Raw genomic sequence first — 72089 nt, forward strand, 5'->3', positions numbered from 1 at the left:
CTGCAATTTCAAGACGGAGATATGTTTTTCAAATATAACTAGGAATAACTGTGTCGTGTATATCCATTGGAAATGTGAGACAAAGACGCAAGAACACATTTGAAATAGAAGTTTGTCTAATTTAAGATAACTTACAAGATATTTGACTAAATTAATAATCGTGCAATTAATATGAGATCAGTCAATACAAAACAAAGATCTTACAAATATTTTTTATAGGAGGTTGGTTCGATTTTCTTAGCCTTAAATGTAGAAAATAGCATAAATTATTTGTTAAACCAAAATAATCGTTTTTCTTTATCATTTAAAAATACAATATATATTACACAATATACTAATGAAAAGTAGATTTTGTATCACCCACTGAAGTGGCGATGAAAGTTGTGAGTTATACTCAAAGGGTTAAAAATACCGATGCAATGCTATATTTTTTACTGTTCATCAGGCATCAATTACTAAATTAGTACATGATCTGTCTGATGTTCGGATGCAAATCATTTATGCTTGTCATTTAATTCTAAATGCAAAACTTTGAAAATAAGATGAAATTTAAATAGCAAAAATAGGAATAACCAACAAGAAAGTGAATTAACTCAGAAATAAACAACGTCACATTAGCAATCACTACAAATGAATATTTTTTAATACAAAATGAATGTCTATTAATGGAACTCAGCAATATATCAATGCCTTCTACATAAATATACATGACAATCTTATTTGTTTACTTCAGTGAATTTTTATAACTTGTTACTTTGGTTTGAATTTCACCACTGACCCATTTAAGTAGGATTGAGCAATGCCATACGTACTTGGCCCATCTTACTGAATGCACATGTCTCAGGCCAAATGCCAGTAGAACAGTGGTTGTCGTGGTACGTTTTATGTTACTGACCTTGTTAAGACCGATGCTTGAATCTTTTGCATTTTTCACAATTGGTATCATTATTAGCTCACTGTCAAAAAGGGTACACTTTGACCTGTTTGTCTTCAACTCACAATTGTCTAATTATCAATTACATTGAATTTCATCCTTTTGATAATCAACCGAGACAGCCTCGTTCACTATCTTATGTTTAACTATGGATCTATAACAGCGCTGAATATTTATCAGTATCATACATTCATTTTTCAAATCGTCATAGTCATATCATGAGATGCAATACTTTGTTTATATTTCAAGTAGGTATTGAAAAGATTTACAAATTCAAAGAAATTAAGGCTATAGATGCATTTTGAATTTGTTCCTTGTTACAGAAAATAAATAGGTTTTCCTATTTGACGACGTATATTATGAGTAATAGTTATACTCACGGCATAAGGCGAGTCGGCGCAAAATTAAGGCCACTCAGAGAATTTCAGTATGTGAAACTAGTGACAATCATGATATATATATATATATATATATATATATATATATATATATATATATATAAAGAAAAGAACAAAATGCTTCGCTAAATCTATGAAAAATAATGCATACAATCTACTGCTATTTAGAAAAAGCCTTTGCTATATTGTAAACACTAATAGCATATCACATATTATTTACCAATTAAGCATAAAGCCATGATCCTTTAAAGATTGTGTTCTTTGCAGCAAGAGAGTTGTAGAAGCCAAGATATTTATTACATTTTAAATACATTAAGCGATTGCTTCAATGAATAGTCACAGTAATATAACTTTTTTAAAATGTACATGTATTAAAAACAACATCTACATACAACGTAAGGAAATGGTATATATACACAGTGTAATTCATAATCATGTTTAAACCGTGAGTCAAAACAAAATGTACAAGCGATGGAAGATCCAACATAAGGTTGGTCCCCGTTAAACCCTTTCAAAAAACTTTATTCCAAGTAAAAAAAGTGTTGCAATAAGTCCTAAAGTAATGTATTGTTATCTGTACTAAGAGGAATATAGCCTTATTTTCCATACATATTCAATAACTCCTTTATTCCAAGTAGATTAATCTATATTTCAACAATTCAAAATGTAAAATATTAAGAAAGCTTATACATTGTTTTTTTCAGGAACGTTCTTGTTCAAAACAAAGTAAAGTAAAAACGTAACGAGTAAATAATATATTTTGACCGTGAATGATGAACCGAAAACCGACTAGGGTCTTATATATATTTTACTCGTTTTGTTTAGATATAGAGAAGCGTAAACATTGAAATGTGTTAAGACTTGAATATATCATTTGCACATGAAGCAATTCACATTTTATTAGAATATGACTACCAAATTTACCATATATATATATTGATAACCCATGCAAAAAATCTATGTTATATATAGAAAAGGTTATGGTATGAAAAAGAAAACTAAAATAATTATACATAAATGATCTTACTCATTGTGAGGCATTTCTCCTGCCCCAGCGTCAACTCCCTCAGGTCCCATACTTTTCATGTACACATGATGTAGACATCGCAAGAATGGTTTCTTGTATGTGTTATCTATCACTGAATTATTCAACACCCATAATAAATCATCCATCGGCAGAATTGTTTGGCATAGAGATTCTATGAACATATTTTCACCCTAAATATATACAATTGATGTATAACAGGTTTGTAATCTTTAATATTACCTTCAAGCGGAAGAAAGTGTACTTTTAAAAGTCTTAGTAATATTAGGCACTTAACATACTGATTGTAAATTTTGCTTCAAACTATTAAAAATAAAGTTGAAGATAAATATACAATTAATGGTAAAATGGAGCAATTATCTCAGTAAAAAAATCAAAAGGGTAATTTCAACACAGATCTTAATTATGGCATAATATTTCATTGTAATAAACTCTTTTTCTTTGATATTGGTCAAACTCATTCAAATGTTTAAATTCATGTTCATGTCTGAGGTAACATCTTTCTAGTAATTTGAAAAACGGTTTTTTTTAGAGAAACAAATGTGGTGGCCGAAGCCTTATACTTAATTTCTATATTTAAGGCATATACAAATAAGCTGGTCCTAATCACACCTTTTCTTGAATTAATGTAATTAATGAAAGACACAGACATATAATTGTTGTTTGCCTGCAACTGTTATCATAATATGAACTTTTGTAACAATTAAGGTTCACAATTGAAGAATTTTTAATGACTTCCAAGATTAAAATATTAAAAAAACACAGTAAAAGAGCTGAACTCTTGTTATATTGATTTTGTCTTTGCATTTCGTAAGACTATTGTCTCATATGCACCAACCACTTTGCTTTGTTTAATAGTTTTGTTGTTTTTGTTGTAGGACAATATTTAATCTTGTATCGGTATCGATATATTTTTAACGTAGATGGATGTTTTTATGTTTAAAAGAGTTAACAACGCAATAGTCGGTCAAATTTACTGAATTGAATATAAAAGTTTTTCTTTCATATAATCTATTGTAGACATTTCCATCATCTCTTATAAGGTTTACTTATAAGACTACTTGTCTTCACCCAGTTTCAGTAAGATTTTTTATATACGAGTGACCATGACCATTATAGTAATCATATTACGACCTTCATTCCTATTATTATTATTATTTATGTTAATTAAATTATCGGTGATTCACCATTAAAATCTCCAAATAAGGATTCTGGAAATTCCAGTATTACTCGAGACTATCATATCGATATTAAACAATTGACGAGGAACAAAATATTAATAAAAGTGACTAACCTCTGCACACAGTGCAAGCAAATCTAGAACACTCAAATAATATCTCATAGTGGTCATTTTAGATGGATCTGTCAGTATATTTTCCCTAATTGAATAAAATGTATATCATATCATGAGGCAAACACTTACTTACTCGGAAACTATTTTCCAAACTACAAGACGACATGTTTATAGATTACTTTTATTTATATTACCAAGTTGTAACTCAATTCAGGTTTTTTTTTATCGCTACCCCAATGAGCTTTACAAATTTCTTAAGATAGACGATTCTGCTAAATTGATCAATTTACTTTGCATTTTTGTCTAGATTTGTTCTTGGCTCGATTTGACCAGGTTATGTTGGTTTTTTTCGGCAAAAATTTGTTCAGTTCAAAATAAGATTATTAAACCGGACATTATTGAAAATCAACCTATGTTTTCCATTATTTCTTAAACACGAGGAACAAATAAAGAAAAACAAAACACAAATGAGAACGGATTCCCCATTTTTTTCCAATTAAGTGAAAATGCAAAAATCTTTCAATCAGGTATTATGTTATTCACTGATACATTTTTCGATATTAAATATACGAAGAATAATATATTTTTACCTATTCATTTTCATATGAAGCATGATCTGTAATTCTCAAACAAAATTCTAAGTGTATAAATATTTAATTCTTTTTCAGGAGAGCTTGAAAAAATATCATACATAAATTCAAGCCATATCTACTTAATCAGTTAAAAAGATTGAAAAACTTGAAATTGTTTTATATTGGACACTTTCATCAAAAGTGAAATGTCTAATAATTGTATCAGTCTGTATCATCTTTATGTTGTACTCTTACCTGTCTTCACGTGACATATCAAGGACATACGCCAACTTCTTGTAATTTTGCATTATGTACTTCATAACAAAAGCTTGGTTTCGTTTTAACGTGAGATCTGATCCAACAACTTTTACAATCATGCCCAAGAGGTCAAGAAATTCTGGAGCGCGTTCCTGCATTTCAGCTGCACGTGATACAATTTTCTGGATTTGTCTCGGGCTTATTTTCAAACATGTATTTTGATTTCCAATGAACACCTGTAAAAAGTACCTTTTACATATTTTAAGTGTTATATCAGATAAATCATCAATATATTTAATATATTTTTGTGTAATTTGCTTCTCGTTGATTAAAACATGTCTTTTCAATATATCATTTTGAAAGTTGAAAATTATTCAATATTATTGAGTGGGTACAGAGTCAACAAACCAGATTTTATTCTCTTGTCAAGACATTTATTGTTTCATTAGACCAAACAAGCAAAATCTACATTCACAGCTTGGCAAACAAATGTTCGAATATACATGGACATGATTTATGAAAGCTATATTACATTGCTCTTGTGATATTTATACATAGTTCAATTACTATAATGCGAAAAAGGGATCCTGATATTGAAATTTCCATGCAAATGATTGATTACCATACATAGCACAACAACAATATACTTAACCAATAGGCAAAAAACACAAAGAATAGATCTAAAGTTTTCGCAGTTACTGGAAGCTAGTCCAAAGCCAATTTCAACGTTTAAATAAACCATGTTTTCCAAGATTAAAATACCAATCAGAACACATTCAATGTGTTCAGTGGAAAGACGTCATAATCATTCCGAGAAAAACATGGCCTTGTGCAAAGCCAACAAATAAATATCGACAGAATGTAGGACCATAAGTTCTCTCTGTATGACAATACATATTTAATTATGTTAGTTCATTGAAAACAAATCAATGTAAGTTCCAATAAAGTGTTAAATTTCTAACCTTTTAGAATAAGTTTATTCAAGGGATCATGCTATTTCACAAAAAAAAACTTAGAACGTGATAGCTAGTTTAAATAAGGTTTATACAAGATATGATTTGGATCTATTGCTGATCAGGAAGCGTCAATCTTCAAAACAATATCGCTATTGCTTTTAAAATCTAAGTAAAGGTCTTGGGTAATATGGTAATCTATAAATGTTTAGATAGTCCCAATATAAAACAGACACTACCTCCTTCAAGGCTAAAGCAAGGTCTGACTCGACAACTCTCACGTCCAATAAAACATCTATTCTCTCAAACAAATGATGTTGTACATGTGCATTTTCACGAGCCAGCAATTTTACTAACTGGAACGTCTTCTGGAAAACATCTCTCATTCCTCTGTATAGCTCCTAGAAAAAATAAAAAGGTGTACATATATATATATTCTGGGGACCAAGTAAAACAATTAAAGTTCTTCAAGAGAGAAAACAAACTTTATAAATGGGGAATTTTTAACTTGTAACTTAATGATACAGATTTTAGTGCGCACACTTGATTGACAAAATTGTTCACAAGGAATGCTTTAATCAAAATGTTTCTACGCTTACTAGCATTTTTCAAGCAACAGTATTGACCCAGGCTGACAAATATTAAAGTTTTCAATTCTGACAGCTTATTTCTTGTGTAACCTTTATCTGATAAATGAAAAGAACAGAACGTTTGAAAAGCAAATTCTTGAGAATATTTTTTGAAAGAACAGTCCAAAATGTATAAAGTCGATGTTAAATATATTGGTATTACAGAACACATAAGACACAGTTGCAATTAGAACAGTACCATATCGTACAAATAATGCCTTTGTACAGAAAATGAAGGTTTGACATTTTGATTCTGGTTTTGAAACACTTGCAGCGGTAATTTCTTATTCTCCATTAAAGTAACTATGACTATATATGACGTTTCCATGATAATTGCATGTACACATGTATTATAAAGGTTTACTTACTAAAAGTTTTGTATCGATGTCTTGGGTGAGAACATCAAATAAGATCGTCAGAATTCCTGTAAAAAATGTAATTAACAATTTATTGAAAAATGTTCTTCATGAATAACATATGGTTTTCGCTTTTAAACATTTAAGGTTTCCTTTCCAAATATATAAAACTGTTAGATTTCAAAGCACAAAACACTTATTTGCTATTTAAATGTATACTAGCGAACACACTACTTTATCACCATATATGAATATAAATACAACCATTTGTGATGATAATATAAACATTTAGCGACAACTATTAGTGTTCAAATAATTTATATGTCAAGATATCGCTTCAAAGAAGAATCAGATTCCATATCATAAAGACGTTTATCTAATTATTAAAACCTAACAGATACTATTGAAAATTATATTTTAAATAGTTTGACAACAAAGGATGATTGTTTTTATTACTATAAGAACCGATTTATCTATAGTACCTATATGCTAATTTTGTAATAAATATGCCTAAATCAGTATCATTTCCAAATAGTCAACAAATTTCTTTTGTTAAGATTCACAAAATTACTTACAGATGAAAGACATGCACACTGTACGGTTGCACACCGTACGGTTGCCTATTATTGCTTACATCCACTTTATTTGAACTTTGGTGGATAGATGTCTATTGTCAATCATATCTCATCTCCTTATTTTTATAATGTTCATAATAAACTTACCATTACTTATCATGATATTCTGATTCATTGGATGTGGTTCATCAGGAGTCATTGGAAGGTGACAAAATCTAATAATGACAAAATGTGAGGTTGATAAATCCCTTTTCTCTTTTTTTTCATTATTAAAGAATTTTTTCTACCAATCTGTATAAATAAAAGATCATGTGAAGCGTGGACACAGGACTTGTATTTTAGTCAGATTATTTTCTCTAAACGATTGATTTTGTTTAATAAATCAGTTTTCTGATTAAATGTAATAGCATACACCTGTCAATCATGTAATAATTATATAATTCAAGTTTCTTCGTCCTTATTTCAGACTTTCAGACTTTTAAACGACCATTATCCTATTTAAAATCCTTACAAATTAGAACACATTTCATGCTGTGCAGTTTTTGGTTCTGAGTATAGCAGACTTTTTTATTTGTGTGTCTGATATTTCTTCTACCTTGGACCTTTTTTGGTATCTTCCACATGGTATAGACCTTTATATCTTTTGAACAATTATATTTTTCATATGGAGATATAAATATTTGTAGGTAATGTCATAAGAAATATCTTACTCGGCTAAATCGTCCAGAATAGAACACATCAATTTCACTTGTTGATCGTCTAGTTTTGTTCTGGCTAATCGTCTCAAGATGGGCATGTTTTTCAATACCTCTCTGTGCACTCTCGACGAATCTTGCGTTAGTAAAATCTATAAAGTGTTCAGTAATTTAAATAACTATATCGGAATGAAAAACAGTGGGAACATAGCGATCCAAATGGCCGATTATAGAAATCCAACGCACATACAATATCAGAAACCTTAAATTGGTCTGATGTTAGGCAAATATATAAATTCAACATTTATTAGGTTTATATAGCCAAACAAGATAAATCAATATCATATATTTTAAACTTGCGTGATTAGCTTTTCATACAAAGTGTAATACTTTTGTCTGAAGAAAAAAAAAAGAAATAAAACCGAATGTTTTAGTAGCCATATTTATTTTAAATGAAAATATGATTATTCATATTTTTCTGGTTAACTGGACAAGATACTAGCTAGCTATTCTAAGGAAGCAAAGTTCACCATAGCGCCTTCAACGATGGACTAGCGTCCACAACGTATGAGGTGTAAATCATCCAGACGACCTGTAAATAAGTTCAACAGTAACGTTTTTAGTCCTGAAATAATGTTCGTACGACATTTTGGCCAGAGTAATCAGTTTCCTTGGTTTTTTATTTAAGAATACAGTAACGGTTGCTTACAGCTTTAATGTTCATTGTTATGATGTCTTGTTTCTAATTAATGTACTTGCAGAGGTGAAAAACCTTATATAAAAAGTTATCAAACATTTAAAATAATCTTATACAACTAATTGATAAGATCAGCCCTTCTATATTTTCATTTAATAAGTAAACACTCCAATTAAATATATAATTTTGTTAGGTCAAAGCAAGAAATGACGTAAGAATTTATTGCGACATTATCCGAATTACTTTATTACAAAGTCAATAAAATAAGAAATTACTAACATCTATTCGTCGAATAGAAAAATCAGTGATACCCATTTGTTTTTCATAATTCAAAGCTTTTCCTACTGCTCAGTTCTTCATAAAAAGTAAAATAACAAAAATACCGAACTCCAAGGAAAATTCAAAACGGAAAGTCCTTTATTAAATGGCAAAATCAAAAGCTCAAACACATCAAACGAATTAAAACCTGTCACCGGTATGACAATCGAACAGAATTCCATTATATTGACAACAATGTGTAAAGTTACATATCACGGTTTTGTGACATCAGATATGTTAACCAGGCCGTAATAACTATCACCCGGACTTATCACCGACGTCATATTATTCGAACCAATATGATAAATAAACTCATCATAGATACAAAGATTGACATTTTGTACGCCAGACGTGTGTTTCTTTTTCAAAAGACTCATCTGTGACGCTCGAATCAAAAAAGTTTAAAAGCCAAATAAAGTACGAAGTTGAAGAGCATTGAGGACCCATAATTCCGAAAATTTTGTCAGATATGTTTGACCCGATCTTGTCAGATAAGTTTGACCCTATCTTGTCAATACTTTTCCGGTTTGCTGATGGAAAAAGAAAAAACTGCTTGTTTTATCATGAAAACCACACAAATACAAGCCAATAAATCGATTATCAGATAAATGGACTTATGAAATATCAGCTGTTCGACACAGTATGAATCCCTTTTTTTTAACTCTTTTTAAACATTTCCTTCAAATTTTGAATTAGCGTACTTTGTGTAAAGGGCTCAATGCCGTGTCTAGCTCACGATGTAACAATTTATAAAAAAAATAGGACATATAATTTTTAGTCTGGACCAACAAGTCTCTGCTATAAGAGGCAAACAACAATTCAAAAGTCTTTAGTTGACCCACAGCTGTGATAGATAAAGAAATGCAACAGTAGTATACCGCTGTTCAATAGTCATAAATCGATTTAACTGAAACAAATCCGGGCCACAAACCATAACCGAGGGAAACACATCAACTATAAGAGGAAAACAACGAAACAACATGAACACAGAACTGCTACAAAAACAAACGCCAACATTCATAGAAACGGACTAACGACCAACGACAAACTGTTTTCGAGGCACACACACTAGTGTGACAACAGAGGGAGTTACCAAATTAAGAAATAGTAGTGTTATTATTGTTCTACGAAATCAAATGTAATTAAAAAGATTGAATTGAAAGAAAAAAAAATTCAAGAGGATAAACCAAAATTATAATTTTTATAAACAGTCCGTACTATCTTTTAAAATCAAATACCTGAGCTTTTGTGGAAAGCTTGAACATGTTTGTCTTTGATGAATACAGCTTGTTTAAGATGTTTAATGATTTCGTTATCATTTTGTTGTACTTGTACATTGATAAATCCTGGAAAAAAAATTATGTCAATAACATCAAAACATTCACACACGCAGAAATAGTATCTGTATGTATCATGATATTGGAAAAAAATGTATGTTGATCTGTTTCTTTTTACAGAACCTAAAAACCTAAGAAATTTTCTTGCTTTTAATATGTAGTAGGTGTTCATAATGGCATCCACAATTTTAACAATTTCATATCATATATTGTAGGTTCATTTTTAATTTCTTCTAATTTGAATTTACAACTACCATAAAATGTAAAAACTTGTAACAGTAGTTTAATCTAGAAAAGTGCCAAGACGACTAAGATAATAGCAAAATTTGTTCAGAAATTTAACACACTGGGGACATTAAAACTCAAACACCAAAGCATACAAAAATATAGTAAAATTAGGGGAGGATTTGTAAACAAAAGCATGTAGTTATTATGGAAATCGATAATGATGTTTGTAAACTAAATGCTGAAGATAAGGAACTTACTCGAGAATTATATTAGATGCACTGAAAAATGAACCTTGCGCCTAAAAATCCTACAAGAGAAACTAAATGTCATCTTAGCGACTAACACAACTATTAAGACTTCATTTAGGAGAGAAGGTCAATCCGCATACACACCGTTTATCATGTAATCTCTTTCAATTACGTTTGTTTCGAATCATACAACAGGTCATAATGCCAACAACAAACTATATGTTATGTTATTGTGTGAGTAACTGTCTTATTGATGACTGCACAAACATATTGTTAATATAATATGTAAATTACCTACCACTAATACTTTGGTAAGAAAATCCATATCAAATAAGGCCGACTGGTTAAACATGTCTCTCAGTTCTTTGTTTATTTTTCTTTGCAAAGACAATGCCTTCCTGGAGAATTTAAGTGCATGTATAATCATATATTTTAATTCTATTTTCATACCAGTACCGAAGTAACAAAGTATATGAAAATAATGGAATTAGGAATTTTTTTTATTGGAGTGTCAAAATCGCCTTTGATGTTTTGGATAAGTTACGTGCTTTAATTGTCTGTTAACTTATATTTTGGCCATGCTTTTCGCAAACGGTTTATTACGTCTTTACAATAAATCCATGGGATGTTAACTGACTGATACTTTAGTCATGGAGAACACCATTTATTTATTAGTTTTAACTCGCCTTAAATTAGCTTTCAGTAACTGTGAGTACTTTAGATCGGTACTTTGTGTCTATTGTTTATATGTTAGTTCTTCTGCTTCGTACAAATCTGTTCAATCATTCCAACAGATTTTATAGAAAACAAAGTATTAACAAAATTAAATAGAAAACAAAAATACCAAACTCTGAGGTAAATTAAAAGGGGGAATTTTATAAAACCCGGCAATATCAAACGCTAGACTTTTTCTTATATTGTGCTGCTACACCACTGTCCAAAAAAATGTGCATCTCCGCCGCATAGTTTACGCGAAAAAGGTACCGGTTTTACTGTCCCAAGTTAAGAGCGAGTAATTCGGAAGGTGTCGGTTGTTCATATCTGTTATATTTGTTTTTCGTTAAAAGTCGTGTTATTAATCAGACCCTTAGTTTTCTCGATTTAATTTTTTTTACATTTTGTCATGACTAGGCCTTTTATAGCTGACTATACGGTATGTGTTTTGTACATTGTTGAAGGACGTTCGGTGACCTACAGTTCCTTAAATCCACTTCATTTGGACTTTGTAAGATGCTTGTCTCATTGGCAATCTTTCCTAATCTCCTTATTTATATATGAAAATGATAAGAATATGCACTCTGCTTTGTACTTGACCGACGCTCTAAGATGGATATTAAACGTGCTAGTTCACAAGGTAACAGTCCGCATGAAGTGTATCACACTTGGGCATATGATTTTTACTCCGAACATACCTGTTTTTGCTCTTAAATATCGAATGCCAAGCCGAGAAGCAAAAATTCCAATGAACATGTGTTCGGTTTGACCGGGTTGGGATCGAACCCACGACCACCCTCGTTGGAGACGAGCATGTTATAACATTTTATTTTCACATTAATAGCAACTGATGAATGAAAAATAGATTTTTCTATATTGCTTTTCACTTGGTCAACTTATTTATCTTGAACTTTTTAAAATCAGACCAAGTTCTTAAAATATATACTGCTTTTACAGTCAATATTTTAATCATATAAATATAAAATAATACATGCAATGTCTATTTGAAACATTTGATATATTTTGCTAAAAAAATATATATTGTCTTCTTATTCTATTCCTGGAATTTGGACAATGGTAAATTACTGTTGCCCTATATATATATATATATTAATATACTTTTTGTGCTTAACTTACTTCGACTGATCATGAGGGTTGAATGAATCTCGCAACATAGATTCTTGTACATTTCTTTGACCACCTGATTCTTCAGCTGCTTTGAACTTGGAGACAAAACTCTAAAATTATATACAATACGTCTTATTGTTTCGTGTTAAACAATGTAATATCGGTGCTTATTTTAAAACATCTTAGAATATGATGTCTTTCAAATGCATCTATCGTAAAGAACAAGTAAACTTTGAACGAAAGAACTTAGTATATGATCTTAATACTGTAGGCTTTTGTATTGCTATCCTACGCTGGAAATAAGGGGAGAAGATACCAAGTGGGCAATCAAAAATGATAAATCCAACAGCACAGCCAACTCACTAACTTTTGTGGTATAAACTCTCAGAAGATTGCAGGTAAGAGAAGGCAAATCAACTGTGTTCCACAGTTAATACAATACAATTTCGGAATACCGATTTTCATTTAACCGACTATTGACTCCGGAGTGTATAAGTTTTTTATATATTGAACAAAGAAATAACTGTGAATCTGCTCTGCTCTTATTTACTACTAAGGGGCTCATATATCTCGCCTTTGTGACATTTCGTCTCTAAGGGTAATAATATACGTCCAGTAATCACAGAGTTTGCTTCAGGATATATTTTTAAATAACAGTTGTTTTTATAAATTCTCGACTGAATTTTTCAAAAACCTACGCTGTTACTCACTCAGACACTGTTGACCTTGGATGATATTTGCTATTCTATTTCAATATATTTTGCTAATAAAGATTCCAATATATTGAAGCTAATTGTATTCTGGATTAAGATAAATCCTGGTATGCGTATCCAACAGTAAGTTTAACTTTGATTCACGTAAAACTAGTGCATAACCGATAGTTTAAAGATTCAAACTTCTTACCTGAAGTCTTGAGTTTCTTTGATAAGTCAGAAGGAGATCAAGTACTTCTAATACCCTTTTAAGAAAGGAAAGAAATGATATAAAATCAATTCGAGCTTTCATACGAACAAAATTTTAAAAGAGACATGTTATAATTATCATGCTCATACGCCTTTTTTCATTTTTTCATTTTTTTTTTATTAAAATCCAAATATATTGTTTGCAAATATTTAAGAGGAGAAGCAGATAAAGAACACAGATTTTTTTTAGAGTTACGGGCATTTCTTAATACCTATCCATATCTAAAAAAAGGTTTACAGTTTAATCTTATTTGAAATACGTACTGGTATTTGGCATTGACAATAGCTTCAGTCTCTGGAGATTTGTCCCAGCGTTCAGAAGTTTGATATTTTGTCACCAACTTTTTCTGTTCTTTTGTGTAATCTGTTAAGATCAACAAAGAAATAGTATCAATGGACAACGGGAGTTCAATTGAAGAATCTATTTAATTTACCAGGTGGTTTGTCATGTTTGTTATGGTTTTTGCTTCAAAATAGAAAAAAAATATATACTAGTAATTCGCACAAGTTTTAAATAAATATATATGAACACTAGGTACTGCAAAATATTTTTTTGTGATGGGGTGGTTGCTGATAATAAATGCGCGGATGTTAATACTGCTGTGGTTTATATTAACAATGATGCAACACTGAAGCTAAAATTAACTAGTTCCATATCTAAGTGGATCTAGGTTTTTCAAAAAGGAGAAAAGAGTAGAAAAAGGAGTGCTGTAATAATGTGATAGATGTAAAAATATTTGTCGACCCGTTCAGAAAGACATCCCTTTCATATCTCCCAAATCACCATAACGTATTAGATAATATCAGGAAACTTTATACTGTAATTGGCCTTAAGTTTATCTTTTAGGTTTTTTTTTGCATCAGAGTTATCTAAATCACAACACACACAACAAAGTAAAGCCTCGCATTTTTCTTGTGGCATTCATTAGAATCAGTCGGACGGGACATTGTACATTTGAAACTGTGTTTGTAACCTTGACCTTGAAGACAAGACATTTTAACCTCAATACTCTATAGTGATGAACAACAATAATCCTAAGAATTCAAGGCATTCAAACATTCTGAATTTAAGCAAGAGTAGTTCATCGATGTTAAATTTTCATAAGTCAATTGAGAAAATTTAAATCAAGTTAATAAACAAAAGCTTAAGGAATAGCATGAATGAGAATGAATCACAAAAAAAGCGAGACAGTGTGCGTCGACAAGGTTAGTATCTCCTGCTGTAAATGAATCATCCGCCATGTAAATCCAAACTCAGCCAGAATGTCGCAATAGGTAATAAGACATAATAGGTGAAAATACAGATTAGATGACTATCCTGGTATCAAGAGATCTAAAAACATCAAAAACAAGCGAGTTGAGACACAAACACATCGTTTCGGTCAATCAATTCGTGATGGTAACCGCAAAACTTCTGTAGTATTGAATTCAGTCATTCTTCCATTTTATCCTGTTTTCGTGTAAGAAGATGACGACCGTAAACTTTCGACAAGATGACTTCAACTTTAACAGTAAATGTATGTGCAAGCAACAAGCCTCCATCAAGGAAATAATGGTACATTATCGACTGAAAGATTTGTATTTCATATGATGATGCAGAATCGAGTCCCTTGTTTCTATAGTATAGATAGATATTGTTATGTTCCGTGAAATAACAGAGATATGAGGACTTAGTCTATATGCCGATGCATGTTTGTTGTATATTTAAATCAACATTAAACTCATAGAAAACATGAAAATATGAGTTAACATTAACATGAATTGTTTTCTTTTTTTAACTAAAAGCGATCTTCACTTATTTACGTTTCTCCTGTTTAAAGGTAAATTTACGAATTACCCCTTTTAGTCATTATATACGACAATGCAAACATTATGTTTGAAACCTTTGCGCATTGTTATTATTGATGCATATTTGTCAAAATGTAAATTATGCTAAAACTTTGGAACAACTTCGGGACAATTTAGTTGTGCGAAAATTATGTTTCAATTTCTTCAATTTATTTAAGCCCAATTTGAAGCAGATTTAATCATCTTTCAAGAATAGCTTTGTGCAAATTTTATTCATAATTAAAGAACCGGCATGCTTACTTTCCGGTAATAAAATATTTATAGAAGTTTATGACCATACCTTTTTCCTTTTTTTCTTTATCCTTTTCTCTCGGGTATGGAAAATCGTGTCTTCCATCCAACAGATTGAGTAATGGCGGCAAAAGGTTTTTAACATCTTCAGCGTCTAAATAGTATCCAAACTTTACCAAATGATATAGCAGACGCACAACCTACAACATCAATTTCTTTAAATTTAATTCTACAAAATCAGATAAAGTCATAAACTTTTAATTTACGACAAGTTCTCTGCAACAATTTTCTTGAAGGCTTATGAAAATTCTACTTCACGTAAAACTGCAGTGTGAAAACCAATAGGGACTTAAAAGTTAAGTTCAAATAAGCAATACAATAAAAAATGACAACCTCTTAGATTGAAAAATATATCATAAAACAAGCTTAATAAGATTTCGTTATATAAATGAATTAGGTACACTAAATGAAAATAACAATTTATAAAATTCGTGCGTCTGAGGGACATTTCTGGATTTAATTTCAATAAATACGCTCAAACCTAAACATTTAAAGTCAGGGATGCATATTTACGTAGAAATGACAAGTATTAAGTGATTTATTTTTTTCGATTTTTCATTCAAGTTTGTGTTTTACATGACTAAGTATGAGGAAGTTTGTTTTAGATCATTATGAATTATAGATTATAGATAGAGACTTATATTAATAAGACAAACTGGGATCCGAACCATTTCATAGAAAGAATATCATCTAGACGCCAACATTGTAACTAAATGATTTTTGTATTGTATTCGATTCATTCTTATTAGAGAATTAAGACAGAGATAAATTCATGTATTTAATTTTGATGTTATATTTGTTGTTCTCGTCGGATTTTGTCAAATGTCTTAACGTATTTTCTGTTATATTCGTGTGTTATGGTATAGATAATTAATCACCCCCTTCATTTATTAGATTTTAGTTTGGTTCAACAATATTTATACGATATATTTGGTTTACAGTTTGATTCAGAAGAAACACCGACATAGCTAGATAATACAATTAATTTTCTAATTACTACCACAATTTGATATTAATAAGTATTGTAATTTTCATTGTTATTAATAAATGTAATGGCAGTATTACAAATCTATCTTGAATCAATCCTAATCCTATCTTATTTTTGGGAAATATTTTTACAAATTCATATGTGACGTCACTTTGTGTGTTTTTTTAGAATTTCAAATATGACGTCACTTTGTGCGTTGAGGCTTTAGCTAACTCGGCTGTGTATTTTTATATGTTGGATTAAGTTGTTTTATGTAATGTATCCGTTTTTATTCTGTAGTTAGTCCCCACTTTGGTTTTATCATGTATATCTATTATATAGTCATTTTATAATATTTACTGTTTGCAAAATTATAAATTATTCTAAATAAAAAGGATATTCTTGTCCCATGCAGAAAATCCTGGCCGTGTTAGGCGCAACTTTTTGGAAGTTTTGGTCCTCAGTGCTCTTCAGCTTTGTACTTGTTTTGGCTTTCAAACTTTTTTTATCTGAGCGTCACTGGTTAGTCTTGTGTGGACGAGACGCACGTCTGGCGTATTGAATTTTAAGCCTAGTACCTTCTGCTAGCTATTATTCGTGTGTTTCTTTGTCCTATATGTTATCCCATTTATTTGTATTGTGGTCCTGTCATGTGATGTTGTCGTTTTGGTGTTGTGTTTGACGTTGCCATAAAAGCGGGAGGTTTGGCATGCCACAAAACCAGGTTCAACCCACCATTTTTTTCTTAAAATGTCCTGTACCAAGTCAGGAAAATGGCCATTGTTATATTATAGTTCGTTTCTGTGTGTGTTACATTTTAATGTTGTGTTTTTGTTGTGTCGTTGTTCTCCTCTTATATTTGATGCGTTTCCCTCAGATTTAGTTTGTAACCCGGATTTGTTTTTATCTCTATCGATTTATGAGTTTCGAACAGCGGTATACTACTGTTGCCTTTATATAAAAAATAAACATGTTGCTAAATTTTTATTTTTTATAGATATATCATTATATACACTATTATACCTGTTCAATAAGCATGTTATGGCCTATATCGCACGCAAACATGCATTTATTCTGATCAAGAAAATCAGCAATCCAATCTCTTAAAACGGGGAAAATGGCAACAAGCTCTTTGACAACCTACAAAAAATAAGATCAGAGTGAAAAAGTTCACACACAGCTTGTATAATACTTAGTTTTTTTTTACTATTTTTATTTATTAAAAAGTTAGAAGTAATTTGTTTAAATGTTAAAATGTTAAATTGAACATTAAGAAAATCTTTGAAACCTATGACAAAACTATACTTTTGTCCTTTTAAAAATGAATACTTGTATGAAACTTGGAACAAGTCAATATTTTTTTAACGTTGCTACTATGATTTGCGATGTCTACAAAAACAAGGTGGACAATATTTAATCTTTAAAATGAATATTTACAAAATCTCCTTGGCTTTTCTCTTCGTCTTTTGATCCAACATATTCGTATATGAAACATATGTTTGGATGGTCTAATACTGAATAGTTGTTACCCGTATCAACAAACATGCCTACAAAAATTGAAATACATAAGTGAATTTTAAATTCGAATAAAAAAATCAATAATCATTTTGTGACAAAAAATATCAATAAAACAATTACGAATGATAAGTTATACAGTTATGACTTTTGAAGAAAAATTAATAAAATTATCAATAGTAATTATAACTTATATTTCTTTTTTTAAATTTCAGACAGGTGGCTTTGTTTTGCTTACATGTTGTAAGATCACAATATTTTGCTCTAATAGCATCAGGTAAAATTGTTGATCTCAGTGACAGAAATGTTTCTTCCCATGTCAGGTACCTCAGTTCTTTGGTCAGCATATTAATTGTATAATCGTTTCTCCCCTAGAAATAATAATAAAAAAAAAGGAAATAATTGACGCAAACAGAAAAAAAATTGTTTCAAATATTGTGATCTTCGTTGTTTGCCTAAGGGCAACACCATGATTGTCACTAATTGAGCAGGAATTGAATCAAATCTGGATCCACTACCGGTTTTAGGTGGGTTCCTGTCGACAATATGTCCTATTTGAGCGTCTTCAGAATAATGTTCATGCTTAAATAACTTTATTTCGAATATAGCTGATACACAACATTAAGTTTAACTTGTATCGATTAATCAAACGTAAAATAGTTTTGTACGACAAATAGTGGCAAAATAAAATATTTAGATATATAAAGTACACCAAACATATAATACACATCCTAGTAATAGCTTGTCATGAGTCTCTTTTTTTCTTAAGTATTGTCAGTATTATGCTAACTTGCCAAGGAAATTATGGTGATGTTATTCCTTTATCAATCGGTCGTAGTAATGACCGACAGAATAAAATTGAGAATGGAAAGAAACATTTCAAACATAAAGTTGCACGCTATGTAAATCAACCCACAAACAAGAACTTACTGCATGATGGATTTGTGATTTGAATTAGCAGTACAATTCAACGAATGATAGAACTGATGGACGGAAATACAAAATACTGTACAATTCTACGAGCGGGAATATAGTATCACATAAGCATATGGATTATTAAAATGTAATTATTTTACTTACAAAACAGAGAGCTTTATAAAGGTCAAGCTGATGGATAAAGAAATCATGTTGATCTTTGTCATACTCCTCGTCAGAAGGCTGAAAGAGTAAATTTCACCATCGCTTATGAACAGCGGTATACTACTGTTGCCTTTATTTATGTTAACATTATCGACAGTTATTATTACTCATAACACTGTGGCTCGGAATACTAAATAATCAAATGTGGCCAGTATCATTTATTTTTTTCTTGGCTTTCTCGGCGTACAAGACTTATCTCCCGTTTTAGGCTTTAAGTGTTATTAATGAAAGTAAAAATAGATCTGCTTGTAAAAAATGAAAATAACACGTTATTGATTTAATGCGTCCGAAGCGCTTTTCTGGATTTACCTTCAAATAGCCTAATTCATCTAAGTTCAACTTTGCCTGAGGGAGTTGAAACCTTAGTTTCTTCATAATTTCAAAATGTATAAACGGACAGTGAGTAAATCTACCATTTGAAGGCAAATATGTAATTTATTGAGCAAATTTTTCCGAAAGGATATCAATGAAGACACGTTCAAAAACCAATGCATTGTGCTGCGTTATGAACGCATACTTTTAAATATCATTAAATCAATATGTTGTGCATACGTTAATAAGAAAGCAACCGAACGACAATGACATCTAGAGGGAAACATATTGTCTGCAGCAAAATACAGGTGTCTAAGATATATGATATGTCAAGCTCTCATTCGCCTCGAGTCTATAACACTCTTTTGAAGATTAGATATAAAGAAAAGTTCATTGATCGTATTGAATATTACAAACTTACATCGACAAACTGATGAAGTGCTCTCCACGTTGCTCCACTATCGGTCGTAATGTACAAAATGTTTGGCTGTCTGTTGATATCTTGGCCTCTTGCAGTTAGAAATATTCCTCTGCCCTAAACATAATATTCAACATTTTAAATGAAATACAGATGCTTCTTTTGTACAAAGGAATAAAAAGGTTTAAGTTGCTCCACATTTTCAAATAAAGACTTTTAACAAAGCATGTTAAATAATTGCTACTTGTAAGGTTAAAGGGCTGAAAATGTACGTAAATATTAATATGTGTATCAGAATATGTCTCATACGTTTCCAATTATCCAGGTATGGTATCTATATAACTGAATTATGTTTCTACTATCACAAGAATCCATACCTGTTCAGTTTGTAACCATTTCTTGACGATGTAAGACTGGTTATTAGGAATCGCAACGGAATCACAAACACACAGTACATGTAGTAAGTCTAGAAATCTGTAGTTCTAGAAATTAAATAAAGAACATGCTATAAAAATGTTTTTGTTGTTTTTGTTATGGATAAAAATCCAGAAAATGTATAATGAAGTAGTTTAAAAAACGTCTGTTGCAACTCAATGCGTAACAAAAACGTTATCTGTTATAAAATCACTTTTTATAATATATACAACATATCTTCGATGTTCTCTGTACTATCTGTATACGCTAGCTGTAATAAAAGCTATCAACAGCCAATCAATTAACCGTGCAAGACCCTCATGGGCAGTCAATGGCGTTTACCAACCCCCGTAGTAGTAATCAATCATGTAATAAAAACGCTAATAATTATTACAAATATCGTGCGCTATCTGAAATAATTACTTGACATAGCGTTGAGACCTAACATTTGCCATAACTGAAATTGCTTAATATTTCGTTTATGTATAACTAATTTTAAACCTTTTCTCCTTTTTTTACCTGACATGTGCCTATGTTAAACATATATTTTGTTTCACAGTATCTGGTTTGTCTTTTTCTTTTCGAAACAACACTAATGAATACGAAAGGGCAAGCAGGAAAAGTAAAAAAAAAAACAAAAATACCGAACTCCAAGGAATATTCAAATCGGAAAGTCCCTTATCAAATGGCAAAATCAAAAGCTCAAACACATCAAACGAATGGAAAACAACTGTCATATTCCTGACTTGGTACAGACATTTCTTTATGTAGAAACTGGTGAATTAAACCTGGTTTTATAGCTAGCTAAACCTCTCACCTGTATGACAGTCGCATAAAATTCCACTATATTGACAACAATGTGTGAAAATAACAAATAGTCATAATAGGTAAAAATGTCAAAAATAGGGGAATAGCAGTCAACATTCTGTTATAATCTTAATTACTATAAAAACAAACAAATATGTCAACAAAGAAAAACAAAATGGCATATAGACAAATAAAATTGAGAATGGAAATGGGGAATGTGTCAGAGAGACAACAACCCGACCAAAGAGCAGAAAACAGCCGAAGGCTACCAATGGGTCTTCAAGCACATAAGCAAAAATGAAAGACAAGAATACAAAATAAATGACCACAGCACAACAACACATTGGCGGGATTGGGCCTTGTTGACCGAGTGGTCTAAGAAGTCATACTACTGTATCACTAGCCTGTCAACACTGAGGTTGTGAGTGTTCGAATCCTGCAAGTGGCGCTCGACTCTAATCTTAATTGACTAGGATTGTTAGTTTTCCTACCGAAGGTAGGTGGTTATCTCTGGGTGCTCCAGCTTCCTCCACCAATAAAAACTGACCGTCATGAAATATCACAATAGTGTCAAAAGTGGCTTTAAACACCAGTTAATCAATCAATTAATCAATAAAACGAGATAATGCCTTGTAGTACCTTCGAAAAAAAGATTGACGAAAATGTCATACATGTTTTATAATTTAAAGATATCAATTTGGGGCAAAGAAGCATTTAAAAGCGTGTAACACAGTATGGCATAACCAGATGAAGCTTAGTATAACACATCAAAAAGCTATATGTATTATAGTTGCTGAAAAAAATAAGGATGTAGCATATCAACGCTTCGTGTAAAGTTCTTTTTTTAAATAGCGCTTAATTACACATATGGCTACTATAAACGTTACCCATATTTTTACACTAGGTTATAATAAAATAAACGGTACCAATTTTACATCACCAGATGCGTATTTCGAAAATGAATGTCTCTTCAGTGATTCTCGAGGCCGAAATATTTGAAATTCCAAAACCTGATACAAACATTAAAGAGCTGATCAACCAAAGGGTCCTAAAGTATAGCCCAAAACCAGACAAGGAATCAGAGCTTTGAACATTTGTAAAAGAAAGAGGATAACAAGCATATGATATTATACTTAGGTCAAAGAACTTCAAATAGCAACAAAACGAAAAGAGAGTAAGACAAAAAGATAGATAATATTCAATATAATTTTACAAAGAAAACTAAAGAGTGAGCAACATTAACCCCATTAAAATATATAGACAGTATCAAATAAGTAGTACCTGTGACTTTTGTAAAAGTCCAACAAATTCGTCAATCTGTTCTCTTGTTATTCTGTCTACAATTTTCCTTTTGTCTCTAATTAGTTCTACTATCATTTGTGCAACATTCAATCCGATTCCACCCTGAAATGCATAAACGATGCCTACTTTCTTTGATGTTGAAACATTGTTATCTCATTCTGTCGTCAAATATGATATTGGACATTTTATTAGTTGAAGGAAAAAAAATGAGAAAATAATTCATCCCTTGTAATAAACATTATTACAGAATGGTTTTGTTTACCGATATCACGTTCTTCACTTTTATCTGTGTCAATACTTAATTTTGGTTCTTTTTCTAACTTTTCAATCACTTTTAAATGGTTATCAATTTAATAACCAGACTAATATTGTTGTATTCTTATGTGTTCTTTAATATAGCTGTAATGATGTAGTAAGCAGATTACACCATTTTGGAAATTCATTATCGTAGGGGAAGGGCGGTATAGGAGAGACAATCTTAATAAAAACGTAATATTGCAATACCTTTTGCGTAAACTGCGTCTGGAAGAATTCTATATACTTTGCAAAATACAACGCATTCTTTCTGCTCTTTCCAATCATGTATGTATACAGTATTTCATATGCCTCTTTAAATACATGTATTAGATTTTGTTCGTCATGACTTCCATCTAATGGACATTGCAATATTTTCACCAACAAATCTATTATCTTGAAAGAAAAAAAAAAAAGAAAAAGTCAGAAATAGTTACATTAAAAAGGAATGCATTTTTAAATAACAAGTAGGGAAATAATTGGAGTTTCAAAAATAACGCGAATGGATGTACTTAAATATTTTATGATAGTATTCAATAAAATGTTATATAAGTGAGAGATAACGCAGAGACCAGTGTAAAATTGTAATTAAGACTCGAGACATAAAGACTGTTAACTTTAATTTAATCTCTTAATATTCATTTACTAATTTGTTTTCGATCGTTATGTTGTTTAATTTAAAACGTGTGGTATGCGTGTTTTTCATACATACTCTCAAGTTTCGCATTAGCTTCTGTCTGTTTTTACTTGGGAGGTCTTTTATCATCATAAATTTCCTTAGTTCTTCCATAGCAGTTAAAATGGTATGTGTCTTCTTAGCATTGAGGTAATGTCCTTCCTTTCTCTGTAAAAATATAAACAAAAAGTACGTTAAATGAAAAGCAAAATATTCCCTTAAACTAAACTGGATAAACTATACATGATTTGAAAGGGGGAAAAGAGCATACATGCTGATACTTACATCTTCAACAAGATTCAGTAGAAAAGGTACCATTCCTGATGCGAAGTTGAATTCTGTGATTTGGTATTGTTCTACATATTGTATTGTAAAAGCATCGTCATATTGACTTTCTCCACTTGCTGCTACCTGTAAAAAGGTTCTATTAATTACAATTCGATCTTAGAATCGATTTTTGTTTACTTATATTCTAGTTTACCCATGTCTTTACCTAAACTACATTTTGCAATCTTGTAAAAAGAGAGATAATTCTATCGCTTGCTTTAAAAAAATGATTCAAACGATATCTTTATCAATGCACAGCATGACATATTTTCAAAATGAAAATTTTCTTATATATAACAATTCATAGTTGACGATGAGATTGATATTGTTTGTTCCAGGTTTTTTTTTCAATGTTTATTCCTTTATTTAAGTGGACAGCTGACAGCTTTCGATTGTATCTTTTACTGAAGAATTCACGTATTTCTAGGATTTTAAGTTTAAGCAAAGAGAATAAAAACTAATTATGAATAAACTCATCATAGATACCGAATTTAAAATTTTGAACGCCAGATGCGCGTTTCGTCTACAAAAGACCCATCAGTGACCCTCGAATCAAAAGAGTTAAAAGGCAAATTAAAGAACGAAGTTGAAGAGCATCGAGGACCCAAAATTAAGAAAGGTTTTGCCAAATACAGCTAAGGTAATCTATTCCTGGATTAGAAATCCTAAGTATTTCAAAAAATACAAAGTTTTGTAAACAATTACTTTATAATTATGACCATATCAATGATAATTCATGTCATCATTTCTGACTACTGGGCTGGTGATACCCTCGGGGAGAAACCTCCACCAGCAGTGTCACGCACCAATGGTTGTAAATGATCTCATTATAGATCCCAGGATAAAATTGTGTACGCAAGACGCGCGTTTCGTTTACAAAAGACTCATCAGTGACGCTCGAATCAAAAAAGCTAAAATGCCAAAATAAAGAACAAAGTTGAAGGGTAGTCATAAAATGAATTATGGCTAATGAGCTTTTAAAAAAATATCAGTTTGGAAAAATAGTCCAATATAATTAATTTCTATACAACAACGAAAAATGAGGTATGCCAGTTTCTCTTATATTCATTTCATTCACAGGGTCAAGATTCGAAGTTGTTCAAACCTACTGGAATTTTACAGAGTCTAAATAATTCACATTTTAAGTTTTACAATATATAAAAATGTTATTTAGTTCTAAACATTGCTGTTGAATGCAGTTTTGATACAATAACGCAGATTTCACAGTTTTTTTGTATTTTGCGCTAAAGGTCATTATTAACCACCATGACCTAATATAAATTATATGTCTGAAATACTAAAATTAAGCTTTACTTTAAATTTGTGTTTTATTTAAGAATGTCCTTCATATTTATTTTTGTGATAAAATCTGAAAATTGCTAAAATCTACCTTAGAACAAGTACTTCAAGATATGGTTTCATTCAAACTTGTGGTTATAAATTTTGAAATAATTTTAATTCAAGGAACGTATCTTACTCAGACATAGCTCTGATTCCACGTCCGGGGTTGGCCTTTACTTTTGGTTCTTTTGGTTTTTCGAATATGTTGGCCCCGAGCATCACTGAAGTGACATTAATTGTCGAAATGCGCATCTGGTCCAGCAAAATTGGTACCGTAAACATTATTACTACTATTCTGCTGGTGCATTGGTTGGTAGTATCCGAGTGTATCAATAGCCAAGTAACCATTTCTTCGGTATTGGCATGCAAATACGTATGTTGTTAGGTTGAAATTTGCTGTTATTAATTTCGAAATCATTGAAGATAAAGGAATGTATCTCCCTCAGGCATTAGTCTGATTTTAATTAACACCGTTTAAAATTGCATCTACCTTTAGGTATTTAAAATTGTGTTTAATGTTAGGCAATACGCCGTAATTTTGTTAGAACCTCATAGTACACAATTGAAGCTGTAATACTGTGAGTATAGAAAATGATCCAATGTAAAATATGGTTCGGGAAATTGGTCTCACCTCTTTAGATTGTATTATGTTCTATGTACACTTGTGTTTTGAACTTCATTTTAAATGTGGAGTTCATAATTACAATTATTATGAACAATTTAGAAAGATAACCTTTTATATACCTGAAAAAAATCCACCATTTTCCATATTTACATTGTATACAAAGATGTTTTATATAAAAGATATTAACTTAATGTAGGATATATTATTTTTTTCACGATTTGTTTTGTGTAGTATTGTTTCAAACACATGTAACCAATATTTGTTATCTTTCATTTTTATACAATACCTGTTAAACATAGTCTGCAAAATGTGTCATCGTCGTGAGCCTATCTTAAAAAAACATATTTAAGAAAATTTTAACTGTTTTTGCATAACGGTAAAAACATCCACTTTGACTTAAATTTTTCAAATAATCATAAAAGATGGAATAATTTAATACAAAGTGAGTACGGTCTTTACCTGTCGAACTGGTGCAGAATCCCAGCGAAGTCCACGCAGACTTTGATCATTACTGTTCTCCATATCTCGAAATTTCTTTCGAATATAGTCTTCATCTTTATCATAGAAGAAAAAAGAAAACAAATTCAAAATAAATGAATGTCGATAACACTTTATTATGAACGAGCTGTATTAACGACACTATAAGTTTCGTGCATGAGACAAAATTAATTTCTGTAATAAACTGTTTCAGATACTTAAAAAACTATTTATATTTCATTAAAGCATTAAGAACCCATAAAAAATAACGATATTTTTAGATCTTTCCTTTTTAAGTTATCTTTTATCATTTAATTTGTTTTCCCTTCCGATTTCCATCAGAACACTCTCGGCAAGAATTGTTATTTTGTATTTAATTGATAAATTCATGGTAATTACTAGCTTCTTGTTTAACATTGAGATCAAATTTGATCTTTTAAAAGAAGCATTTTGTACTTGTACTTTCCGATTTATGATTAACTAAATTTTTACTGGAATTTACTAGTCTACAAAATTGTAATTAATTCTTATTACAAGTTTAGATGATGTTTTGATAGTTATCTTTAAAATAAGAAAGACACCATACCTTTTAGTGCATGCAACCAAAATCCAGTTAAAACATGCTCTATTCTACAATAGCTTTCATAGCGAATTTCATCTCTTTCCTATAGAAATAAAATGAGTTAAATTGGTTGTTATTTACATCGTAACAAAATTAAACGAATAAAGATAAATTTACCGATATTGTCCTTTCTCCAATCATGAAATATTTTACCGAGTCTGGGTGCACATGGCGGGTAATGTATGGGAAGCGGAGACGCTCTTCTGAGAGTTCATGCGATTTCCTTAGGGGTGTTTTTCTTCGCTAGTATATTTGAATGGATTTTCGAGTTTTGAAAATTGGTAAACTAATGTTGTCTCTTATTTGAGAAGGATCTTTCATAATGATTTTTTTAAGATAAAAATAAGTTTCAATAAGTTAACATTTTGTCATTTTTGTTCATACATTCACAAAAACATTATAAATCTTAAGCTGTGGGATATACTATTTTCTGTTTCAGCAAATATGTTTATTTGCAAATGTTGTGAAAAGTACTATTGATAAATATGGAATTGTCAATAGGGTAATCGATGACAAGGTTGACATTCCGAGGTTAGTTCTTTATGAGATAATCGGTATATTTGAACAAAATATTCATCATGTTTCAAAAATGAAAGCAGGACAAAGCTTTAACTTGAAGAAGATATGACACTTAACAATAGTTAACTAATTAAGATAATTAATATTTTTTTTATATGAAGACATTTTTGATTTTATTCAAGGCTAAATAAAGTATAAAACCACCAAAGAGTAGTAAAAGCCTCTGTAGCTTATTTATCTAAACAGTAGACTGATAGCTACAAATCATGACCGCTTCATTTCATTAACACTATGTTCAAAATTAACGAGCTACAAAATATCAAGATACATGCTAGATTTTGTAATGAATTACCCTTATGTTGATGGTTTCTTCAGGAGACTCCAGTTTCTTAATTGAATATAAAATTTACGATTCTATAAATTGTGCGTTATCTCGTGACAAACAAACATGGAAATAAAAGAAAAGCGTACACTAATAACAGAATAAAGTCTGAACACTGTTTTCGGATCCTCGTTGTCATCAGTCAATGAAATTTCTTTTGTGGCATCTATACACAGGTACTTTCGTGTTGTCATGTGACGAAGTCTTACTTGCTGTTCCCATCTCAATATATCACCTACAAATGCCATCGATTTTAAACTGATCTAAAGGTGACATATAGATCTGTGTGAAATTTTAAGTTTTCTTTAGGAATATCATTTTGCCCTGAAATACTTGAATACAGGCGATTAATAATTTTCAATTAATTGCTTTATGTAAAATCAAATAAATTTCAAAAATAAATGAAAAGGGGAAAAAAAGAGGCGAAAGATACCAAGGGACATTCAAAACTTATAAGTTCAATAGAGGACGACAACGCCAAGGCTTAAAAACGTAAAACGATATAAAAAAAAAAACGGAAAAGTCCACAAAGCATTACATAGAGAACTAAAGACTGAGAAACACGAACCCCGATCGAGCGATATTTTCACAGAAAAGCAAGTTTTGGATACTAAGAAACATTGACACTACAATATCCTTCATTAAACAATGAAATTTGCATTTGCTATTAACGATAAGGATTTACAACATAGGCTGACACGTTTTCGGGTAATATAAAGCGAAACAATACTTATACAATCTCATTATGTAACACGATCCTACGAGGAAAACAAACATGACATATTCCAATGGGAAATTAAAAAGGAATAAGTGTATCGAGTAACTATAAACTCATACAGTTATCCTTCAAATTAGATATTCAGTGTTACTATTTGATATAAATACTAAAACATACTGTATCTACTGATTATTCTGATTTGTCTATTTGTTGTTTTAACTATTTCGTTGTATAATATGTACTTTAAGCATTATGTTTCATTGTCTGAGAAATGGATTTGATTTTTTTAGAATTTTTAGATGGTACGGTGTATTCTTGTTTTGATTTTTTTAAACGCATAAAATATCATACCGTCCATGAAATAATATGTCGTATCTACTATGAATACTCACCATTTAATATTCCATTTTCAGCTTCAATTTGCCAAAACGTGTTTCCTGATGTCGGCGGAGATAATGTTCTTGGTTTATGCTGGTCCATAACACGTATCCTAAAATGAACTGACACAAAAAAGTTACATTATAATAGACAGTGGATGGGGTGAAGAATAAACAGTTTGAATATATAAAAAGAGATGTGGTATGATTGCTGATAAGACAATATCCATCAAAGTCTAAAGGACAAAGATGCAAACAAAACGTTATGGTATATTTCATCATCTCTTGTATAGCTGTTCATTTTGAGTTTGCAATTTTGACGTCGACGTTAAAGGTATACTTTAAAAAAAACAAAATACGAAGCAGCTTGAATAAGTTTTGACGAGAATAAAAGTATACCATCTTCTGTAACTTCTTCATCAAATAAGCCCTCTGCCACCAAGTAAGCCTCCAATTCCTTATGGAACAACCGTATACAACTCCCTCCCTGAAATGTAAACAGAAAAATCTATAACGGTTTTCTTTCTTTATTATCATTATTATTATGATTATTGTACCACTTCATATCGAAAACATTTCTTGTATTCTTTTAATGCTTATAACACAAAACATAAATGTAAATTTAAGATATGATGGTACAAAACTTTTGTATTAGCAGAAAAAAAATCAAGATAAAAATTATGAAAAATATATTGCCTAAAAAAGTTTACGATTGACGTTCAACAAAACTGTAAGTGTGACCATAGTGAATATCAGGTAAAAGAAAAAGCTGCGTTTCGGCAACATATATTTTTGTTAGCTTATCTATAAAATGAAGATTAATATAACAACACATAATTTTATGAACGATTAAGTTCTTCAGAATGTCAATAGTTTTATAAATTGTGGTCCTACAAAGAATTTATACAGAAAAAAAAATTTTACTTCTCAAAATTCTTTTCCCCTCTCCGTGTAGATTAGAAGACACTATCTAAAATATCTTATGATCGGAAGCGTTCGACCAATATTCCCTCGAACGTATATTTATTTTGGCACAAATCATATACCTTTTTTGCCTTAAATGGTCTCTCGTATTTGAAAGAAAACTAAAACTAAAAAATGTAAATAGCCTGTATCTTTCCCTGGAAGTTGTGTCTAATATCATTCATCGTCAACATTATATTAATAATACAAGTTTACAAAAAAAATCTTTTAAAAATATAGCCAGATTATATCATCCTATATGTTTCACAATGAAATTCACAACCCTTTTGATTAGATTGGAGAATTATTTTTATTTCTTAATGGAAGAGACCAGATAATGGCTGTTATATGAATCAAGAAATTAGGAAATTGAATATATAAAAATACTATTTTTAAAAGGGGTCAATATCCATGTATCCGGAATAATAATTCACTTTACTATCTTTCTACAGATATTTCTATAGCGAGTATAACATTGATGTTAATAGAAAAATGATTCGATAAAGTACATCTTACCCTGACATAAGGGTCATGCTCTGGTATTCCGGGATGGAATCTGATAAGGGAAAACCCCGATCTTTCTACACCAAGGTTGATTTCCGATCTACATAGATATATATGTGTCATTAAAACATGAACTTAGAAGAAACAGATAGTCAAAAATATTTTGTATTTACATTCCAATAATCACCGGTGATATATCAAAAACTATAGAAATCTATACAGTTTATCTTTTTGTTTGATTATTTTCTTTAAGTTAACCAATATGTTTATATTGATTTTATATAACGTATATTGATAGTTTAGTTTTTACTGATATTTCAATTTATCTACTGCCTTTGTAACAAACAATTGATAAATTTCATTCTTTTATTCATTCAACAAGTTAGAAAGAAGATGACAGAAGAACATGTATCATAAGTTATAAGGATCAACCAGATACCCAAACGACAATAAAAGACAGATATGATAGAAAATGAACAAACATTAAAACCGACAAGAGAACAATATCCAATAGTCAAGCTAGGAAAGTTACAAACGTTAAGGAGATTGTAAAATAAGAACAGATGAAACACAATTTTGTATTTCAATGATGATGAGAAGTTTAGAATGTAGATCATTAGTAAACATTTTTAAGAACTCGTAGATAATATAAAAAAGTGTTATTCTTACAATCGAACCACTGGGTTGTTCCTTAAATGTAATTCACGTAAAAGTTACTTTTGTTGAGAGGCATGTTAATATATAAAGACTGATTTCGGAATTAATGTTTTTAGATATACGTTTACATAGACTACTGTTGTACAGATGTTATATATGCTTTGTCTGAGTACATATTTTATCATTCATACTAACATAAAAAACGTAAGAAAATACTGCTCAAAGTTGAAAATAAACGTAGTTATTAGCTTGTTTTCTCTTTAGAATGGTTTCATATGTTGTTATACAAGGTGTCTTTTATAGGTAACTATACAGTATGAATTTTGTTCATTGTTGCGGATCGTACTGTCATCTGTAGTGTTTTTCATTCTTGTTCTTTTGGTATTTGATTGATGATTATCTCAGCTCCTTATTATGCTAAAAACATAACTGATGAGAAAATTGAGAAACAACAAAAATTGAAACGAAAACAAAAAAGATTAATCGCCAATGGAAACAATTGTTTGCTTCGTACTAAAAAATTTAAAGGCTATCAGCTTTCAAGTCTCTAAGATTTGTTGTCTGCAATGCGCATTCCTAACTGCATTTCATCAAAAATACAGAGAACTCAACGATAAAAACGCCTAAATGTTTAAATGCATGGTTAACAAAAAGGGATTTAAAAATAATTGTCTGGTCAATGTGCCTGATGGAATTTAGAGGTATTATGTTTTCTAAAAAAAAGAACAAATTTTGCAAAATGCACCAAAAAATGAATTTTGAAAGATCAACAATCCGGCGAATAATACCCTCGTGTGTAATAGCCCGCTAGTAATGGTGTCGACTTTTATAGTGTATCAACGTGAAACGTACAGATTTTGCTACGTTCTTTTTACCTTTTTCAGAAATGTTCCAAATGCTTGGGAATTGTAGACAAATATTCGGAAACTGTTTAAGTACTGAATCCCTCGGACACTAATAATTGCAATTTCATGTAATTGATAACTCAACGACCATCTTGTTCAAATGCAACTTTTGAAATAGAATTAAAACATGCCTTATACTGATTTCAATGCAATCGACATGGTTTTTGTCATGTATGCCCGCTTTTTTTTTTAATTTTCTTTGTAAACAGATTAAAAAAATACTTACCCATAAGTTAAATGGTCTACATTAAAAGGCTGACTAGCATGAAAAAAGTGACCAGGAGATTTTATGCTCTCATATACTATCTGGTCATATATCTGAACCTGTAATTTAAAAAGCGAGGCAGCTATTAAAGTTATTTATATCCGGTTTGATACGAGACTACCTGCAAATATGCTGTTGTATTGTAGTCTTATATACATTTTTAATTATTATTTCTCCCTTGATAGGTATAATAAGAGAAGCATACAGTTCAGCAAAACGGAATAACAAGATATAGAAGATGCTTAGTTATTCATTTGCTTAATTTATAATTCTGTACTCATTAGTTTTATATTATCCCGTATTCTTCATTTATTAACCTGTCATTATCAGATCTATTCATTTTTTATGCACCGATATTCTCTATTCAACAATCCTCCTTTTTGTAGATACTCCATTGATACTGTTTTCTCACATTAGAGTACTTTTTTCCATTCATTATTTCAATTGTTTCATTTTTTCTAATCTAAAAACAATACTCACCACTTCTCCTTCAGATTTTACTTTGTATTGTGGAAGTATACGAAACTGTGCGTTCTTAGCATTGTAGTTATGAAGCATTATCTATAATGTATGAATATTTCCGTTAGAAATCAAAAGTTAGATATAATGTATAAACAGTAATGTTAGCAATGTTTTCATGAACGTAAGCTTGAACACAAAAACGTTGACCTTTTTTTTAAATCCATGTAACATGACAGTATTAGTTTTGTTATAAATTAGGTTAGTTTTCTCAATTGAATTGTTTCATATTTTTCATGACGGGGCCTTTTATAGCCGACTATACGGTATGGATTTTTCTCATTGTTGAAGGCCGTACGGTTGCCTATAATTGCTTACATCCACTTTATTTGAACTTTGGCGGATAGTTGTCTCATTGGCAATCATACCTCATCTCCTTATTTTCATACAGAATTGAAAACCCTTTAAAGTGAGCATGGACACAAATAACAGTAAATGATAAGTCAATGCTTATAAAATCTATATTGAAGTTAGTTAATACAAGTATGTAGCACATCACTGACCAATAGGTGAAAAGGGTATAACAAAAATATCGAATTTCAAGAAAGAATAGTAGTAAGAACTTTAGAAAGATATTTAGTAGAATATCTTGACGTCTCGGCTATACATCGTTCTTAAAAAAAAAAGATAAGTTAAAAAAAGTATAACAAAAATACCGAAATCCAAGGCAAATTCAAAAGAGAAAATCCATAAAAACTGACAAAATCATGCGCTTTAAATCAACAGAACAAGTGAAAAACAACTGCCATATTCCTGACTTGGTACAGGCATTTTCGGAAGAAAATGATGGGTTAAACCTGGTTTTATAGCTAGTTTTACCTCCCACTTGTATGATAGTTGTTTATAGTTCCGTTATATTGACAAAATTGTGTGAGCAACCCAAACAGACATACCCTGCCACACGTCCGGTCTGTGTTTTTGTTTAATGCTTTTCTGCTTTGTATCGATCTGATGAGTTAAGCCTTTTTCAACTGATTTTTATAGTTTGTTCTTATGTTGTGCTGTTACACCACTGTCCCAGGTTAGGGGAGGGTTGAGCGCTTACAAACATGTTTAACTCCGCCACATTTTTTATGTGCCTGTCCCAAGTCAAGAGCCTGTAGTTCAGTGTTTGTCGTTGGTTCGTGTCTGTTTTTCGTAAATTGTTTTGTCATAAATTAGGCCGTTAGTTTTCTTAATTGAATTGTTTCATATTTTTCATGTCGAGGCCTTTCATAGCCGACTATACGGTATGGGTTTTTCTCATTGTTGAAGGTCGTATGGTTGCCTATAATTGCTTACATCCATTTTATTTGAACTTTGGCGGATAGTTGTCTCATTGGCAATCATAGCTCATCTCCTTATTTTTATATAATAGGTTAATTCCCCATTTCCTTTCTCAATTTTAATGTGACAATGATTGGGATCCAGCAGCCAAAACTGGGAAAACATACAACACAACTGACTAAAAATTCAAACAAACATGCAAATTTATCTAACAAAGACGCCAACAAAAAAGTGTATAGATAGTAAAAATGAAAACAACACATTATTAATCTTATACGTCCGAAGTTTGACAAAGACGTCAACAAAAAAGTTTTTGTTATTGTTAGTAAATACTTGTTTCTATACCTAATAGTATTTAAATAAACCTGTAACGTCTATTTGGTGGAAAAACTTCCTTTTGGACCCCCAGTGGTTGGTGGAATGAGGATAGACATACGTGAAAGGGATAAAGATAAAAGGGAAGATTCGACAAATATCATCCATCTTTGAATTAAAAAAAAAGCATTTTCTTTTGTCATTAAATATTGTATTGAGAAAAAAGGAATGATTTCTGATTAACTTAATCATCTGTTTAAAAGAACAACATGTTATCGTTTTTGAAGAGGTGTGATTGAATTAATGCTTTTTCTTCACTAATGGAATTTCATATATTTTCCTGCGAAGTCATAAACATGATGTTATGTTCAACAAATAATTGACAATAAACCAATTATAAAAAAGCAGTTATTTTACAGATAATGATAATGATTATAAAGAAACATACATAAAAATAGGCTTAAATTAAAACATGTAAAACTAAAGATAAGACCTATCGATCAAGCTCAACCAGTTTCTCAGAAGCTCGGTTTACGGGATTGATATTCTGTAAAGCTATGACCTTAGATAAAATCTTAATGCGCATGACATATCCAAAATAACTAAATTTAACGATATGGAACGACAACGATAAATAGCTGCAGAAACTATTGTGTGTATTTATGGAAATAATCTTATATTTTCATCAGACATGAAAAATGTTCATAACATCTACAAAAGAACAGCCCAATCAGTTTACTTTCTTAATCACTGCAGATACAACTATAAACATGTTTAATCAAGGAAAGAAAAAAAATCTTCAGTGATTGATATATCGATGTATGACATAGAAGTGCTGAATTGTAATCATTTATCATTATTTGAAGCAAAAATAAACATCACTGCCTTACAACATATAGCTCTAATAGTATTGTGCTGATAAAAATTGCTGATTCCCTAAGCTGACATTACTTTCCAAATATATGTCATAACTTGTTTACTTACTGTTTCCGGACAGTGTTATCGGTGATTTTTGGGTACAGATACATTTCATATATATTGAAGTTGTGCACCTGCTATTATGTATTTGTTTGCGAAATTTTTCTTATATTTACAAATCAAGTATATATTGCATTTATCATTAGCCATATTCAGAGTGGGACATTAATAACAAAACAACTTTGCTTTGCAGTTGTAAGAGTTTATACAGGCAAGTGTATATCTTTGTGTCATTGAATTCAAATAGTGCTGCAGTTCTATTTGAACTTTGCAAATATATGATACGTACAATAATCTAGACTTACATAGTAATTGTTAGAATATTGACATTACAACGATATGAAAGTACATTATAGGAAAAGATAGTCGTGATATTAAAATAAAACAGAAACTCCACCGGGGAAAATGCTTCATGTCAATTATTCTGTATTAGAAATGCAATACGTGCATTCAGGAAAAAATTAAACTGAAAATGACATATTGGCTATGAGATCTTATTTAAAGTGAATATATGGAAAATAACTGATAACCAGTGCTTCGGTAATGGAATGCTTCAAATGTCATATATTGTTGTTAAACCAGTTTATTAAATCATGTAATTGTGTTTAAGCTATAAGGTTGTAACCCCCTAAGGTACAGTTGACGATAGACGGCTTTTTGATGCTCTGTTCGTGTCTTTTGGAGTATGTGGTCACTAAGGTTCAAGGCACTGGCCATTGCTCATTTGCAAAAGAAGGTAGAAGAGATGGGGTTATTTTTTTCTCTGGGCGAACATTGTTTTTCAACTTTAACTCAACACAAGCTATTTTTTAAATAACATTAAGGAAAAAGTATTTCTTTTTAAATGATTTTTCTAAGATTTATTTACTTATTCAACAGAAACAAACTGTTTGTTTTTCACTGTTGTTCGGAAAGTTTTGTTCCAGAAAATAAGAATCAAACAACTTATTTATCCCGGCCACACACAAATATACAAGACCAATATCCATGACCTTAATGTTTCTTGGTATTCTAACATTTTGACCTGGAGCGGATGACGGTTATTCAAGAGACCGTGATGTGTTGGGCTATGATTTTTGTATATAATATGTACATACAAAAGTGAGTGTGAGAAATATCCAAACACATTTTCTCATTGAAAAAATCAGACAAAAACAGTGGATAATGGACAATCAAAGCTGTGAATATCATTATATAAAGGAGGAGGTACGATTTGGTGTTTATTTAGCCCAGTAATTCTGCCAAAAATAAATAATCGGATAATAAATTGTTGATTACATTAGATAAATCCAAAATACACTTCCAATATAAATGCCTTTTGGAGCCAGGAGTGTTCTCTATATATCATTTCTAAGCATCTGTGAGTCAAATTGTCGCCGTTTTACTTAATGGATTGTCTTTTCATAATAGAATAAAAAAAAAGGATATGGGGTATCAATCCATGACACAAAATCAGTATATGCACAGCAAAAAAAAAAGCAAAGGAACAGCACTCTTTGAACACCGGTATACTACTGTTGCCTTTATTTATTGCTGTTCTTCATCTCAAAGTCAAAGTGAGGTCTTCAACAAGAAAAAAAAATACCTCTCATCTCACTGCAAGTTTAAGACAGCCCCCCATTGATGTACTAGTATAACCCATGACTGGAAAATAATTCAAAGTAAAACCGCAATATTCTATTTGTATTTATAAATAAAAGTACAAAGACATTAAATTGTGCAAATTTGCGAATATTTCAAATATGAATTGTAGGGTCAACTTGGCTACAAATCAAACCTTGCCCTTTAAAGAGTTACACTGCAAATCTATATGGCTTAATAAATCATCAAATATACCAGGCGTATAATTTGGAACGCCAGGCGCGCGTTTCATCTACATAAGACTCACCAGGAGTGCTGTAAACAAAACAGTTGAGAGAACAAATAAAATACGAAGTTGAAGAGCATTAAAAGCCTAAATTTCCGAAAAGTTGTGATAAGGAAAACTATGATTGGGTTTAAATGAGAACCTTAGTGTTTAGAATATTTCGAAATTTTACAACAGTACATTTACTACATTTACAGATAAGGAACATATCAATGATACATCATGTCAACACATACATTTGTAAGTGGTGGATTCTGGGCTGGTGTCAAAACCGTCAAAAAATTATAAACTAGAGTCAACGAAACATGATATTTCTTTTGAACTTTAAAAAAAAAGTAAAATAATAAAAATATCGAAATCCAAGGAAAATTCAAAACGGAAAGTCCCTTATCAAATGGCAAAAGCTAAAACACATCAAACAAATGGGAAACAACTGTCATATTCCTGACTTGGTACAGTCATTTCCTTATGTATAAAAAATGGTGGATTTAACCTGGTTGTATAGCTAGCTAAACCTCTCACTTGTATGACAGTCGCATAAAATTCCATTATATTGACAACAATGTGTGAAAAAACAAACAGACATAATAGGTAAAAATGTCAAAAATAGGGGTACAGGAGTCAACATTGTGTTATAATCTTAATCACCATAAAAACAAACAAATATGTCAACAAAGAAAACCAAAATGGCATATAGACAAAGCAAAAAGAAAGACAAGAATACAATGATAAATATGTACATTTCTGGGTGGCATATGTTTGTCGAATATTACTAATCTATTTGTGCAAATATGATAAGAGGTACTTTAGTACATTGACAACAAAATATTTTTTTCGACTTCACAGATGTAGAACAGGACAAAATACCTATCCTCAAATAACGTTACCTTTTTCCTATAGAGATTTACGCTTCTCAGTTGGTTCGCTATTCTCCTGTTTGCAGCACCTTCTTAACGTTCAATAGACGTATGATATTTACTTATAGTATCAAAACTGTTACATTTTGGCCTTTGATGTATTCTAAATGTCAAAGAAACGCAACGTCAACATCTAAAAAAAAATTCTTATAGTAAAGACAAACCAAATTTTCTTTGAAAGTGGATAAATTAAATTGATTTTTATTATGAAGCACATGTTTTTATACACTTTTAACCCAGCAGAGATATCATCTTTTCTACTCAAAATTTCTCTCTTGAAGGACAACCTGTACAAATATTCTAAAGTTAAACGTCCTTTCTTTTAACAGGGTACAAAACTTACCATCATATTATTCTTATCTCTTTGACTCGTTTGTGAAGTACACATATGCACATACTTGCTAGTTAAAACATGTTTCAGCTGAAAAATAGATAAAATAGAATCTGCTATTTTTGCGTTTAAACTGTTACGACTTTTCATGTACTGTGTAAGTATTTGACACCATCTGATTTAAACATGTCTTATTTCTTTGAAAATTGTGTTCCAAATCAATCGCCATGATGACTCTAGTCCTTAAAGATGACTGCAAAATTATTTCTTTATTGTTTAGTTCCTTTTTGCTTTTTTCGGAAGTATTTTTCACTAATAAATCATTTAAAATGTAAGACAGCAGAAATATTTGAAAACAAATCACAAAGATAAAACAATACTGCAGTGTATAATTACTTATATGATTTGAAGTAATTAGTATATGTAGTTAAATATTTTATGTTTTAAAACGCATTTGAATAATTAAAACTGAGGTTGCAACTCCCTCAAGAAAATATGAAAGTAGCATGTTTTGACTGTTCTGTTATATGCTAGTTTTTTTTTGTATTGAGACCCAATACGTTTTATCTATTTAACTTCTGTCATGCAAAAGGAATGTTATCCACTCAGACTGGTGTCTCACGTATGTTTAAGACAGAAAGAGAAAAGACAATTATGGGTTATTTAATATGACCGCTATTATACGATGTATATAACAATGATATTAATAGAGTTTATCCCTTGAGGTTATTGGACACCGTTGAAAGTTTCGCCTAAGGTGTCACGATTAATAATTTTATCTCACTTATAATGTACAAATGTATTTTTTTTTAGATAACATTTATTATGTGCGCTACTTATTTTTCTCTGTCTGTCGGTATGTTTATCGAAATTGTTATTTAGCTCGTCCGAATAATTTGTTCTATTCATAGAACATTTCTTATCAAGTTTGATTTGTCCGTGGTCGTCAACCCGCGTCAAAATGATTGTATTTTGTCAATATTTTACAATGATATTGTCAGCGAAATGACGACAGCTTTTATTATATTTGATCGTTATAGTCTATAATTTCTTAATATTATATCCCGCATCAATGTCCTTTTTACAATGCAGTCTTATCAACATCAGCTCAAACCAGAGGTAGGGCGTCTGAATCTTGCAGTAAGATGTGAACTTTTCGGCAACGTTTTAAAGGATTATAGTGATTTTAAAAATGGAAAACATCAATAAAAGATATGTTCCTTTACCCTGTGTTTTATTTTGCTTGATTTCGGGTCATGAATTAATACGTCACATCCCTACTTTTCTGTCACCATTAGTAGGTGCATAATGCACAGAACCATAGGTCAACAGAGATTCGTAGGTTAGGGATTTACCTTCCATTTTTTTTAAGAAAAGTTGGAATTAAAATGTAAGACTGTTAAACCTAGCCTTAAAGAACAAAGCTACAACAATGTTCAGATTCAAATGTCTGTAACGGTTACTCTTCGGTAGTATCACAGGTTTCTAGAATGTACTTTTATTTAATGCAGTCATGTAATTAGTTATATGTATAATATAACTTTATTTTCTGCTTCAATAAGCTGTTTTTGTAATCGTCCAAGCTATAATTGCGTACATTTACCAATTTACTACCATGAACAATTTTCTCTGATCTTGATTGGTGTAAATTAAATACCTACGTCATGAACCTTCCCTTGTAGATGTCACCCAGTTCAATTACTACGTTTTATGAACAGGAATAATTTGTTTTGCCTGATGAGGTTATCTATTTCTGTAAATCATATTTCATATCAAACTAATTCAGTTTAATAAATATAGGGCATGGAACTGATTTATTTTACATACGCATATATATAACAAGGCCGATCGAAGTTGTCTTTGCGAAACATAAAACAATTTCTATAGAGTTGGGTCAGCACAGTGTTTCTCGTACTTAATTCAAATCACTGGCAGGTTTATACATTTCTTTAAATATTTATTTATATTTTATGAATAAAAGAAGAAGTGGGATACACATCAATAAAATATGTTCTTTTTAACTTTCCACAGTTTTGTACATATACCATCAGTCCCTTCATTTTAACAAACAAAAATTTCTTTGAATGATTTGATTTATATGAACGTAGGAAGATTTATCAAGTAATTTTCATGACAGTGAATTTCAGTCTATTTAGATTTTTCACATCTGCTTTCAAGACTTGGAGTAGACACATGTGAACAAGGGAGTAGACATATTTGTTGAAGGGAGTAGACAAAACAACAGAAACATAACTCTTCTGGTTAGATGACTATGGCGATTTTAATTTGAGTATTCATCGGAACTAAAAGATCGACAAAACTCCAGAACAATTTATGAATTATGGAAATAAAATTTAAAAGAACCATAACAATGGTAAAAAATGTAGCGATTCAATAACGTATCTCCCCTTATATGGCCATGCCAAAAGTCACTCTACTGATTTCCTTGCTTCCAACTAATCTTAAGTTGTATATATATTTATTTAATATTACGCATTAAAATGAAAAAAAGCACAAAGGTTTTTATTCAACTTTAACATGTTTAAGCCGAATATAAGTTACTGCATAAACACATCGTATTTAACAAGAAGAGCTATGTTTCTGTTGTTTTGTAATACGCAACCTGGTATGAACAAAACGGGACAACAAAATGAAAGCACTCTTAATATGCATATAATATGCAACTTTACAATTTTAGTTCTAGAAGAGAATTGATTGTTAGTTGATTAACGAATTATTGATGTTATTGTCATGTCAAAAGTGGAGCCCTTAATTGGAATAAAATTTTCTTTCCTATTTCTTCTTCTGCATTCTATTGCGATTTGAATTTAAGTGTTCATCGGAACTTATAGATCAACAAAACTATAGTACAATTTATGAATTATGATAGATATATCTCACTTTTGATGAGTTTCACTTTATTAAGTTTATTTAGATAATTCCATTTATATCCGAAGTAACTTCTAGGTCATTTTTGTCTAGACTTCAGAACTACCAATTTACTCATATTACTGTTTAACTTCATAAAGCTAATAGAACTGTTTGACCAATCTTCAGACAACAAAACATATGATTTATAGCTTCGTTTGAGGTATACCATAAAAATGGAGTAATAATTAAAGTACGACCAAAAAAGAAATCAATGTTTCCGGATATTATACTGTAAAAAAATTCTAGCCAGTACATGCTTTTAATTTTAAGATAACAAAATTACAACATTTGGAGTAGCCTTATTCAGAGTTGTCCGGTACCCAGTATGAAAATACGGGTATTGTTAGATTGAAATTTGCTGTTATAAAATTGAAACCATTTTTTTAATTAAGGAATTAACATATCTCCCTCATGCAAGGCTCTAATTCCTTGTCTGAGTTTGTTTATACTTTAGGTACTTTTGGTTTGATCAGCTCTTTGACGTTTTTATCAGGTTTTGGATTTTCAAATACTTCAGCCTCGAGCAACATTGAAGAACCCTACATTGTAGAAATGCGGATCTTGTGTAGTAAAATTGGTTCGGTTAATGTAAACTGGACAAAAAAGCATGAGAACAATAAAGCAGAACTATGACAAGACTAACCAAAATTAAGTCACCGAATCCATGGCTTGACTACCTGCAGTACCTTCAATTCCCATGCAGTGGTATTATAAACAAAAGTTACCTCTTTATTTTCTTCAATATTATGAAATGAACACTTTTAAAAAAGTATCTGCCAATTTTAAAAGAATGCAGGTACATTCGCTGGGTAGTGTTCTCAAAATTAACGAAAAATTTTATTTTCTCCTTTTCTCCAAAAACAGCTCAAATTCTCTTCAAAGTTGATGTTACTAGATAAATTTCGATTTCAACATTCCTAGAATGAATAAAAGGTAACTAAATTTGTTTGAGGATTGTCTTTCAGGTGAGACAAAAAAAACCCCTAAAAGGTGAATCAAGTGATATAAGTAAGCCGAACATCGCAATTTTTCGACGATTTTCGTTAAAAATCATGTTTTTTTTCACGATAAATATACACTACTGGAACAATGCCCCGTAGATTGGCCGTGAAAATATCCGTAAAAATGCTGGTGATTTTTACAGTGTTTGTCACGGTTAATTTACGGTGGGCCGTGAAACTTATCCGTGACAATACCGTGGAATGACTGTCGTGAAAAGGCTGAGAAAAGTTTGTGAAAAGGCCGTGAAGAGGTGCCACCTGAAAACTTGGGTGAAAAGACCGTAGAAACCCTGTGAAAAAAAAAAAATGTACACCGTGAAAAAGTCGTAATAATGCATTATGTGCCCATTGTAAAAAGACCGTGAAATGTAGATATAGTACAGTATAATGCCTTTATTTGTCGTGAAAAGGCCGCGAAAACTTGGGTAAAGAGACCGTAGAAACCCTGTGAAAAACAAAAATGTACACCGTGAAAAAGTCGTGATAAATTATGTGCCCATTGTGAAAAGACCGTGAAATGTACATGTACTACTGTGATAAACAGCCATTCACTGATTGTGAAAACTCCTGTAAAATGTTAAATGTATTTTTCAGGCCATAATTTAACAAAAAATTTAAATGCTGTTTCAATCAAGTGAAGTGAAATGCCTGAAAACCTAGTGTAAACATCTACAGACAACTTATTTAAGTACAATGCAAGTGAGACTATGAAAAACCATATTAAAATGCTGTATTTTTTTTAGTAATAATTGTGACAAAGAATAAAGATATTAATTTTAATAGAACTGTAGTAATTATGTAAAGAAAACATAAAAGCACACAAATGTCAATGTGATTAAGTAGCTAAAGTCAGCTGTAACATGTATTGTTGAAATTTTGTACATCTCTTGGGTCTGATTTTACCACTTCAGCAATATTTGTCTAATGTAATCCTTCACTTCACTGCCCTTTTGAATAACTATTCCAGAAAAACATTTATAGAAGTTCCTGTGTATTCCCAGGAAATACTTTTAACTGAAAAGCTCTTCTTTCCAACTGGATTCCTGAACTATTTTATATAAAGACTGCTATATCCTTTTGCTCTTCATTCCTAGAATAAATAAAGAAACATTACATATATTATACATGTATATAAAAAAACTATTTATATATTCAAATTGATTTTTGGCATTTATGTACATACATGTACTTAAAACAGCTACAATATTATTCCATGCAATACAGGACTTCACGGTTAATGACCCCATATTGAATAGGGGGCAGATTTTCATACTGGAGGTGAAAATGGTATGAAAAATACTAAAAAACATCATTGAAACAGAACAGCCACTTGGAAACATGCATAGGTTTTCCCATATTTTCATACCATTTTCCAGAAAATCTGACCCCTATCCAATATATATGGCATCATTAGTTAACGAAGTTCTGTATTGTCAACTTATATTATTGTTTTTAGATTTTTTTAAAGACTAAAGACACTTTTAAGACAGACTATTAAATTTAAATGTTTCTTTGAAGTAATATGTATGGCTAAAGTCAAACTTGTCTAGACTAAGTGGTCGTAATGAGTCACAGCTATTTATTTTACAGGGGGCCAGGGGCACATTCGCCATACCAATTATTTTTTAAACACCTCATTGCCATACCAACTATTCTTATGATATGGCACAAACCCTTCTAGAAAGGACATTTTGCCGTACAAATATTAAATACTTTCACTGCTACGCCTCTGATTAATCCCTTTTGAACTCTGTGTCCCAACGGCCAAGTCAGAAAATACTTAAATAGCTCCCGACACATTCAAAGGGGGTTACGCCTCTGATTATCAGAGTGAACTCCATTTCAGATATACTTATTGCTATTATAATCATTTCCAATTATCTATGTCTATGTCTACGTAGTGTACTGTACATAAATGTCATTTTTTTTATATGGGGAAAAAGGACCCCCCCCCCCCCCTTATTTTCCCCAAATACATAAACAAAACAAAACCGTAATCGTATTTTAAGGATCCGGTAAGTCTTAGAAAACATTAACCAAAATGATTAAAGGAATCATGTGCAACAGACTCAAATATAAGTGAATATATCACATGCATGTTTGCGCGGTTTCTGCAAATTCAGTGAAAATCAGTTCAATGGAAATGATCACAAACGTCATCAACATTTTGGTGATATGATGCATAAAAGAATAAAATATTAATAACTTAACTTACCTCAAACTTGCTGTCACTTGTCTTGCGTCTATAAAGTAAATATTAATCGACCTTCGGCTTCTTTCAAATTTCCTTCATAGCTTGCGGAAATGTTACAATTACTCTAAAAGAAACACGAATCCGGATACGGTCTGATATTCCGGGAAGTTCTCGTTTTTACATGTTTCGGTTCCAATTAAAATTAATGTTTACATTGTTTATAATAATGTACAGACGAGAAGCAAAATACTTTTCTTTAAATACAAAATATTTATTGGCACAAAGTCATTAATTATAACAATGAATGGTTCCATTGAAAAGTCAGTCCTGTACTGCAGTACTGTAGTATTGCATATAATAATATTTAAACAGACATATATTTATAATGAAAAGTTTATAGGATATTTAGAAAAATGTGAGTGGAAATAATTAGACCATATTACAATAATCACATGGGATGTTTTAAATCTGAATTAGGATAAGAAAAAATTGACATGAAAAAATATCACGGCCTTTTCACTGGTTTCAACAACCAGTGAAAAGGCCGTGATATTTTTTATTAAGCATGAAAGGACAAATTATCACGGCCTTTTCACGGGATATTGAAATTTCACGGTCTTTTTCTAACATCAAATATTTTTCACGGCCTTTAGAAATATTTTTTTTACAAAAGTCACGGGGTATTTTCATGGGGTTTTCACGGCCCTGTGATATTTCACAGACATTTCACGGCCTTTTCATGGGCTGTTGTTACAGTAGTGATATTATTTTATAAAATTGTCCAAATTTTTTTATATATTCAATTATAAGCAATTGCGCCCCTTTTCAAAAGTCCTGGGTCCGCTCATGTAAACCACACAGACGTGCTTGTTAACCAACGGGTTATTTGAGTATCGGAGTTGTTCAAGGTATATTGGTATATTCAAGGAACCTGTTGTTCAGTGGTTTTCGTTTGTTTTCATAAGTGTTTCTCGTTTCTCGTTTTTTTATATAGATAAGACCGTTGGTTTTCCTGTTTGAATGGTTTTACACTAGTCATTTTGGGGCCCTTTATAGCTTGCTGTTCGGTGTGAGCCAAGGCTTGGTGTTGAAGGCCGTACTTTAACCTATAATGGTTTACTTTTACAAATTGTGACTTGGATGGAGAGTTGTCTCATTGGCACTCATACCACCTCTTCTTATATCTATATATTATTCAGTTTTGCCATGAGTGACCAAACGCCATTTACTCGTAATTCAGTGACTGCAAATTTTCAGAAAAGTCATCCCCTATTTTACCGTGTTACTTTTAGATGATACGATGTTTTGATTATACGACATGAAATTACCTGAACAATTTCTCCATAGCGGACACGTTTCCCCATTTGACGTTTCTGTTCCGCTGCATTGTCCGCATCTTCAGCCTGGGCTGCAAGCTAAAACGTTAAAATAAACAATAAAAAGCTCAAATAATCAGAATAAATATCGTTAGCTTATTGCCTATGATGATTTTGATCTACATATTGAATCAGCTAAAATCATATAAAATCAACTGATAGGCTTTCGCTGAACTAGTAATCACTTTTGTTTAAAGGGGCCAGCTTTTCTCGCTGTGTTGACGACCCATTGGTGGCCTTGGGCTGTTTTCTGCTCTTTGGTCGGGTAGTTGTCTCTTTGACACATTCCCCGTTTCCATTCTCAATTATATTTAAAACATAAAATATGAAAACCCTCAAAGCGTAATATGTTTTTTAACTCCAAAATTTATTTACAGTCTATTTGAAAACCCGTCCAAAAACAATCTAGATAGGGGTTCGGTTCTATTCAGAAAAACCTTAGTTTTGTTAATGAAAATAATAAGCCCATAAAACTTTAGGTTTAGGAAAGACAAGACCGAAAAAAAAATGACAAAAAAGTTAAAGGACATAAAGACAGCAAAATTTTACAAAAATTAAGATAACAAAAATACCAAACTCCAAGGAAAATTCAAAACGGAAAGTTCCTCATCAAAAGGCAAAATCAAAAGCTCAAACACATCAAACGAATGAAAGACAACTGTCATATTCCTGACTTGGTACAGATGCAAAGAAAACTAAAGATCGCAAACATGAACCAAAAACTCATGATATGTATGAATTTAGGTTTATTGGAAGGGTAGGCAATATCGTCTTTTCTACGAATGAAATGCATCACATCACTATTGATGAAATTCTACTATTAAACTATGTGGAAGGTATTCGTAGGTTGGAAAGAATTGAAATATAAAAAAAAAAACACTTCTAAAAACATTAAATACACTCTGTATTTTAGGAGCCTGTTCAGTGGTTGTCGTTTGTTTGTGTTGTTCATAAATGTTTCTCGTTTCTCGTTTTCTATATAGATTATACCGTTAGTTTTCCTGTGTGAATAGTTTTACACTAGTCATTTTCGGGCCCTTTATAGCTTGCTGTTCGGTGTGAGCCAAGGCTCCGTGTTGAAGGCCGTACTTTGACCTATAAAAATTGTTTATTTTTTACACATTGTGACTTGGATGAAGAGTTGTCTCTTTGGCACTCATACCACATCTTCTTGTTTATATCTTCTGTTCCAAATCAGATATAATGTATATCTACATATGCACGTCATTGAAAGAATAAATGATGTGCTTACAAAAATGAGTGCACTTTACCTTAGCTTGGTGTAAAATGGCACCCTTGTCATTTACATCGAGGAGATTTCCTTGTGATGTGGTTGGTGCCGATAGCTTCCTTAACTTTTTATTCAATTTATAGCGGTTTTGTATGCAAACCTCAAAAACAACCGCTACAATAAAAAGAAAAAGATATTATGATAAAGTGTGGAATTAATACCACATGTTACTAATATATTATTGTTTTTTTTTTTTTGTAATTTGAAAAATCTGAACATAGAAAAGCAGATCATGAATGTTAGTTCTATTTAAAGTAAGAATTACTTAAAAATTTATCTGTATCTAGTTGTATTTTACTTTTTATTTTTGTTTGAAACGTATTCCTGTTGTTCGTACCAAAGACATAACATTTAGTTTGCATTTTGTGTTGATGTCTGTTTGGCTTATACAAAACCTCTTTTCTTCATGAATTCTAAATAGTCATACTGAAACGCATTATTAGATTTTCCGGTTTTAAAAAAGAAGAAGAAGAAGAAGAAGCAGCAGAAAAAGAAGAAATGTATCAAAAGATTTATAAAAAAAAATACTCAGAGAGAAATTTATCTGCATATCATACAAACCATGTGGATTAGGTATCTTTGTTGGTTTTTCTCTGTCCTGGTTCTGGTAGATGTATAGTCCACTATGGACAGAACTATTAATAAATAAATATATAAATATATATATATATATGCACGTCTAAACATGTGACAACTTTATGACAGACATTCTCCATCGGATAACACGTGGTTTTACAAGATATATAATTCGTCTCAAATTTAGCACAACAATGTTAGATCTTCAAATTTGCGTTAGCAAATTTTTTGAACTCCCCTCAGCGGGATTCGAACCCTTGCGTCTGAGACATCGTGGCAACATCGCCTGCACAGTGCGCAGCGCCCTAGACCACTCGACCACCTAGGCTATATATAAATTACACAGTTAATGTATATGCACTATAACCTTGCTTAAGCATAGCCTTAGAGGAGCAAAGACAATTGTTTGCCAGATTTAGACTTAGTGATCATGACCTGAATATAGAAAGGGGTAGATACTTGAATTAAGAAGTTAAAGACAGAAAATGAACTGATGTTATCAAACATTAGAGGATGAAATGCATTTTTATTAAACTGTCCAGTTCTTGAAAGACTGTAGGAAGCCATTCATCAATGGTCGTAATTAGAAAAATAAGATAGTTACCAAACTTTCTTCAGAGACTAACTTTTGGTAATGTCCAATGAAGATAGTCATGTTATAAAACTTATATTACTGTGACTTGACTGTAAGTGTTGCTCTCCACCTATTACAATTTACTCAAAATTCTGACCAAATTGCAATTTGTTTTATAAAACCAAACTGTTCAACTGATCAGAAACAACGTATTGTAATTTCACATATATTTTACTGAATATAAGATGTTTTAATTCAAATGATGTCTGATTCTTATGAATATAAAAGACTTTTCGAAAGAAAAATTGTATGAAAGTTTAGTTTGGACATTTTTATAGCAATTCAAAATTACTACCTATCACCTTTAGCATGACAATTACAATAAAATTTGTATAAAATTGTTAGACGGATTTTTCATAATATCATTGAAGTGGAATTAAAGTCTTATAGGAAGTATGCTTTATTGTATCACCTTGCACTTCCACGACTTGACTGTGGTTTTCTACAGCAGTTCTGACTAGTTGAACAGTTTGGTTTTATAAAACAAATAGCAATTTGGTCAGAATATTGAATAAATTGCAATAGGTTGAGAGCAACACTTACAGTCAAGTCACAGTAAATGGGAATACTCTAGTATCAGAACTAACAGAAAATCGGGATTCATTGCTGAATCAAACACAGAATGACTAACAGAGATAAGATATAGCACAATATTCCAATCAATTGCCAATGACTGAAAGAGTTAAGATAGAACAAAATTACAATGAATTTCAATTTTTAAAACTGTTTATTTACACGAAAAGTTTCGGCTATATATATATATATATATATATATATATACGAAGCCTAATATTTATTTCTAACAAAATTAAGATCAGTTCGAAACGTCAGATTCACAGTAATTTTCAGCTGAATTTGAATGACATTTGTTTGTAATAAATCATCCGATGAAACATAAATGTCGGAAAATGATTACAAAAATATTGATTGTAAACGTAAGTACCAATGTTCTTTGATATATTATATTGTTTGATTGCAATTGATGTTTTTTCTCCCGCCTTTAAATGGCCGACTTCGGTTGCCCGGGAAATTACACTAAGGAGATTAAGTACACGTCCATTCACCTACAACAGCTTTCTGAAGACAGTGTGCAAATATGTTGAAGTAATTAAATTATTTGCATTTATTAGCAGCATGTCAAAAACAATTGTGTGCCCTCTTTTCTAAGAATATAAATCTAATTAAGATGATTTATCCATGTGAACGTCTGCGAGTGTCATATTTTGGTCGTAAATTGACTTCTAAAGTTCAATTAAGGTCACAATACATGTTGCAAAGGATCATAAGAGATCCTGTAAAACAATATCATCAAATGAGGTTTTGTAAACACACGTCTTAACGTGGAACAAACCTTAAAATGTCTCCCTCCTCTGAATAGTATCAGTTATAAAGTTTATAGTAAATATCTATATATCGATGTTTATTTACAATACTTCATTTAATATTACTGTTTTACAAGATCTCTTGTGACCCTTTTCAATATACGAAAAGCTGAATCATATAGCTGTCAAATTTATTAATATTATCTAATAAGACGATAACACGTAAGATCATAATGCTAATGATTATTTTAGTATGGATTGCCAGCTTTATTTACATTTCACAGGTTAAAGACTCGATTATTGAAGCACTATATTTGTATAAGGATGATTTAGTTGATTGGACAATAGCGCTACGACCCATTTCACAAACAAATATTACGAGAAAAAAATAAGTCCTGAACATTTCAGAATAACTTACGATCGTTTTTTTTTTGTCATAATTTTTGTGAAAAGAGCTCGTTTGCACGAGTCCCGATGAGTACTTATGGAGGATTATATTAGAGGTTAACCTTAATTGGAACCCACAGAGTGGGAAAAAGATGAATGGAGATCTTGGATGTACCAGCTACGTACTCTTGGAGCTGACGGAAGCAATGATAGAGTGGAAAAACAGCGGCTCTTTTCACAAAAAATCTTACGACTAAAATTGATCGTAAGTTACACTGAAATGTTCATGACTTAAAAGTATTTTGACTCGTAAGATTTTTTGTGAAATGAGATGCAGTTTTATAATAAGTAAAAGGAATAAATTTTGAACGTCATACAGTTTATGGAGCACAATGATATCTGTTTGTACGAACTTTGCGATAAGCAGCTCTGCCTATGCTTTCCCGATTTTATATGGAGATTTCCTACATAAGAGAAGTTGACCTGACTCTTGAAATCTTCCATTTTATAAACTGATTACTTCAAAACAGTCTTTAAAGAAATGAAAAATAGCTTTTAAATCTCATATTTACTAATTAAAACCATAGAATTATGAGCACTGATGCATTATGTTTTCTTGTCCTCAAAACTCCAATGGAGATTTTGAGAAGTTTGGCCGATATGGATAAGCAGCAAAAGTTTCATATCAGCATCCGATTTTACATGGATAACTGCACGAGCCTGATGAAGCTAATTTGGTTAGCAAACTATTGAGTGAATCTATATAAAATGTATAAAATATAAGTATTTTCATAACACTCATTAGCATGTTCAAACTACATTCCTTTGCATCTGTATAATTTTGATTTAGTAACCGCATCAGTTAATTTTCAAACAAACCACCCGCCCAGATAGAGAGAATGTTGATTTTTGCTAATGTTAGGCTCTATATCTATACTCCTTTCAATATCCGGATAAGATCGTCATTGAAAAAGATAATAGTATGACAGTTATTCGTTTTCCTATAACACCATTTAAGGATTCAAGAACTTAAAATTTCGTTTTCTGAAAAATCACATGGTTTATTATTAAGGGATTTGTAGATTAAAAGATTTTAAAAAAATGATGCTTTTAGCAGAAATGTTTTTAAAAAAGTATGTGAATAACTAAAGGTCACCGTACGGTCTTTAACTATGAGTAAAACTCATACCGTATAGTAAATAAACTCATCATATATACCAGGATTAAAATTGTGTACGCCAGACGCGCGTTTCGTCTACAAAAGACTCATCAGTGACGATTGAATCAAAAAAGTTAAAAAGGCCAAATAAAGAACAAAGATGAAGAGCATTGAGGATCAAAAACTACGAAAAGCCATGTCATGACAAAATTTGAAACAATTCAAAACATATTTGGATCATTTAAAAGGATATTGTTAGATTGAAATCTGCTGTTATAAAATTTTGGAAATAATCTAAAATTAAGGATATATCTCTGATTCCTTGTCCAGGTTTGGCTATACTTATAAATTTCTTTTTTTATCTTGATTAGCTCTGACATTAAAAGTCGACGTGCGCAACTGGTGCAGTATAATTGGTACCGTTAATGTTATTTAAAGCGAATTAATCCTTTGCAGTCCAAATATATTTTTCATTCTAAAAGTGTCGACTTTGATTGATATCATTGTAATTAGCCATCAGCGAAAAATAATATTCTTCTTCTGACAAACTTTGTATTTTCTATTGTTACATGTAAAGGTCAATTTCATTATCGAGACGATGGTTCCAAAATACTTTGTGTGGTGCATTAAAAATCTCTATTTTACAGTGCCGCCGAAAACACGGATGCATTATACGAAATGTTGGATTAAGACAATGAGGCAGCAACCCAACTATAAATATAACCAAAAGAAATCCGGAATTCTGCCACGAAGTTCCAGTGAAAAATCCACTTTTTATAAAAAAAATCCCTGCAAGTGAAATCCTGTTTCCATTTAAAATTTCTATAATTGTTTTTAATAAAATTTAGTAAATCAATTGACCAAGTTATGATTTTCATATTCCTGCTGTAATAGTTAAAGTAATAAAAATATTACTTTGATTGTAATCAAAGACGTCACTGCAAACACGCGCACATCAAAGAAATCTCAAAATATACATAAATTAGTCAAAAATGTACACTTCAACGGAAAATCACAATCAAGGAAGGGAAAAGTAGCTTGCCATATTTTGATATGAATATTATCATGAGAAATTATATCAAGGATATCGGTTACTATCAACATTTATAAACAAGATTGGATTGAGAACGATAAATTAAGAAAAATCTGGATTGTTTACAGAGTATACATCAGATCTGTACTTTGTATAACCATAAGGAGATGTGGTATGATTTCCAATGAGACAACTATCCACCAAAGTTCAAATTAAGTGGATGTTAGCAATTATAGGCAACCGTACGGCCTTCAACAGTGTGGTGCATTAAAAATCTCTATTTTACAGTGCCGCCGAAAACACGGATGCATAATACGAAATGTCGGTTTAAGACAATGAGGCAGCAACCCGACGATAAATATAACCAAAAGAAATTCGGAATTCTGCCACGAGGTTCCAGTGAAAAATCCACTTTTTATTACACCTGCAAGTGAAATCCTGTTTCCATTTAAAATTTCTATAATTATTTTTAATAAAATTATAGGCAACCGTACGGCCTTCAATAATGAGAAAACCCATACCGTATGGTCGGCTACAAAAGGCCCCGACATGAAAAATATGAAACAATTCAATAGAGAAAACTAACGGCCTAATAAAGAGTGTGGCGGGGTTAAACATGTTTGTGAGCGCTCAATCATCCCCCTAACCTGAGACAGTGGTGTAACAGTACAACATAAGAACAAACTATAAAAATCAGTTGAAAAAGGCTTACTACTTTTACTAAATTCTTTCATAGATACAAAGATTTGACTAGTAAATATGGCTGTACCTGTAGAAAACTTATTAAAAACGGTATTTCACATCCTAAATTTTACGATAATATTGTAATAAAAGCGCGGAAATCACTATGTGATCCGTGTAAACTCATCGAACCTTTAAACAAACTTATTAGTAAAGGTTATCTTACCAATGTTGTAACTAGATCTTTGAATATAGTTTACATTGGCACAAATATCGATTTTGTCATCAGCAAATTAAAACATAACTAAATTTCTATTCTTTTCAAACGTAATTTGGGGATGTATAAATACACATCCACGTTCATTTTCTATATAGAGATTACTCTATCTATATATTACATTATACATATTATTAACAGGTTAACTCCTAACTATCCTACTGCCTGTAGATACTTTTATTTTGGCATTGCACAAGTCATGTCTTCTTTGACACTAAATCCCTGGGATGTGTTTTAGTTGATTAGTCTCTGATGCATAATTTTTTTATTATTAACTGTTTTTGGCTTTTAACTAGCTTTCAGTAATTGCGAGTACTCTCAAATCGTACTTTGGAGTTAATTTGACCTGTTGATACAATTTGTAATGTATTTTTGTTATTTAATGTTTACTTATTCGGTGTTATATCTGGTCTCACTATTTTTGATATATACCACCTTTGATAAGTGTTTAGTATGACAATAAATTTTCACTTTTGTTCTCGTACTAGGAACAACAAAAGTATTTATTTTGTAAAAAATATTTCCGTACTCTTTGTATACCTTACAACAAAATTATTATTTTTATTTACCTGTGTACGTTATTTTATTTGGCGGCATTTTGTCCAAGGTTATTGTTGTCTTTTTGATATTGTTTTACATTTAACCCCCTTGTTTTTATTAATTTTGAATTTACATTGTGTCATAGATCAAATTTATTCGTTCAGTGTACGTTCACTTGTTTTTGTTAATATGTCTTTTGATTAAGTTAAGCCATTTCAATTGATATTTTATAGTGTGTCTTTCTATGTTGTGATATTACACTATTGTTTCAGGTAGGGTGAAGGTTGGCGCCTATTAAACGTTTAAACCCGATGCATTTGTTTTGCACCTGTCCTAAGTCAGGAACCTGATGTTCAGTGGTTGTCGTTTGTTGATGTGGTTCATAAGTGTTTCTAGTTTCTCGTTTTTTTTATATAGATTAGACCGTTGGTTTTCCTGTTTGAATAGTTTTACACTAGTCATTTTGGGGGCCCTTTATAGCTTGCTGTTCGGTGTGAGCCAAGGCTCCGTGTTGAAGGTTGTACTTTGACCTATAATGGTTTACTTTTACAAATTGTGACTTGGACGGAGAGTTGTCTCATTGGCACTCGTACCATATCTTCTTATATCTATTAACTCATCAAATGGATACAAATAGAAATACATCTAACAAAAAGAGAGTGGACGTAGACGGGGTACTTGTTCATCCCCACAACAAAATTACACTTAGTACAGATCTGAGAGTACTCGCAGTTACTGACAGCTAGTGTAAAGCTGTGTCTTTTTTGTTGTTAGGGATGTACAAATACCTTGCCACGTCCGGTCTGTGTTTTTGTTAGATGTTTTTCCGCTTTGTATTGATTTGATGAGTTAATCCATTTTCAACTGAATGTTATAGTTTGTTCTTATGTTGTGCTGTAACACCACTGTCCCATGTTAAGTGAAGGGTTGAGCGCTCTCAAACATGTTTAACCCTCCACATTCTTTATGTGTCTGTCCCAAGTCAGGAGTTTGTAATTCAGTGGTTGTCGTTGGTTCATATCTGTCATATTTGATTTTCGTAATTTGTTTTGTTATATATTAGGCCGTTAGTTTTCTCAATTGAATTGTTTCATATTTTTCATGTTGGGCCTTTTATAACCGACTATACGGTATGGTTTTTTCTCATTGTTAAAGGTCGTACGGTTGCCTATAATTGCTTACATCCACTTTATTTGAACTTTTGTGGATAGTTGTCTCATTGGCTATCATACCACATCTCCTTATTTTTATATCGTCTTAATATTTGCAGATATTGTGAAAAATATTCACCAAGTGGTGTTTTGTTGGATTTTTATGAAGTGAAGTCATAAATTGTTCTTCATAACAGAAAATGAAACATCGGCAATAAGAAATTACAGTCATCATCTGAATACCAAACTGTTGGTGGTATAATTATATACTATCGTCAAAAACAAACACAAAAATGTCAAGCTTAATACACTCATCATAGATACTACGAATAAAATTTTGTACGCCAGACGCGCGTTTATTCTACAAAAGATTCATCAGTGACGCATAAATCAAAAAAGATAATAAAGCCAAATAAACCATTTGTTATAAGTTAGTACCGCTATAAACATAAGCTTTGTTACAATATATGTCAATGGATTCCTTCACGATTGACAGAGAACTAGTCAGAAGAAAAAAGAATATGTGAATGTGAACAGTGACATGTAAAAAAAAAAACGGGCATTGCTTTTTCTGTTTGAAAGATATCCTTTCTCTTTTTTCTATCGCAGCATTTGAATCTTTCGTTTACTTTTAATGATTGATAAAAACAATAGAAGCGTATGGATAATTAATTGATTTATAGTACAGGGCGCTATTTTTTATTGTGGTAAATTGACCATTGATACCCTTGAGATATAACCTTTATATCAGAGTTACATTAATGATACTATTATTGGAGTATTATACTAAAATAATGGATATATCTTATTTATAATGTAAAACTCGCTTTTATAACTTTCATTTGTTGAGTTAATATTTTATACAAAAGTGCAACATAATACAATATCAAGTATGGCATCAATTACTGCTTAGCCAATGAAAAATTAAAACTGTTTCATCAACCAAGAAGATGAGTAATAGGAGAGGGCGAACAATGGTTAATTTTTACAGATAAGGTTAATACAAGTAAAGGGTCCTGAATATAATTTCTAAAGTTAGGATGTTGAGATTTTGTGACAATTGCTGCAATCAATAAAATAATATATGATAAAATGAGATTTGGGGTATAAGTCAACGAGACAGCAACCCAAAGACAAGAATATCTAAAGACATCTTGAAGGACACTTATTGTTTTCAAAATTAGACAGGTGTGTATCCAATATTGCAATCTCTTAATCGCCCCCAAGTCTACAAAAGTTGTGTGTATGAATTTCACAGGTACAGCAACGCCACAAACAGCACAGGGATACATATATTATGCAATGTCCAAAAACAAAGTATACAGATAAACAAAAGAAATTAATAAATTTCAAACTAAACATTAGCGAATTAGTTTTCCTTAAAAAAAAGTACGAAACACAGTGAAGAATAACAGGATGATTTCAACCTTTATCAATTATTCTAGCCTTATGGTATAAACTATATAATCGCAAAATTCTGCATGCGAAATACCGATTTTTAATTAATTTATGCTACTGAAATCATACTTCCACAATAAATCTCTTTATAATCTCAAAATGTTTTAAATCTAATTTACTATAAGTAAAGTTATGACCAATTTATGATTGGAATGAAAATATTACGTTCATTGGAATCCGAGACTTTATTGCAAACATATGCATATCGAACCATTTGAAAAATATTTACTCCACAAGAAGGAGTCCATTGAACACCCAAGTCAATGAAAGGAAAATAAACAATATGAAAGGAAAAGTCGTCCAGTTTATCTTAAATTCTAGTATTTATATTACAATGAAACTCTATTATCACGGTCGAAGAAGGACATCGGTCACCATAAATTTTTGATTAAGTAAGAATGAGTTCAGGTGAATAAATAAACTTGTAAATTAATGGGAACCCGGATTGTTTACAGCGAGTATATCATCTAAATATATGCTTAAAATAGAGAAGGGAAACGGGAAATGCGTCAAAGAAACATACATTTGTATTGTTAAAGATATCTTTTAAGTGGTGTTTTGTATGGTTTTTTTTAAAGGTTTGCCTTATATTGTGATTCATAACAATAAAGCTATAAATTCATGTAATAAGAGTTGTCTATCCAAAACAAACATGAATATCAGAAAGCAAATATTTAATTGCTTTAGGTATAATTTTTCCCATGTCAAATTTGTGAATCTTTAGTAAATATTAAAACTGAGAATGGAATTGAAACGACTGCAACCGATAAGTGAAGACTAAAGGTTAGAGAAATCAATGGAAGCAATCATTGGAACTAATCCAAGACTTCCAAAGACTTTGTGACACTTAAGAAAAAGTTAATACCGCCATTGACAGTATTTCATGACGAGTGTCTTAACGGTTATAAGAGCATAAGAATCGAAACATGTGTAGTCGCAAATTTATCTGGATTCATATATAAAACTATAAAACGAAATTTATATGGTTTCTTATGCAGAAGTTTTTTTTTTTTTTTTTTTTTTTTTTTTTTTTTTTTTTTTTTTTTTTTTTTTTTATTAAGAAGTGAATGCATAGTGAGAGCTACCCCCAAGGGTGACTGGGGGATAGAAGTATGGTCACCATTGGTCTTCCTCCGACCGGCAGTAAAACCCGTGCTAAAGTGGGGCGTCCGTTTGGCTGTGCGGGATGTACAAATTTGCAGCCACGTCCGGTCAGAATGGGGACGTTAAATCCGATGCCTCGTGTAAAGAGAGTGCCACGCTCTTTGCACGTAAAGAACCCTTGCAACAACTCTTTGAGGGGTCCGTAGGTGACCTGTTGCAAGGCTAAATTTCTGTCCCTATCCAATATACCCTCATTTCCCGTGGCAGTCTAAATTTCTCCGACCTTAATCCCGGACGCCCCTTTTACAGAACCTACCTGTTGTATTTATTGTTAATTTGTTCTCGTCCTGAATATGCATGAAATATTTGCCACTGGACGTTAAGCAACCAACAATCAATCAATCATAGTGAGAGCTTTGTGGTGTTCAAATGCAGCTTTCAATTCAGTCGTTGTTAAAGTATGTTCATCTACGATTTTATCTTCGGTAGAAGTTGGAAGTATGAAAGTACTCGAATTTGTAATCTCAGTTTTTGAGATCATTTAATGTTCTTGGTAAACTTAGAAAATCTAGTTTTCTATTTTAAGTTTCAATGTAGTACTAGACATCAAACAGCAAAGTATTGTCGGCTGCATTGTCAGCGTGTGCGAACATAAGACGTTTTCTTATAATAATTAAGTTGTTCTTTCATCTATATATCGTTTAAGTAGAACAATTTTGTATAGAGTAACATTCGAAAAGTTTAATTCGATAATCAACAAGATTCGTGCATTTTCCGAAAAAAAAGTATCCAAAGATTTTTAACAAGTTTCTCTCGTCTGCACCAAGATTTGCAGTTGAAGGAAATGTAGTCACTGATGACCTTATAACATTCCTGCTAGTTAATTTTAGTCTTTTCTTTGAAATATCAAATTTACGCCGTCCACAAAAGATATATAGTTAAAAAAATACTACTACTGTTACACGTTTTGTAAGCATAAGATAGAATAGAATAAAATAAGTAATTCCTTATTTTCCATAATTGAGGCTCACATTATAAAGCAAACTGCAATCATTCAATATACTTGGTAAAATCTAGTTCTCTATTTAAGTTTCAAGAAATCCGAGGGAAATGTTAATGATAACAAAAGGCTCTGATATTTTGTGTTCCTTAGTAAATAAAGGCAATAGTAGTATACCACTGTTCAATAGTCATAAATCGATTAAACTGAAACAAATCTGGGTCACAAACCAAAACGGAGGGAAACATATCAACTATAAGAGGAAACAAAACGGAACAACAGAAACACTGAACTGCTACAAAAACAAACGCCAACATACATAGAAACGGACTATGTGATAACAACTGCCATATTCCTGACTTGGTACAGGACATTTTAAGAAAAAATGGTGGGTTGAACATGGTTTTATGGCTAGCCAAACCTCCCGCTTATATGGCAATGTTAAAAATACCGCTAAAATGACAACATTACGTGACAGGAATACAGTACAAATAAATACAAGAACATTCAGGACAAAGAAATACATGAATAAATGATATAATAGTACATTTAAACCACAGAATAACAACGAACACCTAAAATTAATTTACGACAGAACACAAATACAGCACAATAGAATAATGAACTGTGCATCACACGAATGTATCAACGCCACAAAAAGTGACGTCACAGGTAAATTTTTAATAATAGAATATAAAATTGGGATTAAGTTTGTAATGGTGTTATTTGATGTATTTTCTAACCATTACAAGCATATTAATATAGAATAGTGTTAGTAATGGTGTAATGTATTTTATAGCCATGTCGGGTTTTTTTCTAAATCAAACTGTGTCAAAACAATATTAATCCTGTGCATATAGTTGCTTTAAACTAAAAATCATCTAAATGAACTAGGTGATTAATATCTTTACTTTTACATACATATAGAAAATAAGAATAGAATAAAACAACATCCAACCAAATTTACAAATGAAACATCATAACTAAATACATGAATGTTGGTTAAGCAAATACCGAGACACGTCTAATAGCAATGCGAATTTACACTCAGCAAAACAGTCATATTCGGGAATAGGTTACGTTCGGTACTTAGAAGACCAGACGACGTAGACGGTAAACTGCAATCTAAGACGTGGTAAAAATGTCGTTAGTTAGTTTAGACACAGACACATCGTATAGACCAACCAATTCGTGATGGTGTCCATAAAATTAACGGAGTGTCATTTTTAATCTTTCCTCCTTATAACTCTGTTGGAGCAGTTTCTGCGTAAGGAGCACACTCCTGTATATGAAGTCCGTATAGTGTGAACATGCACGAGCATAACGTATCAACTAAGATATGTAAACACCATACGATGGGGCAGAGGGTATATTACTGCTGAGAAATGGGAAATTGATAATTGGGAAGTTGAAATTAGATTAGATTTTAGTGTGAAGTCGTTCATCTGTGTCAATATTGAGGAAAAAATCAAGGTGTGAAGCAGTCCTTCTAGTATCAGTAGTATACTTAATTTCAAGTTCATTGGGATATATGAGATGTATGTGCTGGCTGAAATATGGGTTATTCAGTGATATGACATCATCAATATATCTGAAAGTAAAATTAAAGAATTTCGCAAGGTGCTTTTTCTTTTTGTATTTTTGAAGGTTTTGAATGAATTCTGCTTCCTACGAGTACAAAAACAAATCGGACAGTAGGGGTGCACAATTAGTACCCATTGGAATACCGACTGTCTGTTGAAATATCAATCCTCCAAACTCAACAAATGTATAGTCAATCAAAAAGTCCAGCATTTTGATAATATCATCTTCAGTATATTTTCTGGTAGAATCAGTGTGGTTCTTCACAAAATAAGAATTATTATAACCCAAAACAAGAAATTTATATCTTCGATTCCCATTTTTATAGAAAAAGCTCTGTTTAATGAGATGGTGGAAGTCGGTCTTTTAATTGAGCATGGGGAAAAGTAATGTAAAGTGTAGATAAAATCAAAAGTTTTAATGTTGCTGCAAATTTGCAGAGATTGTGATCTAAGATTTAGCAGTAGATCTTTAGATTTTTTAAGAATCCACATCTGATTGACACCACTGGTGGAATATATCTCATCACAATATTTTGAAGGCCATTTTTTACTGTAGAAAGAATAGTAATCAGCACTTTAGAAAGATGTTTAGTTGAACATCTTGATGATCCGGCTATGTATCGTTCTGAATAAGGAGTTTTGTGAAGTTCTGGTATCCAGTATAATGACGGTAGATTTTCTTCGTTTTCTTTAATGTTAACACCAAAAGAAAAAAGGAAAGATTTGTGATTTTGTAAAATTTCATCCTTTGTAAATGATGTTAAAGAATATGTAGGATTATCAGTTTTGCTGTTTATTCCAAGCTCTTTTGTGAGACATTCAAAGTAATGGTTTTTACATATGAAGACAATATTATTGGAGACTTTATCTGCTGGAACATATTTGTCATGCAAAGAGGATAAAGCATCCACAACCTCTGGGTTCTTGAATAGGTTAGAAAAAGGACTGAAAAAGGATATATCATTACAATCTGATAAGAACGAATTCAACTATACTGAATTTACAAAGTCAATTATGCAAGATCTAAGATCGTTTAGATTTGCAGACGATTGACGTTGTATCTGGGTTTTTTTTTTATTAAAAAAATGGACTAGCTCCATAATACTAATATTACTTATTTTGTAAAAAAAAAGCTATTCTGTAAAAAAAAACTGCTAGCAAAATGCAATTAAGAAATTTTAAACAGACTGCCAATATATTGAATTTGTTTATTTTTATTTAAAGCTTTTTAAAACTATGTCTGGATTATGTAGATCAATGAAAAATGCAAGCCCTTATGGTAAATCAAATTAATTATAGAAATAGTTGATCCAGTCGTGCACGTCATAAAGTATAATTCAAGTATTATAAATAGAGATAGTTCAAACAGATCTTAACATATGAGAAGTCAATAAAATACATATCATATATGTATTTTATTGACTATTCATATGTTAATAAAATACATATCATATATGACAGATTCAGTTCTATGTCCGATTTAAAATAAAATTTATTCTCAAACTAAATCAAGTTAAACAACAAAATCATTTCATATCTCGTAAACAAAATATATTTCGGGTTTATTTCACGTTTTTATCAATTTTGCATTTGATTTATTAATCGGTTCAGATCTCGTAAAAAATATAGTTCGGGTTTATTTCACGTTTTTATTAATTTTGCTTTTAATTTTAATCGCATTTACTGCCTTTGATATTTTTTAATTGCAGGTGTTGAAGTTTGATTTAGAATTATATTTAACGTAAGCTTGGCTATTTCATCCCTTTTTTTTCATGTTGACGATTTTTCCATTGTACTTTTTTTTACATATTTGAACTTGCAAATGCATCACACGATCACAAAACGACCAAAAATTATCTTTAACAATAAATTCAAATTAACATTGGAACCCATTTGTACAAGATTTATATTCTAGACGTCTCCGGAACTATCCACTAAGAAAAGTTACTGCCTTCTCGGTCTGAATATTCCCTTTTAAACCTGTCGCGATTTTTTCTTAAATCAAAGGCATAAAAAATCATACAACTTCACTAATTTCAAAAATGGGGACTAAACGTATTCGAATGTAACTTTCCAATTTTGGCTGCTGGATCCAAATTAAGTCTATTTTGGTTGCTCAGATTTTGTCAATATAACGTTACTATGAACAACTGTCATACAAATGGACTTAGCTAGTTATGAACCAGGTTCTACCAACCATTTTCTTCAGAACATGTCTGAACAAAGTCAGGAATGTGACATTTGTGTTTGTTGATATAGTCGATTTTGTCAGGCTTTATAGACTTCGCACTTTTTTGAATTACCTTTAACTTCGGTATTTTCGTTAATATTTTTTTGAATTATGGCTTTCTATAACTATTCTAAGTTCAACTTAATTTTACCATCACCCCTCATAATGAGTCTTAGTAACTATGGTATTTGGTTTTAAAAGTTTAAATAAACATTGTTATAAGATATGTATTTGGCAAAACCTTTCGGAATTTTGGGTCTTCAATGCTCTTCAACTTCGTTCTTTATTTGGCTTTTTAAACTTTTTTTATTTGAGCGTCACTAATGAGTCCGTTGTAGACGAAACGAGTACAAAATTTTGATTCTTGTGTTTTATTCTAAGTTTGATGTTGGTTCGTGACGATCTTAAACGAAAGACAATTGGCGGCTGATTTTAGAGGAGAAAATTGTAATCGAACTTATAAAGCAGATAAACACCGACTTTGGCATCATCATTATGATATCGGACTTGGATTTACATAATACCTGATTAGATTTAAGTCTTAATCATTACTTTAGAATTGCAGAATATTGAAGTACTTATGTTAGAAGGAATAGAATCAAAATAGTTAATCAATAATATTATATATACAAGAGAAATCCCCTTCCTTAAAAAAAAACCCTGAGAGACAAGACAAAGATGAGCCCATAATTTATCATTATGAATAATCAAGATATGAAGTAAATGGTCGTCTGATAATTTTTTTTTCAATTATTTTATCATTGCCAAAATCAAAATTGTCGTAATTTTAGGACTTACAATAACACTTTGATTTCAATTATTTCCCATAACGGACATACACATGAAAATTTCCAGTTTACCAACATATTTTTTTTCTCTAAGTGATAATAAATCAGTTTGAAACAAACTAAACGTTATAATGACATATTTGATGGTAAACCACTTTCATTGGATCAAAGAACAAAAAATGTCTTTGTGATAAGTTATAGTCTATGTTTTCTTAGTCACATATAACGTATTTTAATTTCCGTAACCATTTTGCATATAGATTTAAAGTTGAGTAATATTCAAGTGACGTAAACATTTGCGTATCGAATTTGTATTGGATAATAACAAACAGAAATGATAAGGGTATTTTCAGTTTTCTAATACTCAAGTGTATCCTACAAAGGGGAGATTATAACTAATTAACTAATGTTTTCTCTGATGTTTCAATAAAAATTGTACACAAAACGCACATTTTATGAATAATATTTTTTTTATCTGAAACGAAATACTGTAATGTGCTAATTAGTGGCAATGTATCATGATAATAACATATAGGTTTGATCCTATTTTGTACACAGGCGCTTGGGGCACGTATGTATTACTGTTAATGGAAGATTGTATGGATTAGAGCATGAACATATTGAAATACCTTTAAATATTAGAAAAAATTCAAATGAAAATTCTTAAATAACGGGAAGGAAAAGGAAAAAAAAAAAAGACATGTAATGCTGTAGTATTATCAATACATTCAACGTAAATTCATATTTTCTATAAGAGATAGCAAAATGACTACTGGTATGAAAGTTTGTTTCGACAATCTCAAAAATATTTTGCGGAGTGCTCGATGTGTTCCTAAAAAAATGTACCCTATTAAATGTCAAGTTAACACAAAATAAAATAGATTTTACAGCAGACATAGTTTAATATTCATTCATTTGTAGTTAAATTCGTTACAATTATTGATTACAGAAAAGCTATTTGCACGAATGAAATTTATAAAGTGTTGCATTCCTTTTATGATCAAAGTGAGTTATCATACTGTTTTGACATCATAATGAGGGATGAATAGATTTTAATTTCTATGTCAAAAGCCAAGGTCACAAAAAATAATAAAAACACAATAGAGTTTAAGTGTTGTATCAAATCGTCAGAAATGGTTAAATAACAAAAATACCGAACTCCAAGGAAAATTCAAAACGGAAAGTCCTTTACCAATTGCAAAATCAAAAGCTCAAACACACCAAACGAATGGAAAACAATTGTCATACTCCTGACCTTATGTAGAAAATGGTGGATTAAATCTGGTTTTATAGCTAGCTAAACCTCTTACTTGTATGACAACACAAACAGACATAATAGGTAAAAATGTCAAAAAATTGGGGTACAGTAGTCAACATTGTGTTATAATCTTAATCACTATAAAAGCAAGTACCTATTTCAACAAAGAAAAACAAAATGGCATATAGACACTCTATAGACAAAGTACATAAGCAAGAATACAAAAATGACCATAGCTCAATAACACAATGACGGGATGTATAAATACCGAGCCACGCCAAAAGTATATTACTTAAAATGGACTAAACAGTAACGGTTAAAAATTTACCAAAAGAATAACGATGATAAACAATGTCCGTACGTAGAATAAATACTTCAATAAACTCATCATAGATACCAGGATTGGAATTTTTTTATTTGCGCCAGATGCGCGTATCGTCTACAAAAGACTCATCAGTGACCCTCGAATAAAAAAAGGTTAAAAAGGCCAAATAAAGTACGAAGTTGAAGAGCATTGAGGACCAAAAATTCCTAAAAGTTTTGCCAAATACAGCTAAGGTAATCTATTCCTGAGGTAGAAAAGCCTTAGTATTTCAAAAATTCAAAGTTTTGTAAACAGTTAATTTATAATTATGACCATATCAATGATAATTCATGTCAACACAGAAGTCCTGACTACTGGGCTGGTAATATCCTCGTGGAATAAAAACTCCACCAGCAGTGGCATTGACCCAGTGGTTGTAAATAAACTCATCATAGATACCAGGATTAAAATTTTGTATTTGCGCCAGACAATATAGACCTATAAATGTTTACTTTTTACACATTGTGACTGGGATGGAGAGTTGTCTCATTTGCACTCATACCACATCTTCTTATTTATATTCAAGATCATTATGTATTATTTGTGAAGTTAATACAGAATATTTATCAACAAGGTCTTGGTATCTTCCGATGAACTTTTTTTATAAAAAGGACGAGACGTTCTTTGACATAACCCTGGTTCATCAACTTTCTGCCCAGACTCTGGTGAAGTAGAAACCCGCATAAACCTACATTATTCACGATAGAGGAGATATTAGAAAATCGCAAATCCGTTCTTCTCTTCTTTGGTATTAGCATAAAAAAAAGAAAATGTAAACCTCCAATCTTTATACTGGATTCCTAAACTTCACAAAAATCCTTATAAAGAACGATACATAGCCGAGTCGTCAAGATGTTCGACTAAACATCTTTCTAAAGTTCTAACCACTATTCTTTCAACAGAAAAATATGACCAAAGACATCAACGAAATATTTTGATAACGTATATTAAACCAGCGGTGCCAATCAAATTCGGATTCTTGAAAGGTCTAAAGATCTTCTCCAAAATCTTCAATCACAATCTTTACAATTTTGCAGATATATCAGAACCAGAGATTTTTTCTATCCTTTACACTACTATCCATCATCGTCAATTGAAAGATGGACTACTTCGTCTCATTAAGCAGAGCTTTTTCTACAAAAATGGGCAACGTAGATACAAATTTCTTGTTTTTGGTCATGAAAAATCTTAATTTGTGAAGAACTGCACTGATTCCCACAACAAGTACACCAAATATGATACGGTATCATCAAAATGCTGAACTTTTTGATCTACAAGATAATTGTTTAGTTTGGTGGATGCATATTTCAGCAAACAATCTGTATTCAAATGGGTACTAATTATACATCACTACTAACCGACTTGTTTTATACTCATATGATACAGAGTTCATACAGAACCTTCTCAAAGACTAAGAAAAAAAGCACCTCGCAAAGTTCTTTAATTTCACTTTTCAGATCTATTGATGATATTTTTTCCGTTGTCACCAATATTTCAATCAGTTATTGCATCGCATATATCCTAGGGAACCTGAGATTAAGGAAACTGCCAAGAGTAGAAGGTCTGATTCATATATTGATCTTATTCTCGATATCGACACAGATGGACGACTTCAAACTAGAATCTATGACAAACGTGATGATTTCAAATTTCCAATTGTCAAGTTCCCATAATTAACATATTCTCTGCTTCATCGTTTACATATCTCAGTTGATACGTTACGCTTGTGGCATGTTCACACTATATGGACTTTATCAACAGGGGTGTCATGTCATACAAAAACGGCTCAGAGTTATGAAAAATAACGAACAAAAATCAACACTACATAAGTTTTACGGTCAATACAATGAACTGGTTGACCGATTTGTCGGTGTCGCAACTCACTAGCGACATATTTTGACGGTTGTAGATCTTTTGATACCAGGAAAGATGTCTTATTATAACATTTAGACAGAGTGCGAACTCATATGGCGGGTGATGCATGCATAGTAGGAGACGCTTACACTGTCGACGCAACCGGTCTCGCTCATTTTGGAGTTTATATGATTCACTCAGCTTTTGTTTATTACCTTGATTTGTTTTTTCCTAATAATCGATTCACGAGATTTGAACATCGGTAAACTGCTTTCGCCTTAATTTATAAGACTTTAACGATGATATGTTACTCAAATCCAAATTTTGTAGCCTATATATCATGATATTCTAATATGTTTTAACTTTAGTTCTCTCCGTAGTTTTTGACCAATACCTTTTTATATCTTCAAACCCTTCCGATTTCCTAAGTGTTATCAGTTGTAGTTTTGCAGAAACTGTTCTTTGAAGTTTCCTAAATGTTATAGTAACGACCCGTAGAGTTATTTAATTGTTATCATTGTATCGCTACACAGAATTTACAAATAGTTATATTATCTCTAATAAAGCAAGAACAGTTTATGTCTGTTTGATAACATTACATCATTTAATGTAAAGAATCACTGAATTAACATTGAACACAACTGAGAAAGACAAGAAATAAGTTTCATCCAAATTAATTTTGACATTCAGATCAAGTTTGAACATGGATATTTGTTAACCCAAAGACTTTCCCCAACACCAATTTGATTTGTAAACAATATTGTTTGCATACAATATCGACAATATGTTATATATCATTAATGTGCAAGCAATCCACGAATAGTAAAGGAAGTAAGTTGATCAAAGAATGATGGAGCATGAACTTCAATTAAATTGAATGCAAAACGGTGTTATAGGAAGGCCTTAGCTAAAATTGTATTAAATATTTTGACATTCCACTACATAAATATAAAACAAGAGGCCAAGTAAGCCAATATAATGATTTTCAACAGGTGAGGTATAAAAAAGCATCTATGCCTAGAGGTAAAACTTTATGTATCGAATGACTTTAACATTTTATAAACCATGAATTTACAGAAAAATGACGACATCAAGGCAATTTTTCTTCAACTTTTCAACTTTTTTCATATCAGTGCAATAGTGCTGACAACTGTGATAGCAACACTTAATCAATCGTGCATAGCCCAACAAATTTATAGTATACATTTCATCTCGGCCTATAGTTAGTGTTCTACAACTAATCCTTCAGTGCTTTTAACAAGTTTCTTAACTACTATCAAAGAGCTTATCATAAACTATTGTAATAAAATATATGAAAATAGTGGAATTAACTAGTTAGGGAGTGTAAAAAATTCTTAAATTGTTTTAGATAAATTACGTGCTTTTGATGGTCCTTTTGATTCTGTTGACAGTTTTGACTTTTCTACTCTTTACATAACACTTCCACACAATCTTATAAAAAAAAACTTTAACTATTTAATTAAATGGTCGTTTTGTAAATCTGAATGCAAATATATTTGCTGCAAAATGACTACTGGTATGAAAGTTTGTTTCGACAATCTCAAAAATATTTTGCGGAGTGCTCGATGTGTTCCTAAAAAAATGTACCCTATTAAATGTCAAGTTAACACAAAACAAAATAGATTTTACAGCAGACATAGTTTAATATTCATTCATTTGTAGTTAAATTCGTTACAATTATTGATTACAGAAAAGCTATTTGCACGAATGAAATTTATAAAGTGTTGCATTCCTTTTATGATCAAAGTGAGTTATCATACTGTTTTGACATCATAATGAGGGATGAATAGATTTTAATTTCTATGTCAAAAGCCAAGGTCACAAAAAATAATAAAAACACAATAGAGTTTAAGTGTTGTATCAAATCGTCAGAAAAGGTAAAATAACAAAAATACCGAACTCCAAGGAAAATTCAAAACGGAAAGTCCTTTACCAATTGCAAAATCAAAAGCTCAAACACACCAAACGAATGGAAAACAATTGTCATACTCCTGACCTTATGTAGAAAATGGTGGATTAAATCTGGTTTTATAGCTAGCTAAACCTCTAACTTGTATGACAACACAAACAGACATAATAGGTAAAAATGTCAAAAAATTGGGGTACAGTAGTCAACATTGTGTTATAATCTTAATCACTATAAAAGCAAGTACCTATTTCAACAAAGAAAAACAAAATGGCATATAGACACTCTATAGACAAAGTACATAAGCAAGAATACAAAAATGACCATAGCTCAATAACACAATGACGGGATGTATAAATACCGAGCCACGCCAAAAGTATATAACTTAAAATGGACTAAACAGTAACGGTTAAAAATTTACCAAAAGAATAACGATGATAAACAATGTCCGTACGTAGAATAAATACTTCAATAAACTCATCATAGATACCAGGATTGGAATTTTTTTATTTGCGCCAGATGCGCGTATCGTCTTCAAAAAACTCATCAGTGACCCTCGAATAAAAAAAGGTTAAAAAGGCCAAATAAAGTACGAAGTTGAAGAGCATTGAGGACCAAAAATTCCTAAAAGTTTTGCCAAATACAGCTAAGGTAATCTATTCCTGAGGTAGAAAAGCCTTAGTATTTCAAAAATTCAAAGTTTTGTAAACAGTTAATTTATAATTATGACCATATCAATGATAATTCATGTCAACACAGAAGTACTGACTACTGGGCTGGTGATATCCTCGTGGAATAAAAACTCCACCAGCAGTGGCATTGACCCAGTTGTTGTAAATAAACTCATCATAGATACCAGGATTAAAATTTTGTATTTGCGCCAGACAATATAGACCTATAAATGTTTACTTTTTACACATTGTGACTGGGATGGAGAGTTGTCTCATTTGCACTCATACCACATCTTCTTATTTATATTCAAGATCATTATGTATTATTTGTGAAGTTAATACAGAATATTTATCAACAAGGTCTTGGTATCTTCCGATGAACTTTTTTTATAAAAAGGACGAGACGTTCTTTGACATAACCCTGGTTCATCAACTTTCTGCCCAGACTCTGGTGAAGTAGAAACCCGCATAAACCTACATTATTCACGATAGAGGAGATATTAGAAAATCGCAAATCCGTTCTTCTCTTCTTTGGTATTAGCATAAAAAAAAGAAAATGTAAACCTCCAATCTTTATACTGGATTCCTAAACTTCACAAAAATCCTTATAAAGAACGATACATAGCCGAGTCGTCAAGATGTTCGACTAAACATCTTTCTAAAGTTCTAACCACTATTCTTTCAACAGAAAAATATGACCAAAGACATCAACGAAATATTTTGATAATGTATATTAAACCAGCGGTGCCAATCAAATTCGGATTCTTGAAAGGTCTAAAGATCTTCTCCAAAATCTTCAATCACAATCTTTACAATTTTGCAGATATATCAGAACCAGAGATTTTTTCTACCCTTTACACTACTATCCATCATCGTCAATTGAAAAATGGACTACTTCGTCTCATTAAGCAGAGCTTTTTCTACAAAAATGGGCAACGTAGATACAAATTTCTTGTTTTTGGTCATGAAAAATCTTAATTTGTGAAGAACTGCACTGATTCCCACAACAAGTACACCAAATATGATACGGTATCATCAAAATGCTGAACTTTTTGATCTACAAGATAATTGTTTAGTTTGGTGGATCCATATTTCAGCAAACAATCTGTATTCAAATGGGTACTAATTAAACATCACTACTAACCGACTTGTTTTATACTCATATGATACAGAGTTCATACAGAACCTTCTCAAAGACTAAGAAAAAAAGCACCTCGCAAAGTTCTTTAATTTCACTTTTCAGATCTATTGATGATATTTTTTCCGTTGTCACCAATATTTCAATCAGTTATTGCATCGCATATATCCTAGGGAACCTGAGATTAAGGAAACTGCCAAGAGTAGAAGGTCTGATTCATATATTGATCTTATTCTCGATATCGACACAGATGGACGACTTCAAACTAGAATCTATGACAAACGTGATGATTTCAAATTTCCAATTGTCAAGTTCCCATAATTAACATATTCTCTGCTTCATCGTTTACATATCTCTTTTTTTTTTTTTTTTTCGTTTACATATCTCAGTTGATACGTTACGCTTGTTGCATGTTCACACTATATGGACTTTATCAACAGGGGTGTGATGTCATACAAAAACGGCTCAGAGTTATGAAAAATAACGAACAAAAATCAACACTACATAAGTTTTACGGTCAATACCATGAACTGGTTGACCGATTTGTCGGTGTCGCAACTCACTAGCGACATATTTTGACGGTTGTCGATCTTTTGATACCAGGAAAGATGTCTTATTATAACATTTAGACAGAGTGCGAACTCATATGGCGGGTGATGCATGCATAGTAGGAGACGCTTACACTGTCGACGCAACCGGTCTCGCTCATTTTGGAGTTTATGTAATTCACTCAGCTTTTGTTTATTACCTTGATTTGTTTTTTCCTAATAATCGATTCACGAGATTTGAAGATCGGTAAACTGCTTTCGCCTTAATTTATAAGACTTTAACGATGATATGTTACTAAAATCCAAATTTTGTAGCCTATATATCATGATATTCTAATATGTTTTAACTTTAGTTCTCTCCGTAGTTTTTGACCAATACCTTTTTATATCTTCAAACCCTTCCGATTTCCTAAGTGTTATCAGTTGTAGTTTTGCAGAAACTGTTCTTTGAAGTTTCCTAAATGTTATAGTAACGACCCGTAGAGTTATTTAATTGTTATCATTGTATCGCTACACAGAATTTACAAATAGTTATATTATCTCTAATAAAGCAAGAACAGTTTATGTCTGTTTGGTAACATTACATCATTTAATGTAAAGAATCACTGAATTAACATTGAACACAACTGAGAAAGACAAGAAATAAGTTTCATCCAAATTAATTTTGACATTCAGATCAAGTTTGAACATGGATATTTGTTAACCCAAAGACTTTCCCCAACACCAATTTGATTTGTAAACAATATTGTTTGCATACAATATCGACAATATGTTATATATCATTAATGTGCAAGCAATCCACGAATAGTAAAGGAAGTAAGTTGATCAAAGAATGATGGAGCATGAACTTCAATTAAATTGAATGCAAAACGGTGTTATAGGAAGGCCTTAGCTAAAATTGTATTAAATATTTTGACATTCCACTTCATAAATATAAAACAAGAGGCCAAGTAAGCCAATATAATGATTTTCAACAGGTGAGGTATAAAAAAGCATCTATGCCTAGAGGTAAAACTTTATGTATCGAATGACTTTAACATTTTATAAACCATGAATTTACAGAAAAATGACGACATCAAGGCAATTTTTCTTCAACTTTTCAACTTTGTTCATATCAGTGCAATAGTGCTGACAACTGTGATAGAAACACTTAATCAATCGTGCATAGCCCAACATATTTATAGTATACATTTCATCTCGGCCTCTAGTTAGTGTTCTACAACTAATCCTTCAGTGCTTTTAACAAGTTCCTTAACTACTATCAAAAAGCTTATCATAAACTATTGTAATAAAATATATGAAAATAGTGGAATTAACTAGTTTTGGAGTGTAAAAAATTCTTTAATTGTTTTAGATAAATTACGTGCTTTTGATGGTCCTTTTGATTCTGTTGACAGTTTTGACTTTTCTACT

The 72089-nt window shown here is 31.3% G+C and overlaps 1 protein-coding gene and 2 long non-coding RNA genes across 3 annotated transcripts; all 3 read right to left on the minus strand.

The window, feature by feature from the left end:
* Window positions 1–6756: 6756 nt before the first annotated feature.
* LOC127702740 (inositol 1,4,5-trisphosphate receptor type 1-like) lies at window positions 6757–22430 on the minus strand. Its single transcript, XM_052207045.1, has 16 exons — window positions 22335–22430; window positions 20210–20314; window positions 19836–19949; window positions 19043–19120; window positions 18201–18333; window positions 17885–17994; window positions 17471–17587; window positions 15470–15620; window positions 13606–13705; window positions 13283–13337; window positions 12389–12489; window positions 10836–10935; window positions 9963–10070; window positions 7725–7861; window positions 7162–7229; window positions 6757–6815 (listed from the first exon to the last, which is right to left on the minus strand). The coding sequence occupies exons 1-16, from the start codon at window positions 22428–22430 to the stop codon at window positions 6757–6759; spliced, it is 1632 nt and encodes a 543-aa protein (XP_052063005.1).
* Window positions 22431–31974: 9544 nt separating this feature from the next.
* LOC127701403 (uncharacterized) lies at window positions 31975–38283 on the minus strand. The gene is made up of 3 exons (XR_007982018.1): window positions 38213–38283; window positions 32488–32568; window positions 31975–32066 (listed from the first exon to the last, which is right to left on the minus strand). It is a non-coding gene; the product is annotated as an uncharacterized LOC127701403 (long non-coding RNA).
* Window positions 38284–42847: 4564 nt separating this feature from the next.
* On the minus strand, window positions 42848–44432 carry LOC127701404 (uncharacterized). The gene is made up of 2 exons (XR_007982019.1): window positions 44348–44432; window positions 42848–43222 (listed from the first exon to the last, which is right to left on the minus strand). It is a non-coding gene; the product is annotated as an uncharacterized LOC127701404 (long non-coding RNA).
* Window positions 44433–72089: the final 27657 nt, after the last annotated feature.

This window comes from Mytilus californianus, unplaced genomic scaffold, assembly GCF_021869535.1.
Source record: "Mytilus californianus isolate M0D057914Y unplaced genomic scaffold, xbMytCali1.0.p SCAF_5, whole genome shotgun sequence".
NCBI lineage: Eukaryota > Metazoa > Mollusca > Bivalvia > Mytilida > Mytilidae > Mytilus > Mytilus californianus.

Coding starts and splice junctions, on each gene's coding strand:
- LOC127702740 (XM_052207045.1), bottom strand. CDS start 22,430: ATGATAGTAGAACTAATTAGAGACAAAAGGAAAATTGTAGACAGAATA. Junction 20,315..22,334: donor GACTTTTACAAAAGTCACAG/GTACTACTTATT, acceptor TTTAATTTCTAG/AACTACAGATTTCTAGACTT. Junction 7,862..9,962: donor AGCTTTCCACAAAAGCTCAG/GTATTTGATTTT, acceptor AACACTTTATAG/ATTTTACTAACGCAAGATTC.